Source organism: Heloderma suspectum, chromosome 5, assembly GCF_057233095.1.
Source record: "Heloderma suspectum isolate Gila_16-S chromosome 5, 16-S_ref, whole genome shotgun sequence".
In the NCBI taxonomy this organism is placed as follows: Eukaryota; Metazoa; Chordata; class Lepidosauria; order Squamata; family Helodermatidae; genus Heloderma; species Heloderma suspectum.
In genome coordinates, this window is record NC_139462.1 from 112,729,194 (window position 1) to 112,801,282 (window position 72,089).

At 43.2% G+C, this 72,089-nt stretch overlaps 1 protein-coding gene across 2 annotated transcripts; it reads right to left on the reverse strand.

Moving 5' to 3' along the window:
- Positions 1 to 12,436: 12,436 nt before the first annotated feature.
- LOC146344273 (uncharacterized) lies at positions 12,437 to 43,079 on the reverse strand. Of its 2 annotated transcripts, XM_084860343.1 has the most exons (8): positions 43,053 to 43,079; positions 42,697 to 42,871; positions 41,063 to 41,190; positions 40,299 to 40,367; positions 39,366 to 39,424; positions 36,702 to 36,817; positions 16,424 to 16,497; positions 12,437 to 12,808 (listed from the first exon to the last, which is right to left on the reverse strand). In XM_084860343.1, the coding sequence occupies exons 3-7, from the start codon at positions 41,083 to 41,085 to the stop codon at positions 16,459 to 16,461; spliced, it is 306 nt and encodes a 101-aa protein (XP_084716469.1). In that variant the 5' UTR covers positions 41,086 to 41,190; positions 42,697 to 42,871; positions 43,053 to 43,079; the 3' UTR covers positions 12,437 to 12,808; positions 16,424 to 16,458. The 2 variants fall into 2 exon arrangements, with proteins under 2 accessions (XP_084716469.1, XP_084716468.1); XM_084860342.1 differs by lacking the exons at positions 12,437 to 12,808; positions 16,424 to 16,497; positions 43,053 to 43,079 and having other exon boundaries at positions 36,508 to 36,817; positions 42,697 to 42,957.
- Positions 43,080 to 72,089: the final 29,010 nt, after the last annotated feature.

Here is a 72,089-nt window from a genome sequence, read left to right on the forward strand (position 1 = left end):
ACGAGAAAAGGAGTCCAAGATGGGTGGGAGCTTTTAAAAAAGGAAATTTTCAAGGCACAATCACAAACGATTCCAACAAGAAGAAAAGGTGGCAGACAACAGAAGACGCCAGTGTGGCTTCACAAAAAGCTTAGAGATGACCTGAAAACAAAAAAGGACACATATAGGAAGTGGAAAGAAGGCCAAGTAACAAAGGAAGAGTACAGGCAGGGAGCACAGAATTGCAGGGATGGCATCAGGAAGGCTAAAGCTGAGAACGAGCTGAGGTTAGCGAGGGATGCTAAAAACAACAAAAAGGCTTTCTTCAGCTACGTGCGTAGTAAAAGGCAGAGGAAAGAAATGGTGGTTCGGCTATTAAATAAGGATGGCAAAATATAATAGATGACAAAGAAAAGGCAGAGGTGCTCAATTCCTATTTTGGCTCAGTCTTCTCCCAAAAGAGGGTCTATGACCCCCCTGGCAAAGGCAAAGTACAGGCTGAAGGGGCAGGATTGCAGCTTGAGATCGATAGGCATATGGTCAAGAAACACCTAAATACTTTGAATGAGTTCAAATCTCCAGGGCCAGATGAATTGCATCCTAGAGTAATAAAGGAACTGGCAGAAGAACTCTCAGAACCGCTGTCTATTCTCTTTGAGAAATCGTGGAGGACGGGGGAAGTGCCAGATGACTGGAGGAGGGCTAATGTTGTCATTATCTTCAAAAAGGGTAAAAAGGAGGAACCTGGGAACTACAGACCAGTCAGTCTGACATCAATCCCTGGGAAAATTCTGGAGCAGTTCATAAAGCAGTCCATCTGGAAGCACCTTGGAAACAATGCCAGGATTACTCCAAGCCAACATGGATTTGTCAAAAACAAGTCCTGCCATATAAATCTGATCTCATTTTTTGATCAAGTAACCTCCCTTGTAGACCGTGGGAATGCTGTAGACATCATATACCTTGACTCCAGCAAAGCTTTCGACAAAGTGCCCCATGATATCCTGATGAGCAAACCAGCTCAAAGTGGGCTAGATGAAACAACGATCCAGTGGATCCACAGTTGGCTACAGAATCGGACTCAAAGAGTGCTTATCAATGGGACCTTCTCAAATGAGTGGGGTACCGCAGGGCTCAGTCTTGGGCCCAGTGCTCTTCAACATTTGTATTAATGACTTGGAGGAGGAGGTGCAGGGAATGCTGATCAAATTTGCAGATGACACAAAATTGGGCGGGATAGCTAATACTTTGGAAGACAGAAACAAAATTCAAAGTGATCTGGATAGACTGGAGCGCTGGGCTCCAACAGAATGACATTTAATAGGGATAAATGCCAAGTTCTGCAGCTAGGAAAAAGAAACCAAAGGCACAGTTACAAGATGCGGGATGCGTGGCTCAACAACACTACAAGCGAGAAAGGTCTTGGAATTGTTGTCGATCACAAGCTGAGTATGAGCCAACAATGGGATGTGGCTGCAAAAAAGGCAAATGCTATTTTGGGCTGCATTAATAGAAGCATAGCTTCCAAATCCCGGGAAGTACTAGTTCCCCTCTACTCAGCACTGGTTAGGCCTCATCTGGAGTACTGTGTCCAGTTCTGGGCACCACACTTTAAGAAGGATGCAGACAAGCTGGAGAGGGTTCAGAGGAGGGCAACAAAGATGATCAGGGGACTGGAAACAAAGCCCTATGAAGAGAGACTGAAAAAACTGGGCATGTTTAGCCTTGAGAAGAGAAGACTGAGGGGAGAGATGATAGTGCTTTTCAAGTACTTGAAAGGTTGTCACAGAGAGGAAGGCCAGGATCTCTTCTTGATCATCCCAGAGTGCAGGACACGGAATAATGGGCTCAAGTTACAGGAAGCCAGATTCCGGCTGAACATCAGGAAAAACGTCCTGACTGTTAGAGCAATACGACAATGGAACCAATTACCTGGGGAGGTGGTGGGCTCTCCCACACTGGAGGCGTTCAAGATGAGGCTGGACAGCCATCTGCCAGGGATGCTCTGACTTGGATTCCTGCATTGAGCAGGGGGTTGGACTCGATGGGCTTGTAGGCCCCTTCCAACCCTACTATTCTATGATTCCATGAGGATTATGGCTCATCCGGTTCTGTGTGTGTGTGCGCGCGTGTGCCTGCCTGTGCCTCCTCCCTGCAGACTTCTATGCTTATAAGCCTTGAGAATTAAACTGGAATAAAACTGATACAACCTTGTAGGGTGGCTCTGTCTTGACTCTTTTGTACTTTAGGGCTTAATTTGAATGGTATTTGGATCAGATGTTATCCATGTCAAGAGATGGCAAGAAATGTAATTGTTCTTTGAGTGGAAGTACATATTCCATAATTCCTTTCCTTGAGGACAAGGAAAGGATGAGGACATCCTTTTAGTAGGTAAAAATGGTGGTGTCGTATCAAGTGGAGGAAGAGTGGTGGGGGGAGAAAGAGGAACTGCTTAGCTCTCTTCTTCTCAGGCATTTGTTCACTCATAATTCCCACCCCACCCCACCTCCCAGCTGCTTTCCTTCTGGAGAGATAAATGGTGCATTTATCTCTCAGGGAGAAGGAGTTGGGGAAGGCCAAATTTGAGCAGACCAATGTCTGCTCAAAGTAAAACAGCCCCATCCTGAAGTTCTCCATTCTATCTGATCCACCTACAGCTGCTTTACCTGATAAGAAAGTGCAGCATTCCTCAAAGTGGTCACCTTCCAAATGTGTTAGACTACAACTCCCGTCATCCCCAGCCACATTGGATTTGTAGTCCCATACATCTGGAGGACACCAAGTTGGGGGAGGCTACCTTAAGGGAAAGAATTAGGCAACTACACATAACCTGTACTTTTGCCTGTTGTCTTGCAGTATAGTAGACATGCAATATTTTGTCTTCTGCTCTGTTCTGTTCTCCCTAACTCCTTTTCTGGTTCAAGAAAGAAAATGAGTTAGGTTAGGTAGTGTGTGATGGAGACCTGTTTTCTGCTGTCACACACCTTTGTTGCTCCAATTCAGTTGCTTCCTGAACCCATGTTCCCAGAATGTAGCTGAACACTGAGAAATTTACATTGGTACCCAATTAGGGATGCTTGAGGAATTAATTTGGTCTTGTTGAATTTGGACGAACGTTAGGATTTGAATATAGTTATCCACTGGATGTCACACTTCTTGAATGTTCTGATACAGTTCTTGGCTCAAAAACATATGAAAATACATTTTAAAATGTGCTTATTGAGAGAAAATATGGTTCAAATACATATTTTTGTGTGGATCAAAAAAAAAAAAAAGCCCAAAGGTTAATGCAGAAATGGGATGGAACAGACTTATGGGGGAGCATATGCAAAAGTGGCACTGACTAGAAATAGACTGATTTGTCCATTCTTATGGCTGTGCAAATGGACGCTGGAGAAGATGAAGCAAAAGGTCAATCTGGAGACTTCCACAGACCTGGCATTTCATCATCCTCTCCAGCCTCCAACTTTGCACGTATTGAGAATCAGTATCGGGGATGCGATGGGTAAGTTCCCTCGTTAAGAGGTTTGGCTCACTGCAAACATATATTGTGTCAGTTGCAGTCTAGATCAACTTTCCCCAACCCAGCCCCCCCAGATGTGTTGGGCTACAATCCCAACCATCCATTTGTAGTCTACACATCTGGATGGCACTATGATGGGGAAGGCTGCTCTAGAATGGACAAATCATAGAGATCGAAAGGTCCTTTGAAGTATCTAGTCCAACCCCAGGCTCAATGTGGCATCTATAGTGCAGGATGCAACTGCAGCATCCGTGACGGATGGCTGTCCAGCCTCTGCTCTATAATGGGAGAAAGGACCAGAGCAGTCAGATGGCTGGAATCTCCAATTCCACATTACATTATGGCAGCCCTACCCTGCACCTGTTTTATTTGTTGCTTGTTGCAAATGCCTCTTTCCAGCATAGAAGGTTTGGGACGTTTTCTGAGAATCACAAGAGAAGAACGCACATGGAATCGCGGCAGAATAATTTACCAGGCCAACCTGTGTTCCATTCCTTTCTCTCCAAGCTTCTGTGTCTTGTGGAGTTTAAAGTACAAGAACTAGGTTTATATGGATAGGGAGATAAAAGTCTCTATTTTTGGACTATCACTACAATGTTTCAGTTGTTGGGGTACAGAGCCATTGTTGCTCTGACACCCTTTTCCGGCATCATTCTGATTACCATTTTCCAGCATGGAAGATATTTCCTCTGATTTTGCCAGCGGAGAGAATTGTCGACCGTGTGCCCTGCAGATGAAGAAAGAGCTGCCTTCATTTTGCCTGTGAGGCAGCTCACAGATGGTGTCCTGACCTCGCCGTCTCCTTAGGATAATCCTCTGCATCTGGTGATTTGGACGCCTCTGTGCCAACATGACTTTTCTCTTTCTGTGGCACAAGTTTGGGAAATGAGGCCACCTGCACCTGGGTGTAGACGTCCCATTTTGTTTGCTTAGTGGCTGCTTTCCCACATAGGTCTTTTAGAACAGCTCTTAGAATATTAAAAAATGGCATTCATGAAGCATGTACCTTCTCGGTCCTTTTCTGTACTACCTTCTATGGTTCTATGCACTGGTATCATAACTGAACCGAAAGATATAAAACTGTATGTAGACCCCCACCTCAACTCGTGCCACTTCATACTCCATGTAATACCCCATAATAAAAGGCTTAATTCTTCCATGGCCTCTCTCTCATGCACGCACTCACAGTGCATTGAGGCAGCTAGGGCTGGACTATGGGGCCAAAGTCCAGGGCTCTGCAGCCCGGGGGTGCCCAGATGATCCCCCAAAGACTGGCAGGGGATGATGGCAAAAGAAGCAAACTTGCTGCAGTCATGATGGCACTATGGTTTAAATGAGTTTATAATACAAAACTGCACAAGCTCAGAGTTGTTGTTTTTTTAAAGCAGGGTTGGCAAACAATTTTGTTGTTGTTCTAATGTATCAGGATTGTAGAAACAGTTGTAAGTCTAGGAGAGGCAGCGGAGGGGTGGGGAGGAGAGAAACATTGTGTGCTTCACAGCTGAAGTCATACACAAGACCATCTAAAGGAGTGGGTGGGGGCATTAGATCATTAAGTCCAGGTATAACATTACCTAGCTGCATCACTGTTGCAATACACACACTGTATTTGTTTGATTTCTAAAAAAAGGTTTATGGTACAATCCTATGCATGTCTAGATAGAAAACATGACTGGGGCATGCTGGGAGTTGTAGCACTTTTTTCAGTCTAAACATGCATAGGATTGCACCCTTAGGGTTTCTTTAAACAGGCATTAAGGGGCCAGACCCTGTTAAAGTTAATGGTGGAGGGGGAGGGAATGAAGTGCCATCCATTAAAAATATCAGGCATCTAAATGACTCCAGCATGGTGAAACCTCTCACTCAACAGCGTGTTTTTATGTTGATAGTTATCATGAGAACGGTGCTAATCAGTATTTTAAAATATACCTCCAAGAGGTTTTGAGTTGAAGGAAAAGTACCTGAGTAAATGTATGCCCCAGCCATGGGCTGCTAAGGTTTGGAGGTGCCGAGATAGTGATAAGCCAGATCCAGGTTTGCTGACAATAAGCCTTTGTTGAGTACTTACAGCACACAGGCGTACTCAATGGTTGGATCAGACAGCTTCTCTGAACCCAGAGCCAAGGCGTACAATGGGTTTTATACCATACATGTTAGCAGTGAGGCAGCATGACAGCAGCAAGCGTTAATTAGCATTCATTTGCAACTTTCCTAGCATAGGCTAATAGTGCTTGTTCAGAAGGAAAACAAACAGAACTTTCCCAGCACAGACACCTGTAAACAGATCCTCACTTCTCAGGTGCAATCTAGGCCCAATAAGATTCAGAGCTCATTAGCATGGAATGTGCTGAGGCAGCGATATCGACCTTTGACTCATCTTACCAGCCAAGAGGCCCACTAGCAAGGGAATTGCACCAAAGCAGAAAGCATTATGGATTTCTAGGCCCCTCTAAAACTACAGGTGACTTGGTTACAGGCCTGGGACCATTACAATAAAGTATCAAGTGAGATAAAGACCCAGTAAGAATAACGTTGGGATCTTTACAGACCCCCTAGATGCTGTCTCTGTATAGTTACCCCCTTATATTATGTAAAATAATCCTTAGTACAGTGTTATATTTTACATTGAATTAGTTTAACTGATAAATCATTCTTCAAAAAACAACCTATTACTTAATTGGGGTTTATTTGGCTGCAGTATGAGAATACCGAAGTGCTTTTCTCAAGAGGAAGAGGGCTGAGATGCGTGACTTTAGGTCACACTTGCAGGAGTCAACTCTTCCTTCTTTGTGGACTCTGCTGCCACTAACAAATCGTGGCAGAAACAGCATTAGATAAATGAGAGCTGGTGTCTTCAAACACAGTGGAAGTATTTAAAACAACAGTTTTGGTTCTTCAAGTGCACTTTAAAGAAGATAAGATGTACTTAAACCTGACTGAAAACTAATGAGATATAAGTCCTCAGTTAAGCACCTAAGGCTGCAATCTTGTGTACACCTATTTCGGAACGAGTCCCATTGAAATCAGTGGGTCTTACATCTGAGTAAACATGCTTATGATCAGTCTGTAAGTTTCATTGGTTTCTCTGGGACTTAAGCATGTCTTGCTTTCTCTGTATTGCATGTTTAAGGAGCTAACTATGGGGATCTCTACACCTCAAGTTTATCATGCATTCCTGGTTGCACACTCACTGAATGGTGTGGGTCCATTACATGACATTGTCATCATCTAGTCATTATTCCACTGTTTCCTCCCAACTATCCCATGTTTTCCTCAAACGGAAAAAATGGGTATTTTTCCAAATATGCACAAATGGAGCGCCATGTCCTCCTCGTGTATTTCTCCCCTAGTGTGAATGAAGTGCTGAGTGTGGATGTTGGGGGCATAGTCATGATGTCAACGGTGGCAACAAAGGTCTTATGGGAATTCAGCCTTCCCGCTCCTGCGCCATTTTGGCTTCTCGCCATTTTCAGCCTGCCTGTTCAAAACAGAGTGGCAGAGCGGCAGCAAGAGGGGGTGGCAGAGCGGAGCAGCAGCAGAGCGGCAGGGACTGGCCAAAAGCATGGAAGAGGGAGGCAGAGCCCCAGGGAGATCGGTGGGGGGGATGTCCACGTGTCAGTCCCCATCCACCAGTAATGTGCAAGGGGAGGGAAAGGGGCAGGAACCCAGGAGCGAGCAAGTATTTCTGAACCTGGAGTGTGTGTAATGCCTCTTCAGGGAAACATAAGGCTATGGGAATAGCCATCTACAGAGAAGGAAGCGCGTGTAAAGGGAATCAGTTGTGATCCTGCCTTTAAAATGGAAGCGGAAAGCCCCATTTTAAATGCAGGATTTTAGGCTGGTGTAGAAATCCCCAAATATTAGAACACAAACACATGGAACTGATATCCAGTTCTGTTTTTTAAATAAAAAAGTAGCTTTGGGAGAGGGGAATTTAGGGCTCCTTCACACCCATCTTTTATCCTGCAATTGAAATTACTCTTTCACGGAAGTTTGCAGGCTCTTTACATGACACCATGACCCTGCCGTGACCCTCCTGCACTAAGTGCCCTTTGTTCCATTTTCAAATATATCACAGATGAGCTATCAAATTACCCCGCTGTGTTCCGCTTCAGTTTCCTCCCTGAAAAGACTTAATGCAGCAAGAAGAGGAGTGAGTTCAGTGAAAGATAATGGAGGACTCAGATACAGGGAGAAGGGGGGGGGAAGGGGGAAGGGAAAAAGGAAGCACATGTAAAGGGAGTCAATTGTGATCCCGCATTTAAAATGGAAGCAGAAAGCCCCGTTTTAAATGCAGGATTTTAGGCTGGTACAGAAATGCCCTTAGAGTGGAGAAGAGTTCTGAAGCCTCTCTGGTGGTTCTCTAAATTGCCCTTCCAGGTAGCATTTTCCTTCGTAAGTTTCCAAAAGAATATTTAGAACTTCTTCATCTTCTTTTCCCAGAATTACATTATAAATATCCCAATTTCAGCACTCAAGGCTATTTCAACCAGAATTGTTTCCTCAAAAAAAAATTTCCCATTTCCACACATCAAATTAAACTTCCAAATGCTTACATGATGAATCAGGTCTCATTGCTGTTGCCCTTGTGAATTTACTCTTGTCAGGGATGGAGGAAGGGATCACTTGTACTGGTGATGTACTGGGAATGAGGCTACAAGTATTGTCCTTATTTACAGCCATAGATAATATTTCTTCACCTACCTTTGTCAGGAATGGCACTACAAAAATTCTGATAAATCTTTTGCATTTTAGCATTGTATTAAAATGTGTTTTCTGCTTTGAGAAACATTATGGAAATCCCAAGTTGGAGACCCACAGGGAGCTGTATTTCGGGGTTTTAAAAAAAGTTTATTATTGTATGTCTGCAACAACTTCTCGTGTCACTACCATTTCTGTCTCCGAGCACTCAGAAAGGCCAGCATTGTAATATAAATCAGAAGTGTCCATGAAATGTGTAGTACTTCTCAGCAGGAGTGTAGTGTTTAAGAGACATTGGCTGTGTTCTCAGTGCTATGAAACAGCAAATAGATGGTATTATTTATATTTCTTGAAAGCAGATGGCAATTTCTTATGGTTAACACAGTATTGTGGTAATTACTGCAGGAACACAATCTAACCTAATGTGTATTAGTTTTGCTTTCTATAATCTAATATGCATTAATACTGCAGCGGGCTGTGCTTACTAATGACTGCATTAATACATACCATGCGCATATTATAGCACATTGTTTTATTTATATTGCATAATTTTCTGCAATGTGTACAGTGCTGACAATTGAAACCCATAGTAAATTACAAAACAAACTGGACTGGTGTCATACATTGTATTTGGAGCACATGGCATATTTTCATGGCTCGCCATAAATGAAGCAAAGGTTGCTGGATGAAGTTATTTGTGGAGCTTAATATCATCAACATACATTTTATGAACAATAAAAATTAATGCTTATGTTTCAAGTATAAAGTAATTAAAAGGGTACTATCACAGCTGTGTTGGACTTATGCTCCTTATTTGTTAGCAGTCCTCTTCTAAAGTGGACACTGGTCAATTAGATGAAGAAAAAACAAACATAGTACCCACCATAAATTACATAGTGCATGATGGTTGATAACAGAACTGTAATCACATTTCCCCTCTAAAGTGATATTAGAGATGACTCTGTAGGTACTTTCTGGGGCAAAGTATCTATGGAATGTTGAAGGAAGCTGAATTAATTTAAATAAAGTTAGTGGAATTCTCAGGGAACTTTTACACATCCCTAGTTAAAGGGCAGACATGTTGATGGTATGATGCAGTTGCCATCAGCTGGAACAAAACATTATCTGAAATATGTTCAGTTGCCACTGAAAACCGCTGCTGCGAGTTCCACCCTCCTCCTGTCTTACAGCTTACTTCATGCATTGGCTGTGTTTCCCTGAGCCTGCTCCACACCATATGGGGCAGTGAACTGCATAACATTGTCATATCACTACATGAGATGAGTTATACAAGACATTACAGAGAGGAGAGGGGAGAATGAGACACATGGCTGCTGTTTTTGTCAACAGTCACATGCCATTGTTTTAGGTATCATGTATTTCTGGCAATAGCACCTGTGGTTACTCCATACCATTGGTCATCTGTCCTTTATACAATTGCAAGGAAAAGGAAAAGGCATCCAGTGTGAGAGGCGGTGAAATTTGAACGCACATTCTGCCAGTACGCAGGGAAATGTCATACTCTTTTAAAAGCAATCCTACCAAGAGACATTTGTGCAAACAAACATTTAAGCTCTAAAATCCTGTGCAATTGCAGATGAAAGGATTTCTGAGATATAAATGTCCATAATGGAAAAGTTCCAACCAATGGGAGATGCTCACTGGCATTTGCTAACATCTTATTGCAGATATTGAGATGCCAGGAAAACCTGAACTTCTGGGGCTCAGATATGACTTTCAAGAGTTCTTACCATTTGCCTCAAAGAAGAGGTTAGCAAGGAACTTTGAATTCATCTCTTGCTCAGAATAAAACCCAAGCCAGAGAAGAATTCCCATCCAAACCCCCTCCCTTCCCCTCTTCAGTTCCTTCTGCACTGTATTGCAGTGTGCCAGAAAGCAAGGTCACAAGGTCACAGCACCATATTTCCCTTGTAATCACTGTTCCACATGGGGGGGAAGGGGCAATGGGATATTTAGGCCAGACTCAATCATGTTGAATTAACATTGAAAAGATAGTTATAGGTCTAGCTGGAAGGAAGTGGGATGGTATCCCCCAACCCTACCCAACTTTGAGCACTGCTTGTAAGGCAAATACAGGAACTGAGGTAATTTTCAGGGAATATCAGCAGATAGAAGGGGAGTGGTTAACCCTTCCCATAGTGAACTGCAAATGCAAATGCTTTTCTGGCCATTTTTATTCCCCACCCCGCTATCCAGTCTCCAAAACAAGGACATAAGAAGACCCATGCTGGATCAGACAGTGTTCACACAGTGGCCAAGTAGTGTCAGGAGCGCCCTTGCTGCCTCTTACAGTCTACTCCAATAGCCAACTCAAGACACAGACAAAAGGATTCTTTTCAAGGCTTTAATCCTTTTACAACCTAATGACTCTTTCAGATGCTAATCACCAGCGACTAAGCCAGGAACAGCACTGGGGAAAGATAGCAGAGTAGCCTATGCTCCAGGTTAGGCAGTTGGACCCCGTCTGAAGGAGAATCACGGGAAGACCTTGAACTTATGGGCTAGGGAGAGATCCTCCCTCTTTTCCTTGGGTCCTTGGGACGCGACCGTTGCTTGCGCGCCAAATGAGTGCTACGCCTCCTTTCCGCGCCCTCCATCTGTCATCGCTCCCTGCATCTGCGCCGAGCGTCCAGCAAGCCCCCCTCCAGTGCTCTCTCACTGCCAGGGTCACTATCTATCCCAGGAATGCTGGCAGGAGGAATCTCTGTCAGCTGCTGTGCTTGTGAGAGATGAGCGCGCTCCTCTCCCACGGATTGCTGTTCCTCCTCAGAATCAGAACTGCTCTGGGGTTCTATCGGCTCAGTTTCCACCCTGACAACTAGATACCGATGGGAAACCCACAAGCAGGGCTTATGTTCCCCAGCAACTGGTATTGGAAGGCATACTGCCATTGCTACTGGGGATAATATGTAGCCATGATAACTAGTAATAATTAAGATCTTTATCCGCTATGGAGATGAGACTACCTGAGGGACTAGGAAAGAATTCCAGAGGGGTGGGGGATCAGAGAGACACCTTCCCTTCCCACCAATTCCCCCCTACAAATACCCTTCACATACCTTGGCATATCTGGCTTTGAGAACCTATAATTGCTTAGGCAACACATAGTTCCACCCTATAGTTTTGTTTTTGTTTTACTTCAGAACTGGTGTTTCCTGGTGCAATCAGTTGTCCACAATTGTTTAGGAGTAGGCAACATGCATGTGAATTCGTTTGCTAATTAACAGCTTGTGTGGTGTAGTGGACAGATTTCAAGACATAAACTATGGAGTCCTCTCAGCCTAACCTACCCTATTTCACACAGCTGATCTGAGAATAAGATGAGAAGAATTCAGTATGATGCCCCAAGAGCTTTAGAGGAAAGGTGGGATATAAATGAATAAAATAAACGAGTCAGCATATTCTTCTTCTTTCACAACCTTAAAATCATGCTTAATTAAAATAACCATGATATATCTTTGTCCAGTATCATTTACACATTATTGTAGAATAAATAAATAGATGATACTAAAGCTACCAAAAGCCAAGTAGTGTTGATTGAAGAAAGCTCTTTTTTTTGCAGGAAGAACATAGAAGTGTTTGAAAGCAATATTTTATTTCAAGCTCTTGCTGGTTGCAGCCATTTTTGACACAGTGGGCCTGCCCTATTAAAAAACCCTTCATCATGCTTGTTCGCGATTTAGCAGTCATAAAAAGCAGCACATCAGGAGGAAACACATCCATCCATTATCGTTATTGCACTTTCCTGATCTCTCATTTTATTCCCCCCCCCCTCTCTTATCTGGTACTATATTGCTTAGTTTAAGCCATAAGACTGATGAGATCAGCTTAAAAACAATTAAAATGCAAAATTTAAGGTTCCAAAAGAACATAATTTTACATGATTTACTGTCTGGCTTTCTCCTAAGCACTCCACAATACCCAACATAACATTTGGTAAATAACTGAATTGAAGGGTTTCGTTCTTTTTATGCAATCCAAAATAACTACTGTTCCCAGCCCCTGCCCTCCATTCCTTTGCTTGTGCAAACTGTTCTAAATGTTGGATGGGAAATTCTTACCAAACAGAATGGTACCAACAGCTTTTACTGTTTAAAAATTAAATGTTTTGTTTAAATATTAAACATTTTAAAGTTTTCTTCTAATTGCTAAATCTGTTTAAATGAGATTTGAAACTGTTAAAACATACACTCGAAAGAAACAGGAGATTTAAACGGAATTTGAGAAAGCATTTAATGGTTTCACCCAAGGCAGCCATTTAGCACCCAGCATAGAAAAGACATGCTATGTACATGTCAACGTTGTCACTTCTCGCTGTATTTTTAGAGGCATTTCTGAGGAATTGCAGCCCAGCCGACGTAAGAACAGAGGTGCCTTTTATCAGCTTAGACTGACTGGCCACCTGCATCCCTATCTACAAAAAGTAGACCTTGCTACAGTAATTCATGCCCTGGTTACATCCAGACTAGACTACTGTAATGCGCTCCATGTGGGAGGTTGCCTTTAAAGATGGTTCAGAAGCTTCAGCTGGTGGAGAATAACACTGATGATGGTGATGGTGATGGTGATGATGATACTGCATTTCTGTAAAAACCACCAAGGCGGTGTACAGTGGTGAAAAGAAACAACAAAAAAGCAAACTTCCTTTAATGATTGCAACTTTAAAGGAGCAAGACTGAGAGGCAAAATCTAGTACACAGAAGAATCAACACATTCAGTGAAAAGAAAGTTCGAAAGAAAATGTCCAGCAACATAAAAAAAGACCATAGCCCAACTCATGGCAGAAAATAGAGAGCAATAAGGAGATGATATATAATAAAAGAAGCTGCAATAGTTGGACAGTGTATTAAGAAGAAATACTGTTAAGTTGAGGAGTGTTCTAGAAAGAAGTGAAGACAATCAATTAATAGCTTTTGTTGAACAAGTACTTGGAAACATATTGACAGTTAGAGAAAGTGTGTGCAGTAAGCATTGAGAGAGTCTTTGGAATTAACTTAACCTTTTCCCCAATGGCAGAAAAACCAAGACAAATAGTTGTTAAATTAATGAGCACTAGAATTAGAGATGCAATAATTCAGCATGTCTGGACTGGTATCAAACTTTATATTGTTTGGCAAGAAATCCAAATTATGGCTGATGTTAATTGAGAAGTACTTACACAGAGGGGAGAATTCAGGGTTCGGATTGACAAGGCTGCAATCATATACTCACTTACCTGGGAGATGCCCCATTGAACTCAGTAGGGCTTAATTCTGAGGAGACATGTATAGGATTGAACTGATAGGGAACTAAACATTGTAGCAGAAAGGGCTAACTTTCTGTCTAGCTGGATGATGTAATTAGGAAGGGACAGCTTTGTCTGTGAGTTGACTGTAATTAAGCACTTGGAAAAATCAGCTCTGTCTCAGCTCTGTTAGTACAGATATTATATACATGGAATGTTCATTTTAAGGCTGAATGTTTTTGTTAAGAACTTAGGGTTCTTGTTGACATGGTTGATGAAGTTCAACAATTAATGGATGTCTTAATAGAATCTATGCCAATTAGGGTGGAGAAACTTCAAAACGTTTCTGGATTAGTATAAATTCTTATTATTATAGTGGATACAAACAGCCTAGTTAAAATTAAGAGGGTTGGATCCAAACTTAGTCATACTTAGAGTAAACCCATTAAAATGGTTTAGGGGTATCTTTTTATATGATAAGCAGTATATACATTGATTAAATAAATAATAAAATCAATGGGACTTAAGTAAGTCATGCCTAACTTTTCATTGATTTCAGTGGGTCTACTCTAAGGATGTCTAAATCTGGATCTAACCCAGAGAGTTTACTGTGATTTAAAGCTGTTGCATATAGATACTTAGATGCTTCAAGAACTCACATTAGTAAAAAACATGACCATCTTTTAAAGCCACTTAGGGAGCAATCCTATGGCCACTAGACAGCGGCTAGACGGCCATAGGATATCTGGTTTTCCGGGAACTGACCTCAGAGCCTGCACTCCGAGGCTGGTTCCCAGAGAACTGACCTCCCGCCACTTCTGCACTGCCACGGAGGTAGCGCAGAACAGCCCTGCCCTCCATGCTCACAAGAGGAGCGCAGTGGCCAAAAAGGGGCATTCCGGGGAGGGGGGTTATCCGGGGTGGTGAGGGCAGAAATGCCTGTACAACTCATCCTATGTGTTGTACAGCAGCCTCTTCCCGCGCTCTGCCCTCTCGCAGCTAGACAGCCGTAATCGGCTGTCTAGCCGAAAATGCAGGGCAGGAAGAGTGCCGAGGGAACGATCCCCTCCGTGCTTCTCCTGCCTTGCATTGGAGAGGCGGTCACCTCCGAGTTTGGATGCAGCCGCCTATCTGAATAGGATTGCACCCTTACAGTCATTTTAGGGATGCTCTGAGTCATGCTCAGTTTCCTAAGATGAGACTAAGATTTACCATATCATAATATGTTAAGAAAGTGAGCATTCTGGACAGTCTGGATTTTGTTCTATAGAGTCCAGTGTTTGGGGGCTTGTTCTGGTTAGATGTTGTAGCAGTCAATAAAACCCACATGTAAGAGAAACACCATACATTATCCTGCCACTGCCACCACATGCAATGGAATGACGTTTGGGTTCATAGAATCATAGAATAGTAGGGTTGAAAGGGGCCTACAAGGCCATTGAGTCCAACCACCTGCTTAATGTAGGAATCTAAGTCAGAGCATCCCTGACAGATGGCTGTCCAGCTTCACCTTGAATGCCTCCAGTGTGGGAGATCCCACTACCTCCCTAGGGAATTGGTTCCATTGTTGTATTGCTCTAACAGCCAGGAAGTTTTTCCTGATGTTCAGCCAGAATCTGGCTCCTGTAACTTGAACCTATTATTCCGTGCCCTGCACTCTGGGATGATGGAGAAGAGATCCTGGCCTTCCTCTCTGTGACAACCTTTCAAGTACTTGAAGAGTGCTATCATATCTCCCCTCAGTCTTCTCTTCTCAAGGCTAAACAAGCCCAGTTCTTACAGTCTCTCTTCATAGGGCTTTGTTTCCAGTTCACTGATCATCTTTGTTGCCCTTCTCTGAACCCTCTCCAGCTTGTCTGCATCCTTCTTAAAGTGTGGTGCCCAGAACTGGACACAGTACTCCAGATGAGGCCTAACCAGTGCTGAGTAGAGGGGAACTAGTACTTCCCGGGATTTGGAAGTTATGCTTCTATTAATGCTATCCAAAATATAATTTGCCTTTTTTGCAGCCGCATCACATCGTTGGCTCATATTCAGCTTGTGATCTACACAAATTCCAAGATCCTTCTTGCTTGTAGTGTTGCTGAGCCACGTATCCCCCATCTTGTAACTGTGCATTTGGTTTCTTTTTCCTAGGTGCAGAACTTGGCATTTATCCCTATTAAATGTCATTCTGTTGTTTTCTGCCCAGCGCTCCAGTCTATCAAGATCCCTTTGAATTTTGTTTCTGTCTTCCAAGGTATTTTACCTATCCCGCCCAATTTTGTGTCATCTGCAAATTTGATCAGCATTCCCTGCACCTCCTCCTCCAAGTCATTAATAAAAATGTTGAAGAGCACTGGGCCCAGGACTGAGCCCTGTGGTACCCCGCTCCTTACCTCTCCCCAGTTTGAGAAGATCCCATTGATAAGCAGTCCAATTCTATCCCACCTGTTTTTGTTGTTGTTTAAATAACCTTTTTGGCTTGGGTCTATGGAACTCACTGCCACAGTTTTAAATTCCCAGTTAGACCAGTAAGGAATTCTGCCTCAGTTATAGAATCTTTAACTGCTGCTACAAATAGAAACCCTGTATAACTAAAAGAAACACAGTTGTCTGGTTCTTATGGTGTAGGCATGGGATTGACGCCACCTCTAGTAACAGTCTTTCAAAATAAATAAAAATTAAGATGTTTATTAAGGGGAATGTTTCACAAAAGAGAATAAAATGTCACTCTTCACATAATAGTTTGAGACTCCATAACAGTACTTAATTAAGGATGCAATCCTATACAATTTCCAGTAGTTGTAGGACTTTTTTCTGTCTAAACATGCATAGGATTGCACCCTAAATATGTTAAATATTCCTAGTAGGTAAGACTAGAGAGTCTTCCCCATCGAAATAAGCTCTCAGTAGCTCTTTCCTTTAGACCAGATTTCCCTAAATTTCATACCAACCTATCCCTCAGAAGCAGAAATAGATGCTATATACCTTACCCTCTGGCTCTTCCTGCTTCTTTTGGCTTCTAGAATTATTCAGACGTCTCAGGGATGACTGGCTGAAGTTTCCTCTAGTCAGTTATACAATAGGAACATAATTGTATTATATATAAGTCAGTTTGCTACTAAAATTATTGTGTCTGACATATTAAATTTTAAAATATTAGTTATTCCAACAATAATTACAATTTATAGAGTTTAGTTTTAAATGTTTTTAATTTTAATAAAAACATTACCAACAAACCAAGTTATACACAATAGCTTTTAAGTTCCCAAAGTTACAGAGTGACTTTAGATTTGTAAACAACACTATACAATAAGTATTGCATATTTTTCCATTTCCCCCAACATTTCCATTTTCCATTGAGCCCTCTGGGGGGAAAAGAAAAAAAGCTTCCCCCCCACCCCATGGCTTCAAAATTTCTGGAAATTTTACATCTCTGCTTACAGCACAATCCCATACATGTCCACTCAGAAGTAAGACCCATTGAGTTCAATGGCAGTTATTCCCAGAAAATTGGGTATAGGATGGCAGAAAATTGGGTATAGGATGAAGTACTATATATTTTGCACAATAGTCCTTGAAAGCTTTAGGATTCGCTATCTATTTGATGAGATCAGGGTGGAGACAGCAGGCGTGATCCCAATATCCCCCCATACACTCATCTATAGACAGGTTAAAGCAAGGGCTTTAGATCATTTTAACTTAGTAGATAACTGTCATTTCTGTAATCCAGAGGAGAAAGGCTTTATTTTTAGTAACACCCTCATAATACGTTTCCCGGATTGACATGTTTTTCTGTTCACCATCTTCTTAAGATGATTTAAAAAGTAATGAAAGAATTAGAAATCTTTCAAACCATGCAAAGCTATTTTGTGATGTCCCTTTGAATGAATCCAAATCAAAATGTAAGCCTTGAAGATGGAATATCTTGTTGTTGCTGCAAGTTAAAGATGTGGTGCAGAGAATTTTTAGGGAACTGCAACTATATTTTGATGAAAATAATATGGGAGATTCAAGATTAGATTCAATCTGGGTGGAAGGAAATGGCAGTGATGAGGGACCACTTCCTTGATGTAACATCACACAGAAATAAACAAAGACAAGATCAGAGTGCTTTAAAATTATACGATCTGGAAAGGGAGCATAAAAACCTTAAAGTGAGAGGATCTTTTGATAGATTGGAAGTAGCTAAGAGGAAGTTAGAATTGATGGAAGCGTATAAAACTGAACAACCATTATGGTTTTTAAATTTTGAGAAAGGGGACCAACCAAACAGGTTGCTGGTCTCAGAGGGGGCTCATCAGAAAGAAGACAGTTCTACGACCTGGAAAAATTCACATGGTGATTCAAAGAGAACTTGTTTCTTAGATTAAAAGGTTATACACATCAGAGAATTCTGATTAGAGGAAGATCAATATTGTCTAACAGGGCAATCCTATGCATGTCTATTCAGAAGCAAGTTCTATTGATTTCAGTGGGACTTAGAGCCTTCCTACATGAGGCATTTATTGTGCACTCGGGATTCCTCACTCACGGTAGTTTGTGGGTGCTTTACACGACATCCTCCTCCTCCAGGGGCATTATAGCGTGGGAGGGGGGTCTAAGGAGGAATGTCTGGTATATGTGCCAGTGGTAGCATGTAACTGTAGCATATTGGTGCAATTCTGCTGTACACAGTGCCACCTAGTGGTTGTATAATGGAACATATAGAAAGGCAGAGAAAGAAAACCCTTGGGGGGGGGGAACACGTGTAAAGGAGATTCCACCTTAATTCCACAAAGAACCTGGAAGTGGAGCCTTCCAAAATGTGCTGCTGATGAGGAAACAACTTTTGGGCTGCTGCAAAATTATGACTTTATACATTCCTTCTGTCTGCAATATTTATTTGTAACATCATTTGGTTCACGTTTGTTTACTTATATTTATGCACCTGTAATATTATTGATTATAAAAAACACACACAAATAGTGTAACCAAATTGCAAAAGCATCTTCTGTCCCTTAGTTTTTGCAATAAAATCTTTGGATTCAAGCCATTACTAGGATGTATTGTTTTCAGTCATGCTTTAGTCCTATTGAAATCAATGGGACAAGTTCATCATGGCAAACTAATCTGGATCCAACCAGTATATTTTAGCTGAATGTTCTATCCATTGTAAGACCTTTTTCTAAAAGCCTTTTAATTTTGAGACTGAGTCAAAGAATCATTGCCTAGTCGTTTTGGATAGAAGCCCCCTTTCCTTCTCTTTATCTACATTCTATTTATCCCACGTAAATGTTTCAAAGGTATTTGGACTCTGCCTTAGGCTTTTCAATTAATGCTCAGATCCTTGCCAGTAAATGGTTAGCTTCTGGTTGTTTACTTGGAATTCTCCAGTCCTCGGTGATTTGGTGAAGAGGATATCAATCAGTAGCAAAAGACTAATGTGAAAAAGTGAGCAAAAATCTTTTATTCTCTCCTGAGAGATTTCCCATTTCACACTTTATTTTAAGATGGCTGTGCTTCTTCCAGGAAATGTATTGCTACTAACCGAGAGAAGTCTCTCTTGCTGGTGCTTAACAGGTTTTACCACAAGAGTATTACCCTGTCTGTATTTTGCTTGTGGTTATTCCGAGACTGAAATCTATATTTTAATGACATTATGGCTCTCAGCAGCAAACTAAGGACAAAAATATTCTTCACTTGCTGTGCTTTTCCAAGATGGTACAGGTCTGAAATATTCATGAATATGCATTGAACATTTAAAAGTAGAAGAGCCAGTATGGGTCAGGTCATACCTATAAATCTTCATCTATGGTTGTTTTTCCAACTGTTCCAAGCTTTTATGTTTTACCTAAGGGTACTTTCTCAGGAGCACTCTCTTTCCCACCCCTAATTATTTACTTGAGAATAAACAGCAGCCTATGATTCTGTTCTGTAATCACTAATGGAGATTACAGATTTGCTGTTGTTGGGTAAAGGGAGTCTTGGTCCAGCTGGGGAGAACAATTTTTTGCCTTGTCCTTCACCATTCTCTGGGTATTTATCAAGCCTTGAGGCTTGCCAGAGGCTGAGAGAGAGCCTTGATTCAGCTGGTGAATCCCCTCTCTCTTTTCTGGATAGTTATCAAGCCTTGAGGTTTGCTGGAGCAATGAGCCAAGGGGAAAGAGTCAAGGGGTTCTTGGCCTTTAGAAAGTAGCTTGTGGCATTGGTTGGAACTAGGAATTGCTGTGAGCATCTCATGATGCTGTCAGAAGACTGGGCATCCTAATTCTTGGTGGGATCACACATATACATGATCTTGGTGTGAAAACCTTATATGTGAAAACCTGGGGACACCCTAGGAACCCTGGGTATCCTCAGTGAGTAGATCAGTAGTAGTGGACTTAAAAGATAGTTTGCCTACCACTTCTGGCCTTATTGTGCCCTGTAATTGTGTAGCCTCAAGGGAATGTTAAGCACATTCTAGGGTGCATTCTCAGCTCATGGGAACAACAGCAAGGCCAGCTAGCGTATTGTATTGGGCACCTGTCAAGATAAAGGGGAACTTGCGCAAATGTCCCAGATTGCTACCCATAATGTTTCAGTAGAAGACGTTCAGGGATCCTTTGGCTGATAAATGTTGTGAATTGTCATGTTTACTACATGTAATTCTTCAGGGATTGTGCACGCACCTGTCACGGAAATATAGCACCAGAAGAGAGTCTCAGTCCCAATTATCTTTTCTGTGGGATAGTTCCCATGTTATGTACTCAGACACTATAAACATAGAATTATCATTATCAAGCCTGCTGACTGGGGCTGGTTACAGGGAGCATACAACTCTCCTGTTAAAACAGCTTCACTGGCTCCTAGTCTGTTTCCGGGCACAATTCAAAGTGCTGGTCATGTCCTATAAAGCTCTATACGGCTCGGGTCCAGGTTATCTGAAAGACCATATTCTCCCCTATGAGCCTACTCGTGCCCTGAGATCTTCAGGGGAAGCCCTTCTTGCTGTCCCACCACCATCACAGGCACGCCTGGTGGGAACGCGGGAAAGGGCCTTCTCGGTGGCTGCCCCAAGGCTCTGGAACTCCCTTCCCAGGGAGGCGAGAGTGGCACCCCCCTTGATATGCTTTCGTAGGCATATAAAAACTTTTTTGTTCCAGCAGGCCTTTGGGGATAACTAGTCTGGACCTGTGAAAATATGACGGATGGATACTATTTTTCTTGTTGTCTTTTAATGTTTTGATATTTTCACAATTTTAATATTGATTATTTAATTATATTTTTAACTTTTGTACACTTGTATTTATATTTCTATTTATAGGTTTTGATTGTATAAGTTTTAATGTTGTAAAGCCGCCTTGAGTCCCAGTATTGGGGAAAAGGTGGGATATAAATAAATATAATAATAATAATAACAACAACAACCCTTAAACGCCCTTTAAAAGAACTACAGCTGCAATGTTCCTAAAGACATCTTTTGGATTTCTGCTTGTTTTTCAAAAATAGCAAGTTGCTGCCTTGTTCCTTCCTTCTTCAAGCCACAAGCAGATGGATGAAAAGCATTTTGGTTGGTGCGAAGCTAATCAAGGAGGCACTTCAGCGGCAGGCAAATTTAATGTTAAGTAGGGCTGTACACCGCTTCAGTTCTGGATCCGAATTCTGAACAGAAGCAGGGTGATTCAGACCGAATCGGAAGTGGATCCGGATCAGTCCACAGTGGGTCGGACCACTCTGAATTGCTTTGGACCGATCTGGACAATTCTGAAGCCCAGACAGCATGTCTGGGAAATGTAACAATTTGCTGAAGATTAAGGGAGAGGGGAGAGGAGGACCTGGGAGGGGGAAACTGAGCCTTGGCAAATGACATCTCTATGGGGCTGAACTGTTAGCCCTGCAGTTGGCAATCACATATAACAAGAGAATCTGCTTTCATTCCCAGTATGAGAGAGAGTTGGTAGAAGGAGGAGAGAGTTCTATATTACTGGATTGTGCTAGTGCAGCTTCTTCCCAGTACCTACACATACATTCTCAATCCCATTTCTTAGTCTTCCCTTTCCCTTAAATCCTTCTTCTAGATTCTTTAAAAAATAATAATTTAAAAACCTTTCTCTTCTAGTTGTTAAGCTCCTTGCTTTTCTGCTTGTTCTTTGGCACACATCCCTGCCCCCCGCCCCCCCCTGCTGCTCAATTACTATTCCCCCTTCCCATTTTTCAACTCTTCATCTATGTTCTTCTTATAGAAAACAAGAAATCCAATTTTTCTTCTGTTAGGCTTTAGATAGATAGATAGATAGATAGATAGATAGTTAGTGTTAGTGTTATTGTTTTGCCCCCACCCCTTAGCTTGTGTAGGTAATTTTTTCTTTCCGTATCTGCTTTTCTTTTGGTCTCGTGCGTGTGTGCTCTGTGAATGCAGCATACACGTTATTGTGCATAAGCAAACAGTGTGTGGCCAAAGCAGTACATACACAGTACAACATATACTGCGGGGCAAAAGACTACACATAATGTACATATGAAACATCTTATTTACTCCCAGGTAATGTGTATTGCAGCCAAAGAGAGGTTTGGGGGTGAAATCCTATTGGGATAGTCGATCAACCCCAAACTCGGAGGCAGCCAACTATCCGATGCAAGGTGGGCAGAGCACGGAGGGGATCCTCCCCTCCACACTCCGATCACCACGCATTTGCAGCTAGACAGCTGATTTGTCTGTCTAGTTGGGGGCTTGGAAGTGTGTGGGGGGGCTGGACGATGCATAGGAAAAGGTGCGATGACACTTCCACAGTCTCTTCCCCTCCTCACCCCCGGGAACGTCCCCTTTTCGCCTGCTCCACATTGCAGTTACAAGTGTGGAGACAGGGAAGAACCATGCCGCCTACGAGGCAGCAGGGGAGGGTGCAGGGAGCACAGTTTCTGGGATCCAAACTCAGAGCCCTGGCTCTGAACTCGGTTCTCAGAAACCGAGAAATTCTATGACCATCTAGACACTGCCTAGCAGCCATAGCAATGCTCTCCCCACTTTTTTCTTCCCGTAATGAGAAGCCTCAGGTCATCCAGTGAACCTGAATAGTGGCAGATTCAGGACAGACAAAACGAAAGTACTAGGGGAGAGGGGTTATTTTGCACTTCAAAAAAACCTACACCAGAGATCATGGATAGTAACCTCCTAATTGTCACCTTAAAGACCTTATGATTAGGATCTCTAATCCCCTGTGTGGAGCTTGACAGGTTTTTTTTTTTTTTTTTTAACTTTTTAGATTTTGAGAAAAGGAAACTTTATGCATGGCTAGCACAAAAACCACTGGACCTAATTCTCTGAAATTTGGCACGTTCAGTCACCTCCATAGGGGCTGCCAGGTCCCCAAATTCCATGCACTTATGTGGAAGCATAGAAAAAATTATAGCTCTTTGCTTTGACAAATTTTCTTGAAAAAAGCAAATTTTACTTGTGGCTAGCACAAAAGCCACTGGACTTAACGAAATGTGGTAGTTTCAATCACCTCCATAGGGCTAGGTCCCTACATTTCATGATTTAAACATAAAAACTAAAGAACTTATGGTCATTTCTGTTTTCCAGTGCAAGTCAATGAGAAAATGTAAAATCCAAATGATTTGGATTTCCAAATCTTGCTTCGGATCCAGAGTCCAAAGCGGGTAAGATCAAGTCCGAATTGGTCCGAAGTGGGTTGGGGCAAAACCTGAAGTTCTGAATTGGCGTCTGAAGCTGGTTGGGGGGGGGGTGCATCTGTGCACAGCCCTAGAGTAACATTCTAATTCTAGTTAGAAGAGAATAATGTACTAGTGAAATATTTTCCAGAACTCTGGAGTAGTGTTGTGTGTTTTTTTAAATTATAGCTGGAGTTTTTTTAACTGATGCTGTTATTATGTCTTTGATATACATGACATATTACAGTCTAATCAAGACCGGATCCTGCCCAAAGAAGCTTACAATCTAATCTTTGACAATGGAGAGTAAGGAGATGGGAGAAGCAAAGGTAACATATATAGATCTTCAGAGGATTGGTCACCATGGAATATTCAATGAAGGACTCAATTCAATGTAGTAAAAAAAAAAAAGAGTGTTAGGTTGCATAATAAATGAAAAGAAAATAACACTGAATTTGGATAATACTGTTATATAAACCTCACAGTTCAAAGTATAATTTAACCCTTGGGTGTTTTAATTGTCTAAAGAAATTGCCAAATGCTCTTTAATTGATTTTCTGGGTTGCCCATCATACCTTGCCCGCATGTACAAGGTAATTTTTTGATATCACAATGTATAAGAGGACTTCTAAGCAGTGCTTCTATTGCTTCTCAGATGTTGGCTGTATGGCAAGGCTATGTTGTATTTTGCCAAAATGGAAGTACATTGCTGTTAGTAGTAAGATTACAGCACTCTCCCCATTAGAAGATGACTGAAAATATTAGTGGTATTTGCTCTGCAAATACTGTATTTATTTTTTTTAAAAATAAAGACTCATTCAGAAGGCAGAAACAGTGTTATGCTTCCGCATGTTTCGTAATACAAGAACAAGGAGACATTCAGCAAATTGAAAAGTGTCCAGTTAGACCTGATTGTTGAAAGGAAATAACATTTTAACACAGTGGATTGTCACACAAACTGGCAGTGGAAGTCATTGCCACAGAATATGCCTGAGGCGATATGTCTGGCAACATTCAAGGGGAGAATGGAAAATCTTTTTGGATGGGGCCATTATTAAGAAATGCAATAGTAAATGAGAGAAAATGTTTCCACTACTGAGCCAAAGCGAATCTGCAATTATATGGTTTTAGAATGAAATCTTCCATAGAACAAGTATTTCCACATTTGCACTGTCTCGTTCCACTCTGGGTGGTGCCCTCTGCCATTGACAGGATGCTAGGTTAGGTGGGCTAGTAACCTGGCTCCTGTTTTCAAGGAAACCTATAGCATGGTCAAGAGAACTGAAGAAGGAGGAAATCTGGGAGAGGCTCAGCTTCAACATCTGGAATAGCTTGGGAAACAATTCCCAGTTCCTCAGGTCTCACTCAGAATATGGTGCTTTTGCCACTCTCCTCTGTATTGCTTGGGCTTGCAAAGCACAAACAGGTGGGTGATTAAGGCCCCATTCACAAAAGCCAACCAAGTTGTTTGGGCTAATGGCCTAAGCGTGCTACCTGGGACTGTGTGCTTTGCTGAGGCCTCAGCTACAGAAACAAATATTGGTGTACGAGTATGGTGCCTATGACTGGCAGGTAGCATGAAGCCCCTGGATTGACCAAGCCTAGTGTAAATAGTAGAAACTGGAACATCTGCTCTGCCTGGTCACCTAAGCAGTACCCCCCCCCCGTTGCACTTCAGCCCCCTCCAGCAATAGTTCAAGCCCACAGTTCCAAATCCAGCAAATGACTGCAGGGACTCTGGGTTGGACAATACACAATTCAGGTCTGGAATGGGCAGGGTGTTTGTGGCTGCCCATGGACCAGGCCTGGACCTGACACAAAGACTGGCATGATGGCAGCTTAGGCGCGGGGCGCAAAACTCATCAGCCCTATCCTGGCTGTTCAGAACTTCAGACAGCAGCTGCCACAAAGGCACTATGTGGTGAAGTGGTGGCTTTCTGAGTGGCATTCTGGAGGGGAGGTGGTTCTTCCCACTGGCAGCCCCCCCCCCCAGGAATACTGCTTGGAACAATGCTATGTCACATCTGGGGGATTACCAAAAAATAAAAATGGCAGCCACTATCCCAAGGGAAACTGCAGTCGTGCTGCCAAGTGTTGCCCCATCTCCAAAATATGCACCCAAAATCCAAAGAGGGAAGGCAATTTCACCCCACCCCCTCAGTTTGCCAGCACGCGCTTTCATGCACTTTCTTTTCAATCAGTGTGTGTGCATGTGCACGCACCATAATTAGGCTTTAATTGCCCGTGTTTACCAGGCAAGTGGCTGTGGGGTATTATAATGTACCATTTCAATATGTGATTTCAAATAATCTCAAGGAATCTTCATGTCCCCATAATGAAAGTGGATAACTTTATCTACTTTTGAAAAAGCTCAGAGAATCTTCAAAGTCAAGTAACGTAGTCACATATGTTTGAAGCTAGGCAAGTTTGGGCCTAGTCCATATTTGGATGGCTGACCTCCTCTCAGAGACATACAGGTGTCACCCTTGTTTTGAGTAAGGACAGGATGCAAATGTAACAAATCTAAGCATATATAACCCAAAGAATTAGAGATCCCTTCACTCTTTCCTCCTGCCTCCATTTCCCTCCTGTTCCTCTGTTGTTTCTCCCATACCAAATTTTAGACTGTAAGTTCCTTGGGATCTGTCTTCTTGAGGTCTATAAAGCTAGATATATAACAACAACAACAACAACAACGGCTGGGTTCAGACAACACAATAACCCACTATAATGGCCCCAGGCCTGTAACAAAGTCACCTGTAACAAACCCATACTCAACGCTTGTGTGCTGGTTATCATCTTGTCTGAGCCCAGACAATATGTAATTATAAGAAATAAAAATGATATGCTTCTTCATCCCAATATACAATGTAACCAGCCTATGAAGTGCCTCACACCATTAATACAAGTCACATGAAACCAATATTCAAAATACTTTCTTTGGATGAAATGCATTATACGTGGGGCTGCCTTTGAAAATTGTCTGGAAACTTCAGCTAGTCCAAAATAAGGCAGCAAGATTGTTAACAGGGACTGGCCAACAAGATCACATTACGCCAGTACTTTTCCAGCTGCGCTGGCCTCCAGTCCATTTCTGGGCCCGATTCAAATTGCTGATATTAACATTCACAGCCCTTAACAGCTTGGGGCCAGGTTATCTGAAGGATTGCCTCCTCCCATATGTGCCTGCCTGGACCCTAAGATCATCCTCAGGGGTCCTTCTCCATCCTTCACTTGGCACCTATGTTGTATTCCTTCTGGCGCCAGGTGAAGACCTTTTTATTCTCCCAGGCATTTTAGCTTCCTAGTCTTTTAGCTTTGGTATTTTAAATCTGTATTTTAAATCTCTGCATTGCTGCCAGGTTATTCTTGTTGTATTGTTATATTGTGGTTTTAATGCTTTTATATTTGATATTGTTTTATCCTATGCTTTTTGGTTTTAATTTTTCTGAACCGCCCAGAGAGCTTTGGCTATTGGGCAGTATAGAAATGAAAATAAATAGTGGTTAGAAAAATAAGAGGAGCTTCAAAAGGTTATTTCATTTCTCCTTCTGTCTTAAACTCTGGCCTTAGCAGAATCCTAACAGACTTCTAGGGATAAACAACAGAGAGTAGCCATCACCTTAATATCCTGCTTGTAGCTAGCCCAGAGGCTTCTGGCTGTCCACTGCTGGAACAGGATGCTGAACTAGACAGAACCTTGGCCTGATCAGCAAGGTGATTTTTTTGTTCTTGAAGAAGACACCTAACAGTTTGGGATGTGCAGCTGTTTGCAAATAAGTAGTTAGATGATTACATAAAAGTTATGATAAATGGAGAATAATGAAACAGTTGCTTGTATTGTGTCACACGCACTTGAGGCACATTTGAAAGTGCTTAATGTGTATAACTTTGCTTTAATCCCTCCCCCTCCTCCCCATCTTTTAAGGCACATTTTGGAAGAGCAAAATGGCATTATGTAGATGCAGAAACCATTAAGGTTTCTGGTGCCCTGTGGTAGGAAGAAATATATTAAAAATTGATTTTTGGGTTTGCCTTTGTCTTGGTAACATTTATAATAAGGAACACAGTGGAAAGTATCATTTGAAACTGACATTCAGGGCTTTTTAGTGTGAAAATATGCTACACTAAAATGTTTAGATAGCTAAGTAAAATGGTCAGGATCTGAGTAAGATGTTTTAAATGGTCCATTAAAAAATGACATTAGCATACTTGAATTATTTAAATAAGAACCAAGATATTTGCCACTTATATCAGGCATGGTAAGCATTACCACTGAACCAAGTTTAGAAAATGCAGCCCTATATGAATATAACATGGAAACAATGACAGGAAATTGGTAGCATTAATTCTCACTTGTATTCCAGTTGTGTTATTGTTGGCTGCTGCAATATAAGTGTACCTTGCATGATGTCAGCGATGAGATCTAATGATACATGTTGTTTTGTTGCTGGGACTCAGTCTTTTACCACTTCTGTAATTGAAGGAGCCACTGTGCATGCTTGAAAAGTGTACTGTGAGGCATTCCATAGCTGCTGTTGATTTCATAGTTGCAGTATATCAAGCAAAGCCCTATTGAAACTGATGTTCTTCATAAACTCCTTAGGCCTAGCTCTCAGTAAGGTGCAGATTGAAGGTGAACCTTGCATAATGGAATGCCTTCATTCATATACCCCCCTACCCCGTACATGGAATTCCTTCTTTCATATTCCTCCCCACCCCCCCCCCCCCGGTACATTGAACATTGGCAAGTCAGGGGGAAGGGTAAAGCCTAGTCTGACCCCTGAGAGGCTGGTTTGATGTGCATAGGGATTTAAAAAAAAAAAAACTGTTTAGAGGTACATCCAGCCATTTGAGTCTTTCCCTGCAGTCTGAAGTGGTGCAGCTCTCACGTATGAGTCTAAACCCTTCAGTGAGAACTAGACACTGTTCATGAGCCCACGCACTTAAGAGTCAATCCCTGCTAATTTCAGTATGGGAACTGGTTCTATGTCTCATCAATTACAGTGAAATTTATTGCCAGATCATGGCCTGATCCTAAATACACTTACCCCAATCCTCTTGCGTTCAGTAAGTACAAGTAGCTTGGGCTTTGAACGGGTAGCCTCAGTCAGATCATCATAGATACAGCCGACCATCTCTTTAGGGGGAATGGCTGCAGCAGGGGAAGGGAGATGAATCCAGCCCTATTCTCCTGCCTCCTAAAGAGATGGTCAGCACTATCACCAGTGACTTAATTGGAGCTACACGTGTCCAATGCCGGCTGTTGGACAGGGCAAAATACTGCGTACCACATCCATATATGAACCTCCATGTTCAGAGGCAACGTACCTCTAAATAACAGTTGCTGGGGGGACAAACTGCAGGAGAAGGACATTGCCTTCGAGCTGTGCTTGTGGCCTTCCTGTAAGCATGTGGCTGGCCACTGTTAGGAGCAGGATGCTGGACTAGAGGGACTCTTGATCTGATCCAACAGGGCTCTTCTGATGTTCCAGTGCAGGCTCCTTTTTTCTATAGCATGCATAAGAACACACAGAAGCCCCAAGCTGAAGGGAAATAAGGCCCATTGGAATAACTGGGGAAATGATGTAATGGTAAATTTTGAAGTGCAGGTGCTCATCCTGAGAGTCCCCACAGCCTCACCCGCAAGGAGAGGCAAAAATGCAAACAGCTGTGTTGAACTATAACTAGATGTGCATGTGTGCATGCACGCGCGTGCATACACACACACATATACCCCAAAGAGCAGCAGTACACAGCATAATACCTGTCATGCTCCAACTGGAGGAGTCTTCCTCAGAGGAGGATCTAGAAGCTACAGAAGCCCAGGACACCCCAGATCAGGGGCTGCCACCAGACCCACAGGAGCCTGAACCCTTAGGGGAGGTGGTTGCAGGGCCATCCCTGTCAGGAGAAAGCGACCCTGCCCTTGAGGCAGAAGCTGAGCAACCCCCTGACCCCCTGGAGCTTCGTTGCCTCAAGCAACAGGCTAGTAGGGCTCCTGTGGGAAGGAGTGGTCACCTCCAGAAAAGGTCTCCTCAGGAGAAGGGGACTCCTCAGGAGTAGGGCTCTGGAAGGGAGCTCTGAATCTGATTACTGCAGCTGAGCTCTGTGTGTGGCGCAGCTGGCATTGGGCTTAAAAGTCTTCACTAGAAACCCAGCCAGAGTTGGAACAACTTGGTACATCCAGCCTCTGCCATGTACCTTGTCTAGGGATAGTGCAGATGCACAACTGGGTCTGGGAGTCCATCAGGGTCCCCCCCCACCTGAACCCCCTGACTGTGCCTGCTGAGCCCCTGGCCTCACTGAGCCCCGCTCACGCCCTCCCAGATGCTCCCCACACTCACCCAGGCCCGCCTGCGAGTGCCTGCCATTTTGCCGAGTTTGTTTTGTGTGTGTGTGTGTGTTTTTACAAAAAAGGAGCTAATTCAAACTGCACATATTTAAGTATGCTAACATCCGGGCTGGGAAAGCTTGATCTACGCAGTATTAGAGGCATTGCCTCTAATATTGCAACGCCTCTAATACTGTGTAGATCAAGCTTTCCCAGCCCGGATGTGTGCATACTTAAATATGTGCAGTTTTAATTAGCTCCTTTTTTGTAAAAAAAAAAACCCCAACCCTCAGCAAAATGGTGAGCGCTTTCAGATGGGACCCAGGGTGAGTGTGGGTGGCTTGCTGAGCTCATGGGGACTCAAGTGCAGGTCTAGGGGAGCTCAAGTGGGGGCGGTGCTTCAGCAGGCACCCCCTGATACTGGGCGGGGGTGGGTTTGCACATCCCTAACCTTGTCTCGGGAATCATGCCCTCTGATTGATGCTCTGTTTACGGACCATCCAGACTGCCTAACGACCCCGCTTCTGGACTGCCTAACATACCTGACTGTGTGACCGCTTGCTTGTTACCTTGGCTACTCCTGCTGCTGCCTCATCCTAATTGCCTGCCCGAGTGACTGTGCTCTGACCTCTGCCTGGATTTTGACCACTCCTGTCTTAGCCTAAACCTCCTTGGACTGAACCTGTGTGCTTGACCATTTGCTTGCCAACTTGAATATTCTATTGCATTGCTCCCTGTATTTGCTTGAAAACAGCCAAGACCGAGTCTAGAGCAGGCAGCTGACAGTCATAGAATAGTATGATGGCAAAGGTCAGCGTAGTGTTTAGTATGTTGGATTTCATTTCATTTATTATATTTCTATACCGCCCCATATCAGAAGCTCTTATGAGCTGTTCACAAGACTTAAAAATCATTATAGAAAATACATTATAGAAAGTATAAAAACCATTCACATAAGGAAATAAAACAGATAGCATATACAAGAACAACAACATATATCTAAAACAATTGAAAATAATCAGCCAGAGACAATGCAGGACCTGATCAAAAAGAGTCATTATATGCTGCCAAATGCCTGAGAGAAGAGGGCAGTTTTAACCCGGTGCTGAAGAAAATGACTTCGAGTGGAGAGACCTGAGTTTGCATGAAAAGGGAAAGAGAGAGACACAACATGTCCGTAAAGAGCATTAGGCCACCAGCTCAAGGTTTTCCCACTTTGCCGGGAGTTTCAACACGCTACTTCTAGCAGTTTTTATCTCCATCAGGAGCAGGTCTTTTGTAAAGCTAATGGGGCTTAGTTGGGCATTCAAGTCCAAGCCACCCCAAAATACCCTACATTATAACATAGATAACTCACAACACCATATTGTTGCAGGGAAAACTACTGTGGGCATTGCAGCTAATCCCAGAGGGAACACAGACGTCTGAAGGGGTGGCAGAGGATGTAATCATCCCTGCTAGCCAAAATGTCCCAGTGTGTCGACCCTGCAAGCCCTGAGTCCACTACACCACCAAACTTGGATTTGCATACTATTCAGCAGCAGTATGGTGTAGTTGGACCTTTACGTACCCAGGCACTTCATTTCTATGAGCAACAGAAAAGCATGCTCTTGTGTGCATGAGGGAATCTGTGTGTGCACCGAAAATCTTATCTGTAGCAGACTGAGATGTTGCACACTTGGCTTTGAATCATATCAATAGGTCTAGCAAGTTCATAAGATTACAGTTACATGTGACCTTGGGACTTCCAGTGAATGTATTCAGGAATACAATGTGGTTTGCAGGAACAAAATGGCATGCTCCAGCTTCTACTATTTCGTTAATCAGATATTTTGTTTTCTTTGTTTTCTTGTTTTGTAACTTTGCAAATAAAGGACTTTTGAAACAGCTTGATAGAATAATGCTGTCTACATGTTTAGATTTATCATGCATTTTAATATTCAATAGAAGTCTTCAGGGACCTGGACCAGTACTTAAAAAAATATATAGCAAAAAAGGAAAGAAAAACCATTTGATTCAATATAGCAGTGATGGTTTGAAGTGTTAATTGCCAAACCACCTAAAGTGTATAAAGGATGTCATTTTATGCAGCATAATCCATCATATTTTAGAGAGTTGGGTGATAGATTAATAAACACTGTAAATCTTACATGCAAACAAAATATTTATAATAAATGGACTGCAAACTAAACAGCCCTTCAGTTAAATTAATATAAGTAGTAGCCAGGATGGGGAGAGAGAATGACTACAGAATCATGATGGTACGGATCTAAAGCCCAGGAAGTTGCAATGCTGTTGTGTGCTTTCTTTGAAAATGCCTAAACTATATAATGGAATCCCCTTCATGGATCACTGCCTTGTTGTGGCGAAGGGGCTTGCGTAACTCAGTGAAGCCATAAGCTATGTCGTGCAGGGCCACCCAAGACGGACAGGTCATGGCAGAGAGTTCTGACTAAATGTGGTCCACCGGAGAAGGAAATGGCAACCCACTCCAGTATTCTTGCCAAGAAATCTCCATGGAACGTATCACAACGATGAGCCCCTCAGGTCTATATAAGGTGTCCAATATACTACTGGGGAGGAGCAGAGGGTATTTCCAAGTAGCGCCAGAAAGAGTGAAGCGGCTGGGCCAAAGCCAAAAGGATACTCAGCTGTGGATATGTCTGGTGGTGAAAAGAAAATCCGATGCTGTAAAGAACAATATTGGTTAGAAACCTGGAATGTAAGGTCAATGAATCAAGGTAAGCTGGAGGTGGTCAAACATGAGATGGCAAGATTGAACATCGACATCTTGGGAATCAGCGAACTAAAATGGACAAGCATGGGTGAATTTAATTCAGGTGACCATTATATCTACTACTGTGGGCAAGAATCCCTTAGAAGAAATGGAGTAGCACTCATAGTCAATAAAAGGGTGGGAAAAGCAGTACTGGGGTACAATCTTAAAAACGATAGAATGATCTCAGTACGAATCCAAGGCAAACCATTCAACATCACAGTAATTCAAGTCTATGCCCCAACCACTGAGGCCGAAGAAGCTGAGGTTGATCGGTTCTATGAAGACCTACAACACCTTCTAGAACTAACACCCAAAAAACATGTCCATTTCATCATAAGGGATTGGACTTAGGGATGGGGGAGAATTTCTCCCCGAAACTTCGGGGGGCCGAGCGCCAACGCATTCGGTCCTCCGAAGGTTGTTCGGGGAGAAATTCTCCGCCCCCCCCGGGATGGGACTTACCTTTCATGAATGTCCCTCCCGGCGGCGGGTCCCGGCGGCGGTTTGGCAGGCCTTCATCAGGGGCGGGGGCGGCAGCCGGTCTTTCGACCGGCTGCCGCCGCCGCCATTACAAGCAAAGTAAAAAAAAAAAAAAAACGCCCCTGTGATAGGCTACGTAACGATTAACGTAGCCTATCACGGCTAGATTTGCAAAGTCAGCCGTGATAGGCTACGTGACGATTAACGTAGCCTATCACGGCTGACTTTGCAGATCTAGCCATGATAGGCTATGTTAATCGTTACGTAGCCTATCACAGGGGCGTTTTTTTTTGTTTTACTTTTCTTTTGAAGTTCGCGGCCGGGGAGACAGGGCGCTTCTCCCCAGCCTGAATTTCGGCCGGGCGAGGCGGGAAGCCTCCCCCCCGGCCTGAATTTCAGCCGGGCGAGGAGGGAAGCCTCCCCCCCCGGCCTGAACTTTGGGGGGAGCAGCGAAGCACCTCCCCCCCACCGCGAAGCAAGCTGCGAGACCAGGTAAGTAACTTTCGTGCACCTCAAATTGGAATGCCAAAGAAGGAAGTCAAGAAATAACCGGGATAACAGGCAAGCATGGCCTTGGTGTACAAAATGAAGCAGGACAAAGGCTAATAGAGTTTTGCCAAGAGAACACACTGATCATAGCAAACACGCTTTTCCAACAGCACAAGAGACAACTCTACACATGGACATCACCAGATGGTCAATATCGAAATCAGATTGATTATGTACCTTGCAGCCAAAGATGGAGAAGCTCCATACAGTCAGTAAAAACAAGACCTGGAGCTGACTGTGGCTCAGATCATGAGCTGCTTCTTGCAAAATTTCGGCTTAAATTGAAGAACGTAGGGAAAACCACTAAACCATTCAGGTATGACCTAAATCATATCCGAATATACAGTGGAGGTGAGGAATAGATTTCAGGGATTAGACCTGATAGACAGAGTGCCTGAGGAACTATGGATGGAGGTCCGTCACATTGTTCAGGAGGCAGCAACTCAATCCATCCCAAAGAAAAAGAAATGCAAGAAAGCCAAGTGGCTGTCTGATGAGGCTTTACAAGTAGCTGAGGAAAGAAGGGAAGCGAAAAGCAAGGGAGAAAGGGGAGGATATATCCAACTGAATGCAGAGTTCCAGAGAATAGCAAGGAGAGACAAGAAGGCCTTCTTAAATGAACAATGCAAAGAAACCGAGGAAAACAATAGAATGGGAAAGACAAGAGATCTTTTCAAGAAAATCAGAGATCTCAAGGGAAGGTTTTGTGCAAAGACGGGCATGATAAAGGACAAAGAAGGCAGGACCCTAACAGAAGCACGTGAGATTAAGAAGAGGTGGCAAGAATACACAGAAGAACTCTACAGGAAAGATCTGAATGTCCCTGATAGCCATGATAGTGCGGTCACTGAACTTGAGCCAGATATCCTTGAGAGTGAAGTCAAGTGGGCCTTAGGAAGCATTACTAACAACAAAGCTAGCGGAGATGACTGTATTCCAGCTGAGCTATTTAAGATCCTAAAAGTTGATGCTGTTAAAGTGCTGCACTCAATATGCCAACAAATTTGGAACACTCAACAGTGGCCACAAAACTGGAAAAGGTCAGTTTACATTCCAATTCCAAAGAAGGGCAACGCCAAAGAGTGTTCAAACTACCGTACAATTGCACTCATTTCACATGCCAGCAAGGTGATGCTCAAAATCCTACAAGCTAGGCTTCAGCAGTATGTGTGAACCGAGAACTACCGGAAGTGCAAGCTGGGTTTCGTTTCAAAGAGGCAAAGGAACTAGAGATCAAATCGCCAACATTTGCTGGATCATGGAGAAAGCAAGAAAATTCCAGAAAAAGTCTATTTCTGCTTCATTGACTACGCTAAAGTCTTTGATTGTGTGGATCACAACAAACTCTGTAGGGATGGACGAAAGCCCCTTACCTGATCCCGACGCTTGCTTCACGGTGGGGGGGAGGCACTCTGTCCCTCCCTCCGAAATTCTGGCTGGTGGGGAGGCGCCCCGTCCCTCCCCGCCGAAATTCTGGCCGGGGGGGAGGTGCCCTGTCCCTCCCCGCCGAAATTCTGGCCGGGGGGGAGGTGCCCTGTCCCTCCCCGCCAAAATTCTGGCCGGGGGGGAGGCGCCCCATCCCTCTGGCCGTGAAACTTTGTCTCCTGCCGGGACGCAAATGGCCGCGGCCGTAGCCGCCGCCTTTGCATTCCTGCAGTCAGCCGTGATAGGCTACGTAAATGTTTACATAGTCTATCACGGCTGACTCTGAAAAAAAAAAAAAGGTGTACGCAAATGGCGGCGCCCATGGGCGCTGCCATTTGTGTTCCTTATTTTGGCACGTGTAGTCTACATAAACATTTACGTAGACTATGGCGAAAATAAGGGCAACGCTATTTGCGTACGCCTTTTTTTTTTTTCAAAGTCAGCCGTGATAGGCTACATAAACATTTACGTAGCCTATCACGGTGTTTTTTTAAAATCTAGCCATGATAGGCTACGTAAATCTTTACGTAGCCTATCACTTTTTTTGTTTTTGTTTTTTTTTTACTTGGAAATGGTGGTGGCGGCAGCCAGTTGGAAGACCGGCTGCCGCCGCCAAACCGCCACCAGAGCCGCCACTGCCAGGGACAATCGAGCAAGGTAAGTCCCATCCGGGGGGGGCGGGGGGGCAGACCGTTTCTCCACCAATTTCGGGGGGCTGAATGCGCTGGCATTCGGCCTCCCCAAGATTCGTGGAGAAATTCTCTGACATCCCTAAAACTCTGGCAAATTCTTAAAGAGATGACGATACCATCCTAATGGCAGAAAGTGAAGAGGATCTAAAGAGCCTCTTTTCTAAAGGAAATCAACCTTGACTGCTCATTGGAAGGACAGATACTGAAGCTGAAGCTCAAATATTTTGGCCACCTAATGCGAAGAGAAAAGTCACTGGAAAAGACCCTGATGCTGGGAAAGATTGGAGGCAAAAGGAGAAGGGGACAGCAGAGGATGAGATGGCTTGATAGCATCACCGATGCAATGAATATGAACTTGAGCACACTCCGGGAGAGAGCGGAGGACAGGAAGGCCTGGTGTGCGATGGTCCATGGGGTCACGAAGAGTTGGACATGACTGAACAACTGAACAACATATAATGGAATATTCTCCTTAGAAGAGAATGTGTGTGGCAGAAAGAATGTGTGTGCACTTCAAGATCCCCGAACGTGTGGGGATAACATAGAAGCCTGTTGAAGGATAGGCAGAAAAGCATAGGGAGACAATGGGCAGAATCCAATACTGCCCATCCACTAGTGGAGCTGGCCGCCAGTTGTGGTCTGCATGCAGCCAGCCCCACCACTTCCTGTCCGCAAGCAGCCCCTACTGCTTGTGGAATGACAATGTAGTGCTTCCGGAGGTGAGCCCCCAAACGAGCAGAAACGCTCGTATCTAGAATGGGGCAGGTCGGCGGAGCTCCCTTATGTGAGCTCCGCCAACCTGTCCCCTCCCAGAAACAACTGTTTCTGCTTGCTTCAGCTTGCCTCTGGAAGCACCAGGTCTCTGTTGTGCAAGCAGCAGGAGCCACTTGCGGACTGGAATTGGTGGGGCCAGCCACGTGCACAAGGGCAGCATTGGATTCTGCCCAAGGGCTGCAGGGAGTATGTGGGCTTTTCTACACAAGGCAATTATCACATCTTCATCATTCCCTGCTCATGGTTGTATACAGGCACTTTAAGTGATATCGTGATCCTCCAGTTTCACTTCTGTGTCTAACCAGCACTTTTGGCGAGCTTTTTTAGAGCAGGAAAAATACAGCATTTAATAGTGAAAGTGAAAGATAGTGCAATTTCCTCTTGTGCATTTGTGCTATTCTGCTATACTACAGTGCCACCTAGAGGTTATGCAGCAGGAAAGGCTCCTTGTGTAGTGCTTGGATTTCAATTCTGCAATGAAACTGAAAGTAGATGCAGCTGATTAACAGCCTCATGTAAAAAGGTTCTGTGTTTAAAGTGCTGGCCTCTCCATCTTGTCCTGGAGGACATTCTTCTAGGAGCAGTCTTAGTAGCGCAGTTACCCTGAAACTTGTGAAGCCTTGCCCTCTGCTGTGGAAGCCCACTGCCCTTGCCCCTGATGGGGTTAGTGGCCAAGACACTCTGCACGTGGTCGGAAACAGCTTCACATGGTCATTGTCTGGTGGCACAGAAACAAACAAAAGCTCTAGGTTAAGGCTTGATGAGCTTGTCACAAATTCAGCCTTAAGCTCAAGTGTCCTTCCCCACAGAAACCTCCATCCCTACCCCTTGCTATGTGAGCAGTCATTAATGAAGAAAAATGCACTTTGCAGATACTCAAAGGCACTGTCCCTGTTATTTCACTAACTCTACTGTTGAACTTCAACATTAAACAGGTTCTGGGCTGCAATCTGGCACAAATAAAATCCTGGTCTGTTTATCTATGTTCCCTCTTCCTGCATGCCACCCTTTCCCTTCCATGCACTTTCCTCCATGCCCAAGTAGGTGGAACTCAAGCCTGCTTGGAAGTCAGGTCCTGTGGTCAATGCCACTGGTGAGTGGATGCCTCTCACCTAACCCTGTGCCTGTGTGGGAACACAGACTTGTTTACTCATCGGTGAGATAAATCCCATCTGCACATGTTCACAAACAATGTTTCACATGAGCTGAGATGGACCATAGCTCAGATTAGGTGCTGGATGGCTCTCTGATTCTTCGTCTTTAAACTCATTGAAGAAAAGAGCTGTATGTCAAGTGGCCTGCCCTCTGCCCCCTGCTGCTTTCCATAGGGTGGTGGATGCTGTCACATCACCAGCATTGAAGAAATATGCAACTGCTTGTCCAGTCAGCTTTTGGATATGGAATGGGAGGGATTCCACTATGTAGGAATGAAAACTACATAGTGAGAATTCCCTTGTGCTAAACACAGAAAGAGATGCATGACATTCTAGTGTAGCAAGTTTGCTCTATCTTTAAGGAACATTAACATTGGACATAAAATAATAATATAATATAATGGGGTTTTGTTTTTTTTAATTTAACAAGATGTAAGCAAATTTGTGTGACAACCAATTTCATAGCACAAACTTTGCAAGAAAAAAAAGATGTATGTCCAGTACTGATAAGACACGGTGTTTGAAAGTTTGGAGGCATCTTTCTATTATTGTTACCCTGCATGTAGCACAGTACACTTTCTACAGCAACTGCAAAGACAACACTTGCATACTCCATACGTATAACTGCCTTGTTATCAGAGCTGGACCATGGAGAGAATGGTCTGGAGAGACGTTAGGAACTGGGAGCAATCTGCATTGGAGGGAAAACCAGGTAGACCTCATTGCTCAAGCAAGGTTCATCTGCCACAGGAAGAGCTTTATACTCCTTCCTGCCCAGAAGGATCCAATAGCCATCCTGGGTGGGCAGAGTCAGTCCAGGTTGGGAAGATTCTTTGCTGGCAAGCTGCCACCTGCAGTTTAGTGATGCACAACATGGGGCAGTTGCATGCAGTTCTGGACACCTCCGGAGATATGGACTTAGGTGTCACCAATATGCGGATGACTCCCAGCTCTGTTTCTCCTTTTCATCAAATCCAGGTGATGCAGTGGGTGTTCTGAACCAGAGCCTGGCTGCAGTAATGGACTGAACGAGGGCCAATAAACTGATACCCAATCCAGACAAGACAGAGTTAGTGGGTGGTTTGTCTGCCCAGCTCAGTGATGTTCAACCTGTTCCAGAGGGGGCAGCACTTCCCCTAAAGAATTAAGATCGTCTTCTTGGATCCAGCATTCTCACTAGAGGCACAGGTGAACTTGGTGGCATGGAGCATAGGCTGATATACCAGCTATGTCCCATGGACAGAGATAACCTAGCTACAGTTATCCATGCTCTGGTAACCTCTCTTCTGGATTATTGCAATGCATTATAGTGGGGCTGCCTTTGAAAACGGTCTGGAAACTTCAGCTGGTCCAAAATAGGGCACTGAGATTCTTAACAAGGACTGGCCAACATGATCATGTTATGCCAGTACTTTTCCATCTGCACTGACTGCCTGTCCATGTCCAGGCCCGATTCAAAGTGCTGGTATTAACATTCAAAGCCCTAAATGCCTTGGGGCCAGGTTACCTGAAGCATCATCCCCTCTCATATATACCTGCCAGACCCTAAGATCATCTCCAGCGGTCCTTCTCTAGGAGCCCCTAGCAAAGGAAGTGAGGTGGGTGGCTACTAAGAAGAGGGCCTTTTCTGTTGTGGCATCCCGTTGTGTGTGTGGCGTCTTTCCATGGTCCAGCTCCGATTTATAACTAGGCAGTTATAGGTATGGAGTATGCAACTGTTGTCTTTGCAGTTGCTGTAGAAATGAGCTTCCTAGAGAGGCTCGCCTGGTGCCTATGTTGTGCTCTTTTTGGTGCCAGGTGAAGAGTCCCTTATTTTCCCAGGTGTTTTGGTCTTTCAGTTTCTGTTGTTTTAAATCTGTTACCGTATTTTAAATCTTTGCAGTGCTCCTAGGTTTTATTTGATTATTATACATTTTATTGTGTTGTATTTTATGGTTTAGGCTGTACATGGCCTAGTTCTCTACTCACGTGGAGGCTCACATGATGGAATGCTCCTCTAAACAAACAACAAATTCCCTGCACTTAGAAAATTAGCATGTCTGGCAGAAGGATAGGATAGACCCCTTCATCCTGATATATGGAGAGAAAAATTGGAATAGAAAAGAACCCCACCTGTAATCTGAGGGGGTACAGCCCTCCCTTGGTTTACTACCTTTGTCAGAATGAGACCTCTGAAAAAAGGAAAAAAGACTGTAAGTTACATATAACTCAGAAATTCAAAGCAAAACATTTCAGAACTATATATTCGAGCAAGAATGTGCAAAGGCTGCCGATCCTTTTTTGCAGATTTGCAAAAACTGTCAAGCTATTTGCTTGCTGAAATTTCAACCTTCTAATATGCTGGAATGGTATGTTTGAGACATTTATCCATAAGAATAGATATGTGACTTTTGTAAAGTGGCTGTAGAACACTGTTGTGCACGCATGTGTTTAATATCTGCTATAGTCTTAATTCTGCATCAGTTGTTCCCCATTCAAAGACATAGGTATGATACAGATCTCAATTCTTGTTGGGGATCCTACTGGATCAGTTGCCACTGCCTTTCTGGTGGATCCAACGAAAATTTGTAAACCTGCTCCCTGTTCAGGACACTTATCTGCAACACTGAATATAAGCTTTTCTACATGAAGCATTTGTTGGGCGCTTGTCATTCCCTACTCATGTTGTTTATCAGTTCTTTAGATGATGTCATGACCCTCCACTTTCGCTTCTGTTTGTAAATAGCACTTTCCCTGAGTTTTTTTTTAGAACAGGGGAAATGGAATATTATTTCTAAAGGCAAAAGAAAGTGTGATTTCCTCTTGTGTATTTGTGGTATTCTGCTATACCACAATGCCACCTAGAGGTTATGTAGTGGAAAAGCAGGAAACACTTCTTGTGTAGTGCTCCGATCTCAATTCTGCGATGAAACTGAAAGTAGATTAACATTAAGCCTCGTGTAGAAAAACCCTATTTGTTTCAGGAGTGGAAAATCACAGATATTCATGGCAACTCTCTATTTGAGGGGAAGCCCCAGCGGTTCTTTGTTGTTGTTGTTTATTTACCTGCACATACTGTCAGCATGGCTCAGGTTGGACTGAAATGCTGGTTGAAGTTTCAGCAACAGAATGGGCCTGTTTGGGAAACATTTCCAACAGGTGTTCAATGTGTGGCATGGGAGGAAAATCCTATAATAAATTAATAGATCCACATTGATAGCAGAGCATACCCCCCAAGGAGGGAGCGTTGAGTTTAATTGCTTTTTCTGGAAAGACTACCTCGACAATGTAGCTGTTGCCAAATCCCACTGCCAAAGATGTGACTGGCAGCATTAGGCAGATGAGGGCAGCAGCTATACAGGCATGTCTGTGGAAAACACTTACGGTCATGTTCAGTCGCTTTCTGATGATGGGACATTCTAAGTATCAGTAAATCCAGGGGGTCCGATGGCTTCTTGCACTGAAGAAAACTAAAGCTGCGGTGCCAATCCCAAATGCTCAACCTTCACCAGTCCCACCTCACTTTCCTTCAAGTAGCACAATATTGCCATGAAAATGGATGCAATTTGCAATGAACACATACTGATTTCTGAATTATTAGTCTGGCACCATAGCTACATTTTCAAGCTGTCCTGCACAAAGATGTCACCTGGAATTCTGCAGGCATGTTTTAAATGTGTCTTGAAAACACCTATATTTTACAGCAGACCAAACCTTTCTCTTTATACTGTTTTAATAACTGTGCAGGCAACTCATTCTTTTTCCCTGTGTTGGTTACATGACTGGTATCCAGCCAGAGTTTTGCCATTATTTGCCACTAAATAATGTACCTGTGTGAAACAGCCACCATCATGTGGTACCAAGCGCCATAGCTTCTACAAAGGACCCCACTGCCACCACCACACTTTTGCAGAAGGCTAGATCGGTTTGTGTTTTTGCTTTGTTTTTCATTCACTCCCTAAAAAAATAAGTAAACAAACCAAGTCAAACACGAAGCTGACATTCATTGTACCAAGTTCCAGGCATTCCAGTAATCCTGTGGGCCTTAGCAAAACAAGGTGAAGACAACTATTGCCAGAGTGCAGATATAATATTTGCTGCTGAAAATGTTGTAAAATGATGCCACAGGAGACTGAAGTGTGGAACAAACTTTGCTTAACACTGTGCAACTATTACAGTAAAATAAAATACAAACCCTTCAGTTTAAGAGAGGAGTTCAGGCACTTGCAAATTCACTCATGCAGCAAAACATAGAAATGGCATGTTAAGATGCCCACTTAGGTTCTATGCAATGTAAGCAGTAGACACATTCTAGTCTCACAAGCTCGACTGTGCTTGTTTACAACTTAGCTTCCAAACACCCATGGTTTTCCCTGGTCTTTTCAGCCCCAATCCCATTTCATTGCTTTCAATGGAATGTAATCACAATGTTCTTTTACTGGATACCCTCTTTGGTATTTTAATACAAAGCCAAGCATTGTAAGGGTTTTGAAGGGCCCAGTGAACAGTCTGGAAACAGCAGGTGAATATTCTGAGAAACACAAGTGGTGTACTTTTATTGAAGCTAAGCAAGTGTAGACCCGATCAGCAATCTGGACTGGAGCCCCCATGGAGCACTACGTAAAAGGTGGATATGCATATAAAAACAATTAAACATGTTTTGGAAATCTTAAATGCTGAAAATGTTGTACTACAGAAAATTATAGCTAGCTAAACTTTAAAAAATATTACAATAGTAATCAAGATATCATTAAAAGATATCCCTTATCTCAATATATTGGACATAAACACTGCTGCTCTGCAGCTCTCCTTTGTGAAATGTTGATCTTATGGCCTTTGGCCACAAGGCACATATAAGCAGTCCCACACTATTCTTCACGAAATCAAGGGAGGTGTCATTACTGTTACTTTCAGTAGGCCCAGAGTCACGCCTAAAGAAGGAGATGGGCTTCTGCAGGACGTGAGGGCTTTCATGAAAGCAGGTGCTGTAAAATATACATCCCTCTTAAAAAAAAAAAAAGGGCAGGAGGCAAAGGTGGCATTTGTTTCCTGAACAGCCTACTGCTAAAAAAGGTTAAAATCCCATTGACTGAAAAGCTGACGGCTCTAGCACTCACTCCATGTGTTCACAGCACCACTTAGAGTTTTAATTTCTTTTCCACCACAGAATTAGCTGTGGTATTTTGTTTTATGAGAACGTAGCCAGCGCTGAATGGGCATGAAGTAGCCCTACATTGCTTGCCCTTTCTATAATAATAGCAGTGTAATTAAGAGACCTAGCCGTCCATCATTTCTGTGTGTGTGTTTTAACGTGGAATTATTTCAGATGCCTGGCATACGCACCCTTATCTGCTTGTCCAAAACCCTTACATACGATACAGTCAATAATCTGCAAATTAAAAGTATAATAAGCAGTTGCATTAAAACACACACCAAACCTATCATACACTTCCATGTCACTCACCACATTCAATTCAGGTACCAACTTCCAATTCCTTCTGTTTTGTGCTGGGAAAGAGGCTCTGAGATGTTCTGGTCCTCCCCTCCAGGGAATTGTGACACATTTTCATATGCTTCAAACCATTCTCAGAAGCTTGCCTCGTAAGTTTACATTTGCAGGGCTAGATCTCGTAGGCAGCCTAGATTTAAGATTGAGAGGCAAGAAAGAAAACTCCATGGAGGATTTAAATCCTAACACTGAGCAGCCACAGTTCAATCTGATTACAGACTGCCCTTCCAACCCCCACCCCCAAATGCACCAAAGCTCTTCATATAAAGAGGTTTAAGCCTCCAAACACGAGCTCCACATAACAGGCACACCATTTTAATTTCAGTGGCAACCTTTTCAGCAAGGCCTAAAGGGCTGCTCATTGCTATGGAGCTTCGGCTATTGGCTGGTATAGAAATGAAATGAAATGAATAAATATTGCTATATTCATGATTAAAGTGAAGGAACACATCCGCTGTGGCTACTTTTTATCCACCAAAGTAGCTATATCAGTGTAATCCGTACAGGTGGGTCATACTTTTTTTTTTTTTTAAGGAAAGGGATTTGTGTACAAGATCTGCAAATGCATATGACATTCACTGCATATGACAAGATTTTCTCCATCTTTTAAAGCCTTGACTCCATGTATTACCTGATCCTTCAGCTGCTACACTTTATCTCTCTCCTGCACTCCATTACCGTTCCCCTTTAGGGCACAATCCTATACACATTTAGACAGAAAAAAAAGTGGGCTGGGGAATGCTAGCTGGGGAATGCTGGAATTGTCGGACTTTTTTTCTGTATAAGCGTGCATAGGATTGCACCCTTAATTCTTCCTCTGTATGCAGCCTTTCTTCTTTTTCGTATCTTATATCTGGATTTTTGTTTGGGGAAGCTTATTGTGACATATAGTCCACCACCACCACCATCATCATAAATATCAAATGGATTTGTACCTTTGGCATACATATTTAATACACACGAGCCCATTTTTTGGTTTATAGTAATGGTCACCCATTGTGTAGAACAACTGAGTTGGGCAAAAAAATAGCCTTTTCTAAAGAATAATCACATGTCTGAACCACAGGAGGGGAACCCCCATTCAAAATAATTTCCCTGCTTCATAGTATATATTTTCCACTGTGAGGCAGAGCAGTACTTCCAGAAAGAATAACAGAACTTCAGCATCTTTTTCTGCACCATTCTTTAAATCAGTATTCCCCAAATTTCTGACCCCAAGGCACAAGAGTGGTTTTTTTTTTCTGAATTACAGTTGTAGGCATGCTTAAAAAACATTTACCTTTTAAGATGTGCAAGCGTGTGGGTTACCCAATCACTGTGGAGCCCATTTCCTGTTTCTGTGAGAGTCACTCTTCTGGGTGTGCATTCTAATTGGCAGATAATGATCCATGCAGAGCTGCAACAGGCAGCCTCCTTTGAGGGTGGGTAATGCTTTGCGCCTCTACAATGGGAGTGGGAGATGTGGTGGAATTACTTGGACACAGCAGAGGCCTGAAAGGTGAATCATAAGACACGGTGGGCAGCTTTCCCTTTGGGCAGCTGACCAGAACCTTGAATTGTTTAACATATTTAGTTCTGCCATTACTCTGGTTAGGAAATAACATTGGGGGATTCAGATGACAACCCCATATATTTAAGGAATGCATAAGGGGGCCTAGGGACTGGCCAGGAACCTTCCCCCTCTATCACTGCAAGAAGGGTGTCTGTTTGAACACCCCTATTACCTACCAACTATGAGAGTTACTGGGTGGGATGGTGTGGGATACCTCCCCTTCAGTCAGGCACAATGGTGCTTGAACACATTTTCCAATCAGGCAATGAGGAAAGAATTATTCATATTGTAAAGAATCTGGTCTTCCCTCTAGTACGTCTGTGAACAGACACTGCCAATATTTGAGCCATGTGGACATTTTGTGTGTTGGACAGTATCGCTTCTACAGATGTGCTTAAAAGTATTTTCATCTCAGTTTACATGTGACTTTCTGAATTAGCACTAGGTTTGCATTTCTTAAGTAATGTTGGCTCCCTCCTAAAACATATTTGAAGTAGTTCAACATGAGTTAATGTTTTGCACATAAATACTTGTATATCAAGCGGGAAAACATAAATTTATCTCTTTTTTATTTTTAAAGCAAGTATAAATGTATTGCTTCGACTTCAAAGGGGAAAACCCAGCATGATGGACTACCTATTAATTATGAGGATTATGTTTAGACTGCAGCTTTTGGGATTTATCTTTGAACTAGAAATATATGTCTATTTTCTCTGATTTTTCAAAAATGAACTACTAATCTTTGAAAAAGTATGATGGGCTTCATCCATAATCACCTTGATATTTTTTTTTAAATGGTCCCACTGATACATTTTTAAAATAGTGTGATTTGAATGGCCGTGAATTGCACCCACTGTGTAAAGGCCAGGTAGAGCCAGAAACCTGTTTAAATTAATGGAACAGTTTCCACTAACTTCCAAGTGCTTTAAAGCAAGCCTAATGAATGAAAACGTGAGCAGTTTTTATTTTTCCGTACAGCGCTACTATTTATGTAGTAATAATAATAATGACTATTAACCTACATTATTTTTTCGATAGCTCCGTGAGCTTTAATAAAATACTGGGTGTAATTTGGTTTGATATTTTTATGCCGCCATAATGAATTTGTTTGTTATTCATTGTAGCACCACTCTCTGCACATAAATCAATTTTGCTTAGTATTCAGCTCAGATAATGCACATGTATTTCTAGAGGTTTTCTGGGGGGGGGGGGAAGAACGGCATATTAATAGTACATAAATAAACTCTAGTGTTTTAGGTGCAATTAGAAAATACCGTAAAATCTTTGTCTAGAATTGGTTTTGGATGGCATGTGTAGAAAATAAACACCGCTCTGTTGAATACTTAGAAGAATCTGACTTCTACTGAACTTTTATGATAGTAATACTATGAAAATTACTGTCATTATGACAGGGTGAGTTGTGTGCAAAGGCAGGACCAACTTTACACAAAGGGGCACACTGCACACCCTTGGGGCCCCTGCCAGTGGAGGCCAAACACTGTCAGGGACTGTAGGCAGGTTTTGTCAACACTACAATATTTTTCCCCAAGTTCAGTGCTTTATTTTTCTCCTAAGTATGAACAGAAGTCATTCACTTATACCAGGGATGGGGAACCTCTTCCAGCCCAAGGGCTGAATTCAGTATTGGAGAAGCTCTCAGGGGCCGTATTCCAATGATGGGTAGGACTAAAGGCAATGGGGGGCAGGCTGAAAGCAAAAGGGATAGGCCCAAAATACAAAAAATACCAGCATATTGTAGCTTGCAGCTCTTAATTCTGGTAACTCAGCCTCAGGAGAGGCATTTCAGCCTTTTAGAATGGGGCCAGGGCAAGGGGGAAGGCCATCTACGGATTTGACTGTCTGGCCTGAGGTTTCCCAGCCTGACTTGCATGGCTGAAACAATATTAGTCCACAGGGGATACCACTTGGGTGTTGCAAGTTTCAGTGGTGCAGTTAGGTAATTTTAGTTTCTGGCATTAATAGCGCTTAAAACAAAAACCTTACAGGGCCCCCCTCTTTAAATGGCAATGTGTACTACTTCACTTGTGTCAACATGTGGTAAGCCAGCTCTGCCTATTTGCCTCCTGCTCATTCTGCTGAGTGGGGTCCTGGACCTCTGCCCCAAATTCCTGCTCTGATGGCACCACTGGCATGTTTACCCCCTTCGACTGAGTCGTAGGTTGTACCTTGTTTACACAGACAGACACACAGACAGACAATGAGAGAGAGATTTCTATCTATCTACCTATCTAAAATTATTTCTAGGCCACTTTTAAGGGAGGGACATTCTCAGGGTGGTGTAGAATGTAAAAACCACAGAACATGGATACAATTAAAAAAAATCCATGAAAGCATGCGTCAATAAAATCTATAAAAATAGATTGCCAATTAAAACAATTAAAAACAAAACTTATCAATAAAAACCAACCACCCATACTTCAGGGAAGGCCAGGGAAAACAGGCTGGTTTTCACAGCTTTCCTGAAGACCTGCAAAGAAGCAGCCTGATGGAACTGGGTTCCAGAGATTTGCCTTATGGTTACAAGTTGTAATAAACTAACTTTTTCTTTGAACATGGGCAGAAGAGATCTGATGCATTTGAGAGCATATGCCACCATTTCCTCCTTGTTAGCAGTATTCTTATTTCCACTTGTAGCTAACATTTATCTACAGTGACATTTAGTGAAAACAGCAAGACTGCATCAAAACTGTAATCTTCTCTGATGCTGATGCCTCTTTGTTGGGAATACAAATCATGGCCTTCTTGGCACGTTAGCCTATATACTGAAGTGATTTTAAGAATCCCTCATACTGCTGGGATGGATGGATGGGTATGTGCGTGCGTGTATGTGTGTGTGTCTGTCTGTAAGTAATTAGCTCAGTGTTCAAACATTAGCACTGGCAAGCACAGCCTGATCTTGATATCTTGTTACTTGTGTGAGTAAGCCCATAGACCTTTACCATCTTCATGGGCAAATTTCTAACATTCATAATGAAAGCGGAGCAAAACTCAGCTTTTCTGGAAGGCCTTACTAATTAAATGGCGACATTACGTTGTGTTGCAATATAATTCTTCTCCTTAATAAGCATAGAATGTTCCCTCCTTGACTCTCTAGGCTCTGTCTCTCTCTTTGGATAGGTTCGCTCGTAAGTACGTCCATGTGTTCTGACATACTCAATGGGGGTCAATGTGTAATTAGGGTTGCATGTGTTTAATGCAAAGGAACAAACAAAACCCTATGTAAGGCAGTCCAAATTCTGCACCAAAAAAAGGATGAATTCTGCTGTTTGTATGAACTATGGAAATTAATTAGCTTTGCCTAATTTCACCTGTCGTTATTATTTCCTTTGCAAAGTTTATTATTAGAATGATTTATTTTGGCCCTGCCAGTTTTGGAGAGGGAGCATGCAGTTAAACAGCCCCTCCCCCACCCCCATTAATTAAGGCCACAATACCCTGCTCACTTTTGTGAGACCAGTGAAGGGGTGTGTGTGTGTGTGTGTGGGGGGGTGATCTGGAGCTGGAGTTGGGGGTAGGCTGTGTTTGAGAAGCTTGTTTACTGTAGCTTCTGCCAATCAATCTAAAATCTACCTCTCCTGCTTACTTTATAAAAGGGCAGGGCTACCAGGAATATTGGGCAGGAGTTTGGAGCAGGTGGTATGTGAAATCTCAGGACTTTCAAGTGGAGGTACTGTGGGCTTACCTTTAAAAATAAGGCGGCTGAGCTCCTCCCACCCCTCGATTTTCTTTAACAGGAAATAAAGCTTTGTCAGTGCCTCAAGTGGTAGCTAGGCTGCCACCAGCCATATACTTCCTTATTTATTCTCCTTTTTACTTATTCCCATGCAAGATATCTAGCGATTTTGGTAAAACCCCAGTCCTAAGCATTTCACTGGTGTAGTGCACTGCAGTTTACCAAGCTCTGCTGCAGTGTGATTTCCAGTGGGGATTGTATAGGGTCCCCATTCTAAACTTTATTGAAACTAAAGGGTGCTATGTAACAGCTGTGCTTAATCGGTTATTTTGTCTATCTGTAACTCAAGCATGATACCATGGCCTTTGTTAGGCTGTATAGTTGACATGCCTCATCCTAAACCTTTGAGGCCCACCAAGTGCCTTCTCTCTTATGTTTTCACTTATAGGTGGCAAATTTTGCTTTCTCTAAGAATTAATTTAATTTGCTAGTTAGGCATGTTTTTCATTGCCTACTACATTTGAATGTCTTTATTGTTGATGTGTTTATATCGTATTCTGTTGTTCTTTAGTATAGAGTGTTGCTCTGAGTGCTTTTTGTGGGAGGTGCAAAGGCCGTTAATTTTTAAACAAACAAGTGTGGTGCAGCAAATCTCATGATGCTAGAACTATAAAGATAAATATGTTGAGACTACTTTGCCAAACTGAGTCTGGACTGTTTATGCCCAAAATGGCCTTTTCTCTCTCTATATCTTTCTGTCTCTCTCTCATGGAAGAACTGCACCAGTGATATGGACAGACCACCCCACAGATGGCTGTCTTAGACCCATAGACCAGCTTGACTAACAGACTTGTTTGCTCAGTGTAGTTCTTCATTGTTGCTATTGGCATCTTTCCCTGCCACACTAAATGCCGTAAATAATGTACCAGCATAAAAAGAAAAACCTCAAGAGTTTTAAAACTGTAAAATATGGGAGATCTATTAAGTGAAAATTGCAAATGTGACACAATTACTAAAAAAAAGTCATTAAAGAAATTACTAATGCTAAAAACAAATATGCATTGTGCTATACTAGCATATGCTTGGGACCAGGCTATTAACAGAAGTGCAATACATGGAAACGGTAAAAAAAATCCCCATACATTACTAAACTGCTAGAGTGGAAAAACTAAACCTTCTTCTTCCCCTGACCATAAACAGTCAGTTGACTTTCCTCCTTTGCTCCCTTTCTCCTGTCTAGTTCTAATGGCTTGTAGAAAGCATTCTAAGAAAACTGCAGTGTCTCTGATAGTCCAGTTGTAAGGAAAGTATTGCTGTGGGGACCTATTAAGAACCCATTGTGTTCTTATTACCTTATTAGTAATAAGGTATTTATTTCTGTTGCTCTGATACAATGTTCCTTAAACTATCAGGAATTTCCATCATTTAATATTTTTAATGCATATTTTCAGTTGAGTTTAATACTGGGTCCTAAAGCAGTGCTGGCCCAAGACATTTTCCCACCTGAAGCGGAGCTCAAAAGGCACTCCCACCCTGCTAGACACAAAACTTTAACATGCCTTGCTACACCATTCAGACACCAATGCCGCTCTTCCCTGCCTTCTCACATGGGGCAGGCTGCTTCACTGGCCCTGGTGTGGCTTCAGCCTGTGCACCCCTACTGAACTTTGGCCAAAGGAAGGAACTACAGGGAAGCCCGACACCAGACCACCTTTTAACAAGTCATGTGGTACTTGCTGACCCCATAAAAGTTTCTGGGTCAGACTTGGTCATTAGCCAGAGCAGGAAGTGGACTCTATAGCTGTGTTACGATATACTGCCTCCCCTGCCCTTGACAGGAACTGAGTCTGACACCAGAGTAAACACAGAAATGAATCTGCAGCTATGACAATTGGGTCTTATAGTGCACTTCTGTTACACCTAAGACCTATCGGAGGAAATGAATATCTATTACTGCAGTATAAAGTGTGCATGCACCAGAGGATGTAGACTATAAATCCCCCCCCCCCCCTGCCACGCCGTTGTGGTCTGATGAAGTCAATCCTAGCTCTCTTCTTTGGGTATAGTTTGTAACAGAGTTCTGAAAGCCTGTTTACTGGTTCCTGTGTTGGGTGGCCATTGTGGTCTTCATGGATGGTATATTTATGGTTTTCAGAGTGCTGATTCAGCAAACCTGCTGCATAATGATCCTCATTTCATTGTTATACTGTAAGTGGTTAAAGCCCAAGTATACATGAATATGTAATGTGCTCCTCCAGTTTCATAGCCTTGTAATACATTATACTGGTGAGCTATGGAGACATTTATTCCAAAGCAAATGCAGGGAGTGATTTAGAAATGCCAATAACAATAATGCAATTACAGTTGCAAAACATCTCAGTTGACCAAACCATCTTTTCTAAAATGCACCTGCAATATTTCTTTAGCACATTTTAATTAAGTATATATTCAGCATATTTAGTTTGAGACTCAATTAAGGACCAAGAGCATCAAGGAATGAAATACAGCAATTGCTACTTGGTATTCTTATTTAAATTTAGCAGTGATTTTGTTCAGAGGTGGTTTTTGCTCAGAAGACTGGGGCCAAATTGGTAAATGCCATTGTTAGCTTCAATAACAATTATGATCCTTCAGGTTGCAGTTACTAGAGAACAGATTTTAATAAATGTTAGATGTGTATAGCTTTTCAAGATGCTTTCAAGCACATTATTATAGTTTTCTTTATTGATGTTTAAATTGTCTCATTTTCCTTTGTTTCTCTTGTACAGGTACACACACATTAGTAACCATCTTAGATTCTTTTGATCTATGTAGAAACAGATCTCTGTGCAGTATTTACAGCTCTACTTTAGTTTCTAGTTTATATATCAAGGTGTCAATGTATCTCCCAGCCAAGCAGCAGAACACATAGAGTGAAAGTGACAGTGAGATGAGGTTACAACGTTCCAGCCAGTAAATCAAGATGCTGCAGTGGAGCCATAAGACATTGACAGTGAGGGGCAGACACAAGACCATTTTAACTTTCAGCATAATGCTAGATTAATGACTGGGATAATGGTTTCAGTTCTCAATAGTTAAAAGAACTCTCTGGCTGATAATTGTCCAAGTAATTACAAGACACAGGAATACATTCTGCCGCAGGCATGCCAGAGGGGTAAAACATGAGGAAGAACAGAGAAAACTGGCTCAGGATGTAACATGGAAACCAGGCCATGTTGTGGACTTGAACTTGTCCCATCTTTTGCTATAGGGCTATTTTGTGGTCTCAGGCAAGTCAGAATCTCTTGCTCCGTTTTCTTGTGTTAAAATTACCTATACTTACGAAGGTATAGGTAATTTTAACATAAGATTCTGTGTCAGGGCCTTGCAGGGTCAGGCCTGGAAGTGCTCTACTGGAAGGGCCAGAGGCAAGTACGTAGTCCACATCAAGCCAAACAAAGGATGCAGAGCAACAAACTAAGACCTGAAGGGCCAGAAACGGGTAGGTAGCCCAGCTCAAGTGGAAGTCAAGGTCCAGAGTAGCCAACAGTGGTCAGAGAGGCCAAAGGCGGGCATGTACATAGTTAAGGTCAGGCAGATATTCTAGTGCCAAAATGTGGGAAAGGGAGGCAAGAGAAAATGGAGGGATCTGTATTAGTGGTGGGCTGATGTTTTTGGCTAAGCTGTATTTGGCAATTGTGTGTGGGGGACACATCCACAAAGACTGGGCGTGGGTGAGTTTTCCTGCCATCTTTTGTGGAAGGGTTGATTACCTGGTTTAGAAGATGAGATGGCTGAGGTGGTTTTGTCCCCCTGTTTTTCTTCACTTAAAAAAAAAAAAGCCCCATCATTGTTGTCCACGCAGTGACCACAACGAGGCTTTCTGCATCTTGTGTTCATCTCCAGAGCACTCTGTTCCAGGAAGCATGGGTGGAGGCTGCAGAGTGGAGAGCCTAGGCACTGGTTGTCGTATGATTAGTTGCAATGGGGCTTTTTGTATCTGTATGTATGAAAAAAAGAAGCCACCCATTTGGCTGCTTGGTCTTCGAAGTCAAGTAATCAACTCCTTCTGAATACTTCAGGGAAATCCCCTCCCTCCAAGAACACCCCCCTCATTTTCATGAGAAGGGGCTGAGGAATACTCCTGCAAAAATGGGGATGGAATTTCGGCACTCACCTTTAGCCTGTATGGCTACCCTTTGACAAGTTTCTTAGACTGAGGAAGCCAGCCTGGATAATACAGCCTGAGGAAGCCAGTTTCTATAACGCCAGTCAGGCCCATATTGGCTTCCCTGATCACCTGGACAGTCGAGCTGGGCTGATGAGTTGCGGTACCACCGTACCCCTCTCTGACCATTATTTGGATGGCACCACCACACAGGTCAACAGCTCCCTTTGCCTGAGTGCTACCCCAGTGGTGCAAGGACTAAGGCACCACTAGGGCACCTGGGCCCTGCTGCTAGAGATTCCCTGCTTCAAATCCCCTGGTGTCTTACACCCTGCTGGATCAGAGCATGGCCAGCACCCTGTTTTTGACACTGGCTGCCAGGCTTCTTCCAAGCAGTGCAAAAGATACAAATAATGTAATGTTTCAGTGTAAATACACAAAGCCCCATCACTGCAGGCCTTTAAGCAGGCCCTAAAGACCCTTTTGTTTAGAATTGCTTCTCTTAAATAAGGATTTTATTGGGTTGCTGTATTTATGGTGCTGCTGTAATTTTAATTATTTATCTGATTTTATTGTTTTTTTACCAGCTTGAATGTCATTTGTTAGTCTTATTGCTGGTTCTTTTAAAAAAAAATTATTGTGACAGTGTTTTATGGTTTTAAAGTTGGTTTTGATTATATATTGTGAATTTATATGCTGGAAGCCAGTTTGGGAATGGTTAGACCCTAAAAGGTGGCCTACAAATATTTTAAATAAATAAATGGTGAGTTAACGAGCTGCTGACAATAAAGATGTATTGCACAGTCCAGCTAAAAGGTGTAACTATGTGTAATTATGTAAAATGTGTAACTATGCCACATTAATTAGAAGCTTTCTCTTCCCATCTAGCCAATGAATGGATCATCTCCCCACGTGTCCTGGAATGTTTATAAATATTCCAACTGCTCAGACATATATACAAAAATGTCAATACACTAGGCTTAGGAACAGAATGGGGCTGTTGGTGGAAAGGGGTGCAGAGAAGGCAGGAGGATCACTATTAGTCAGTGTTTAGGCTGTATCTGTGAATAGCATGGTGTAGTACGCAAATATGAATAGAAGTGTGCATAGTATATGTGCTCTGTGTGAACGGTATGAATTGGAGTGGAATACATAAAAGATATTACAAATAGAAAACATCACCTGTGAATGTGCATGTATCTGTCTTGTGCCCACTAAAATGCACGACACCTGATTCACACAACACAACAGCCCACGGTGGATTAATTTACCTGCAGGGGCTGTTGTGTTGTGCTGGGAAACCATGGGCCCCATTTTTGCATGGTGCCCAGGGGTGCCCAGCTTGCCATTGGTTGTTGTGTCTGTTAACATTGTTGCTGGTTTTATTGTTGGCTTTTATTGTTTTTATGTTTTTATCACTTTTCATATTTTAACTGTTAACCCTCAAATAAACCTAAATAACCCTCAAATAAACCTAAAACAAGCCATGAGTTATTTGAGAGTTGTCTAACCCTCAAACAACCCCTACTGCCTGGGTTCGCATGACATGGCAAGCCTGGCCCCCGGCACAATGCAACAGCCCCCATGGGTAAATTAACCTATGGTAGGTGGTCATCTCGTGTTAATGATATTGTACCATAAACTCAACCCCATTCTGACTTAACCCCAGTCCCTAAAAGCCAGCCTGAATGAGGAAAGGCTTCCACTGCTTCCCAATAATGTTCAGCTTCAGACTTTAAAAGTTCAGTAGTATTGGGGCAGCCACTGGGAACACATCTATACTCTTGTCATGTAAATGCGCTGATAGTGTAATTAGGAGAGTACTTTAGAAAACACAGTGGGATGGGCAACGTTTAAAGTAAGTGTGCCCCAATCATTTTGTGATTTATATGCCAAAACCAAAGCTTTGGATTGCGCTCGGAAACTATGGCGAGAGATTCAGGTTCTGGCATTGTGGACTCCCGCAAAGCTTGCTCAGAATATTCTCCCATTTTGGCATTCAGACCAAACATGTTTGGCAAAAAAGCCCATCTATCTATCTATCTATCTATCTATCTATCTTTATTTTATTAATCGCCCATCTGGCTGGTCACCCAGCCACTCTGGGCAATGTACAACAATAAAAAGTTCAAAACAATAAAATTCTACATTAAAAACATCATATTTCTAAAATTACCCTAACCCACCCCAAATGCCTGCCTGAACAACCTCATTTTTAATGTGTGGCGGAAGCTCATTAAAGAGGGGGCATGGCGGAGTTCCCTAGGGAGGGAGTTCCAGAGAATGGGGGCCACCACAGAGAAGGCCCTCTCCCTTGTCCTCACCAGCCTAACTGTCCTGGCTGATGGGACAGAGAGAAGGCCATCCGAGGCTGATCTTCTGAGAATATGCTCTCATTTTTAAACATTTGCCACCATTCCTCCTCACCCTCCACCAATGTTTCACTTTGTTAAAGCTTCTTTTTTTGTAGTGCTGTTTTATACTGCGCCTATAACTTCCTTCACTGTCCACCTAGAACTAATCTTGTAGCTTCCTACTGAAGACATGAATAGCGAGCGTCAAACTTTACTCTGAAGATGTAGTTAGCAGCTACGTCTTTTTTCTTTCTTTCTTTTTTACTCAAAAGTAAGGGCAGGGCACTCATTCCAGCTCAGGGCCCTAGTGTCGAGATAGGAAAGCTTTAACCCTTTGCGCCCTGCTGTGGGTCTCATCCAGATTGGACTCACAGTGGGGAGCAAAGGGTTAAAGACTCCTATCCTCCACACTAGAGTCTCAGTCTGGATTAGGTCCCCTGCTATTACATTTGAGTAAAAAAGCAAAACAACAATATAGTTGCTAGCTACGTCATCAAAGTAACTTGTAATTTGAGCCCTAATGCTTGCAGATTGGGGGTGGCAAGCTCTGTGTATGCTTTATGTACATTCGTTCAAACATATGTACAGGGTCCAACAATGGTTTAATTGTTGGCTTTAATTGTTGTTTTTATTGATTTTTATGTTTTTATCACTTTTACTATTTTAACTGTTTTTATGTATTTTATGTGTGAGCCATCTTTGGAGAGCTTCTGCCTTGAAAGGTGGCCAAGAAATATTTTAAATAAATAAATATTGTAAATAAGTAAATAAATGTGTGTGTGTGTGTGTGTGCACGCATGCATACACCTGAGTGCTCCATTCAGGCAGAGTCTGCTGCCCTTGAGGTACACATGCTTGATTCTTATTCTTCCTCAAGCCCAGGAGCTTCATATCGATAACTTCTTGAGATAGCTAACAATGGGTCCATTTTGCTTGCACCCTTTTAGAAGTCTCAAGAACTGTTATGAAAGGGTCCATGTGACAGGCAAAGCATGAAAATCCACCCACAGATAATACTTCTTGAATGCCAGTGTCTGGTAGCTTGTCATGAAGGCATTCTGAGGGCCCTTTTCTTTGTGTTTTGGATTTGGAATAATTCAACATCTGTGCCACAAGGGAGAGTGCCTGTGGTTCTTGGGAGTCCTCATAAGGAAGTATTTTCATTACTGAGTCCTAGCAGAGTGAGTCTTGTGGTTGTGAAAAGCATTTCCCTCGGAAAGGCATGTCTTGAGGAAATAGCATATGTATTGTGATTGGAAATGCACATGAGGGGAAACAATGGATCCAGGCCAAAGGAGGAGAGGGAATCCTTCTGCTGTAGGTCTAATACAGGTTTTCTTGCCCTTGAAACAGTGCTAGGCTGTCATCTTGCATTTTGTGGCACTACATCAGGGTACAGACTGAACATCTGAGACCTGTGAGTGATGAAATGGAGTTGCAGAATTGGTATGTGCTTCCACAACATGGCAGCTTGTAAATTTACAGGATTGACCTTGGAATATTTTGATAACAGATGGAATAAAAGATCACATGGCACCATTTAAACAGTCAAAGCCTGACCCCAATGTCCTGGTCAGTGTGCCTTCTCCTATTTAATGATATTGCTAATTAATTGGCACAAGTGTTCCTAGCTAGCTTTATGTGGGATGCTGTTGGAAGCTGGCTGGCAGTGCTGGGAAATGGCATTCAGATATGCTGCAATCCCTAGTTGGCCAGAAAATCAGGGTTTGGTGTGTGTGTGTGTGTTTTAACAGTAGCAACAAGAGAGATGAATGCAAACTCTGGAAAGCTGCTGTAGTACTTTACCTATTTTCTATATTTTACATTGCTTTCTCAGAAGCTGGTCAGATTGTGGGTTTGTCAGGCACCAATTTGGAGCAGAGCTAACATTTGAATATTTTTTAAAAATATTATTTCTTTTTGTCACTCACCTAGAAAATGAAGGCCACTTGGTAGAATTTTCCCTGAATATTCTCCACCATTTCGTAGTGATGCTGCTGGTGGGAACTGCCATTTCCTCCTATTTTTGCCATGTCGAGGGCATTGTGGAGATTGCAAAATGATGGCCTGGCTGCTGACACTTTTGCCACTTGCAGCAGCAGTAGTAAAAAAAAGAAGAGAGAAATTAAAAGCTTAGGGGGGGAAGGAAGAAGCCGTGCTACTGAGACCGCTAATAGTGAGCCCCCAGTTGAGAAACTGTTGGATAATTTCTCCAACCTCAGGAGAAATGTAGTGAAATGGTCCCCAAAGTTCTGTGCCAACAAATAGGGTGCAGAATTTCAAGAGGCTTTCAAATCGTTCTCTAGGTGGAATTTATCTGAGCCATCTGACAGTGATACTGTAATACAGCCTTTCCCAAGATGTTTGGGATGTCAGCTCCCACCAGCCCAAGCCAGTATGGCTAATGATCAGAAATGCTGTAACCCAAAACACCTAGAGAGCACCAGCTTGGAGAAGGCTTCCATAATAGGTAATAATGGCAACTATCATGGAACACTTCTTTTTTGTTTGCCAAGTACGCAGATTTACAGGCTGCTTCAGAAATGTGCCTCTTCCTCTCCATACAATTAGCACAATTAGCCCCAGTGAGTCATTTAAACATCCAAATTATTTTAAAAGCTGCAAATAAAAATTAATTTGTCAAATGTTTATTCCATCTTCCACTCACAAAATTTGTCTTAGAAATGTGGGTTTTTAATCACAGAATTCTAGGTGATTGTCATAAAAGCATTATTTATGGTGGAACTACTTGTTAAGGAAACACAAGACTATTGCCAGAACTACCAGCCCTGCATCTCCTGTTCTGTCTTGTCTGACAATATCTAGTATGCCAGAACTAGACATGTCACCATGGCTGAATCTACACACAGGAGTTTTACCGTTATCATACTGCAGTGATAACTGTTGGTGCATAGTCAGAAGGCACATGAGGCAGCCACCTTGCTGAAGCCGAGCAGGTCTGGGTCTGGTCAGTACTTGGAGGGCAGACCACCTGGGAACCACATGTAGCCTCCTTGAGTTCCACAATGGAAGAAAGGTGGGATAGAAGTGTAATAAAAAAATAAAAAGTAGTTATCACCGCAGTATGATAACAGTAAAACTGCTATGTGTAGATTCAGCTCACACTGTGACTAGTCTTCCTACTGTATTCTCAGCAGCCAATGAAGCGGAGCATGGGCGGGAAAACGAAGAATGTGGTGACATCAGATCACATGTTTTAGATTCCTAGGCATTACTGGGAGCGGGAAGGGGGGGAGCTCCTCTTTGTCATGACAGACTTGCATCTCCCATATTCTGGCTTTACCGGCCTTATCTGAAGAAAGGTGAACAGTGTGAAGGTATCCACTGTGTGTTGTTTTTATCAAGGATGTTCTCCACAGTGGTTTGGAAAGATACTTGCGCAATGAACTCCCGTGCATGAGTCCCACTCTGTTTAATGGGGCTTACTAACAAGTAACTCTCTTTCCAGGGAGTAAGCCCCTCTGAACACAGCGGGATGCACATCTGAGTAAACGTTGCACAGCACGTTTGTTTTGTGACTCTTATTCTGCTACTTTTTCTAGTAAGATTCATTTACTAGTAATATGTTTGCATGTTTGTGCTCGTTCATTCTTCACACCTGAGTGCATTGATGGGACCCATCTTCCCCAACCTGGTGCCCTCCAGATGTGTTGACTTCCCAGAATCTTTGAGCCAGGTTGAGGAAGACTGATGCAGACCATCTCCACAGAAAAAAGGGTTGTCATAGTTTTGGAAACTGAGCCCTTCTTCTCTCTCCCTCTCTCCCTCCCTCTCTCCCTCCCTCTCTCCCTGTCTTTGCTCATCCTCCCCCAGCTTGATTAACCCAAATTAAATTTCCCGCAGTCATGCCAGAGGCAGTTAACAAGTCATTTACTTGTAAGGGATTTGGGCTGATTGTAGGGGGAAATATGATTGCCTTCATTGCAAAATGTGTAAAATATAGAGAATAATTGTGGAGCAAAAATACCAACATTTATTGCATAATTAAACCTGTACAAAATAATAACCAACAGAATTACTGAGATTGCAGGGTAAAAGTAATCATGAATGAAAGGGAAATGAAATTGTGCCAGAAAATTGAGTACACCCTTCATTCATTCATTCTTCAGTACTGCCTAATTCCATGGTTACTATATAGCAGAGAGAGAGAACAATAATTTAGACAGATAGTGATTGAATAAGGTAAGATTACAAAACAAACAGAATCTAAGTACTAGAACTGAACTTGCTAGTAGCTTTACTGAACTTGATAGAAACATGCACTGATTATAAGGTTGTGCAGTTCTCTGAACAAATTAACATGTAAAGCTATCTTCTACCAAGTCTGACCATAGGCCCGTCTTCCTCTATAATTATTAGAATGTTTAATGGACACACAGTACATCTCACCATAGTGTGGAAGACTGTGACCGGGTGACCTGTGTGCCTGCTCAGTCTGCTGCCCAGGTGCTCTTGATGGGCAACTCCAAGGCCCAGCTCTTCCTCCTCCTGATGGGTCTTTACCTTTGGATGGACAGCCCTTCAGACAGAGAATGCCTTCAAAATAGAGGACAGTCTTCTGGTAAACCTTCAAGTTGTGGACTGGCCTCTGTAAAAGAGGACACATGGCCACCCTAAGAGCCTACACACATGCAAAAGGCTCCCCATTTCAGACGTTAGCCCACAACGTGGAGAGGATGACCGGAACAGGGATGGTGGGGGCATGCAGAGCTAGTGTGCTCAGCCACACTCTCCTCCCCTTGCCTCACATGTTCTTTCTACCCTGAAGCAAGCACCTGCTCTGTGCTATATTTAATATATAATTTCTGGTTTATCTTAAAGGTCGTGGTGACATATAGAAGTAGAGATGGTCTCTGAGCGGAGGCCTTTTAGGGCATTACTGGTCCTAAACCTAGAGCACTGGTGAAATGTACTCTCAGTGACTCACATGCTGATGAAGATGAGCCACTATGTTTTCCACAAGGTGAAGTAATGTTTACTATAGATAATGAGGAAGAGTTAAATTCCCCCTGGTGGTGGTGGTTGTTATTCCAGCTATCTCAGCACACACAGTGTACGTACAAGTTACCTGCCCCAAATACAACTTTTCAAAGATAGCCTTTGGCTTTCATGTAAAGTGTTCTGTTATTTTTCTCTTTATTTTAAATCACTTCTAAGTGGTTTTCAGGCTGACCTGCTGGGCTCGTGCAGAAAATTGTACAGATTACCTGAAGTGAAACTGTAACACACAAATGTATTCGACTTTATAGCCTGTGACTTAAAAAGACTTCATCTGTTGAAAGGGTTATATGAGCTTGAATGGACTTGCACTCTAGACATAAATTGTTTATGTAAATACTCGATTCTCACAGTAGATCGTCACTAAGAAATGCTCCTCGTTTGGAGTTCAAAAAACAAAATAAGAGGTGATTATGACAGAATTGTGGTTTTCAACTTGTACTGTTAATATATGCTTAAGTCTAGGATTCCCAAAGGGACCAATTTGCAAACACTAAACATGCTCATTTCAAATAGGGAGCAATGAATCCAGAGATGTGTGGGTTTTTTTTAAGTTTACAGCCTGATTTCTACCCTCTCTTAGTAGCCCTGGAGTTCCAAATTAGTAGAACTTTCCCCTCATCCTCGTATTAATTAGGAATTATCAGAAGGTGAAATATTGACATTGGCTTGCCAGAGGCAAAATAAAGATTGATCTGTTGTGGTACCCCAAAAGCTCATGATAGCGATGATGCAGTGCACAAAACTTCTAATAAACTGGAAATGACTTTGATTAACTTGACAACAGGTAATTAATATAAATCCGCCCTCTCAGGAGATGCATTATATTGGTGATTCTGTTAGTACCACTGCTAGGGATTCTCCTTTACTTTTTGGTTATACTGCATTTGTCTGTACTATAGTACATATGGCACTAATTGGAAAGTAGCCTGGATTACAAAAATACTGTCCCCTTGGGACAGGTGAAAGAATGACAGAATTAAAATTAATCAGAGGGAGAAATAGAAAGTTGTGAGTGGGCTGTAGATGAAGCATCCTTGGGGACTGGTGGAATCTGATGCAGGACTGGTAGATTTGCTGGCATTCTGAGTGAGTCTCTACTTGTTTCCAATGTGCTCTGCTTGTAATTTTTATTTTATTTTATTACAAAAACAGCATAAATCTCCCAAACTCTCTCATCCAATTTTATTGCTGCTCCCTGGAACATCTCACTGCTCAGAGAAATTGAGAGTACATAGCAATATAGTGGCAGATGTATATGGTTCCTTAGGGAGCACATATATTCCACCCCATTATTTAAGATCAGATGGCAAAGTCCTGCTCCTAGTTCCATCTGTGAAGTAAAATGTATATGTGCTCAGGGCAGGGCCCCACAGTGGTGGCACAATTGTAGAATAAGCTCCCCAGAAAGGCCTGCCAGACAATGCTCCGCAGAAAGGCCTGCCAGACTCAACTACATTAAGACCTTTGTTGGAGGGAGCAATCCTATGGCTGCTAGACAGTGGCTAGATGGCCATAGAATATGCCGTTTTCCAGGAACTGACCTCGGAGCCAGCACTCCAAGGTTGGTTCCCAGAAGACCTGGAGGTTCCCTGGAGGCAGCACAGAATGCTCACAAAAGGAGTTAGGAGGGGCCGAAAAGGGGCGTGGCTGGTGGTGTCCCGGGGTGGGGAGAGTGTAGCTGCGTGTACGACACATCCAATGTGTCCTACAGCAGCCTCCTTCCCCGCTCCATGCTTCTGTGGCTAGACAGCCGCAATCAGCTGTCCAGCCAAAAAAGCAGGGCAAGGGAAGCACGGAGGGCACGATCTCCTCCATGCTTCTCCTGCCCTGCTTAGGATAGGCGGTTGCCTCTGAGTTCGGAGGCAGCCACCTATCTCAATAGGAGTGCGCCCTTAAAGTCTTGACTTGCTGCATTTGTGACTTTACACATGCCATTAAAAAATGGTAGTTGCAGCAGTCAGTTGTTTGGTAGGGAAAGGGGGCTGTGGGACTAAATCCAGCTTCCCATCCTGAGTAGCTGAGCAGCACCACTGTGAATTTTCTTGCAGGCCTGCACATCTGTACAGACCCAACAAATGCATTGGGGGAAGGAGCCACTTCCACAGCACCTGCTTGCGCATCTTTTCAGTTTCTCATCCAGCTGAGGAGAAGCTTGTGGAAACTCATTGGATCAGAATATTTACATTCCTACAAAGGAGTTTTGCTCCTTTGAATCCCAAGCAGGTTTTTTTTTCATTTTGTTTTGTTAAAGAAATATTAAAATGCAATATGTATTTTGTTGTGTTTACTCATTTTGTATTTATTTTTCTTATTTCAGTAAACAGGACGTTAGCATGAGAGCGCTGAGTATGTGCAAATCAGGATTAATTTCCTCTAATTATAATTGTTCCATAGTGCTTTAAAAAGTAAGTTTTGCTGGAGGTGAGGAGGAGACTTTTAAAAATTCAACTTGTATGTATATCCAGTGCCCTATCATACCAATAATAACTCATATACACCTAGTGCTGATTGAAAATGCTTCCGAAATTTGCTGCCCCATTAGCAGGTGGTGAATTTAGGGCAGGGGCAATTTTGGTAATTTTTCTTTATAAACCTCAAGGGGCTTACTATTTGTGGGGGCAGCAGTATGTTATGTCAGTCCTTTCTTGTCTCTTTTTTAACCATTTTAGTTTGAACCACTGGCTGTAGCAGCATCAACATCAGCAGAGCTCTTCTCATTGATCACCAGCTGGTGCCACTATTTGTTTCCTTAGAATGCTCCGGAAAGATGGAAAGATGTTACATCCAGGCATTCTATGGTGGGAGAGGGGGAGAGAATGGTGGTCATTGGCTACTAAGAATAGCTTTGGCAGCCTAGGCAGTGGTGCCAACATAGTTTTGTTTTTTTTAAAAAAAGGACCACCACGTCACTCCGCTTGGAAATGGTAAGCCTTCTGATTTTTTTAAAGGAATGGTTGCCCTCCTCAAGTCATTCCCATTTTGTAGGGCCCAAAGGTTTGTTCCCCTCAAATTCAAGCCAAAAGTGTTCATTTGACAACATATAGATCAGGATTCCAGACAAACCTTCCACCACACAGCCACATCTGAGGTGTGTTAATGTTTTCCTTACCTCTTGACAAGGTAGTTTGACCATCTGTATGGGCTTGCAGTTTCTCCTTACTGCAGACGAAGATGTTTTAGATTTAATATACTTCTGTGAAAACAAAATCTCTCACTCTCTTTCCCCTCTTAATTTTCCTCTTCTGTCCAGCCTTATTCCTTGCGTTTCCTCTTTTCACACCCACCCACCTATATGACTGTAGGGTTTTCCTCTGTGTTTGAATTGACTGCCTTTTATTTGGGAAATGCAAGTTCTATTAAAATTCATGGGATTGCTGTCACCATTGATTTTAGTAGTAAAAATAATGGACAGTCATATTTTGTTTTATTATATGATATAACATTACATGCGAACATAAAGCAGTCACTTGCCCGGACTTGTATGTGATATGTGGATGTGATAAAATCATTGCTATGCCTCTACAGGAATCTGACACGCTGCACTTCAACCTTATTCCTAACATCTTTGGGGTGTGGACAATAGGGATGATGGAGAATTTTGCCACGGATCTCAGTGAGGCCGAATGCCAGTGCATTTGGCCCCCCGAAATCCGTGGCGGAACGAAGGGCCCCCTGCCCCACCACCCGCTTTGCGAATAGCGGCCGCGTCTGTGGCCACCATTTGCTTCACGATTTTTTCCGTGATAGGCTACGTAAATACTTACGTAGCTTATCACGGCTAATGCAGGGACACCATTTGCGTCCCTGTGGAGGCCGTGATAGGCTACATAAATATTTACGTAGCCTATCACGGCAAAAAAGGGAACACAAATGGCGGCCACCGTAGCCGCCACCATTTGCGTTCCTTTTTTTTCGCAGTGATAAGCAACGTAAATATTTACGTAGCCTATCACAGCAAAAAAGGGAATGCAATTGGTAGCCACTGCCATTTGCGTTCCCTTTTTTTCACAGTGATAGGCTACGTAAATATTTCACCTATCACGGCGAAAAAAAGGGACGCAAATGGCAGCCGCCATTTGCATCCCTGTGCAGCCCAGCAGCGGCTGGATGTCGCTGCGGGCGGCCCTGGCCGGCGGCTCTGCGGAGTTGCCGTGGAGCGGAGCCGGAGCCGGCGAGGATTTTGGGGGGAGGGACGGAGCGCCTCCCCCCCACCGTGGATGTCACGAAACGAAACAGGTAAGTCGTTTTGTACATCCCTCGTGGACAAAGTGGGCCGGGGCACAGTTGGACACAAAATGTGTCGTTGGGAGAAAAAAGTGCAGTTGGAAAACTAATAGATATGCAGTAGGAAAAACGGGGAAAATTAGACTTATGTTAAGCATATGTGCTTATTAAGAACTTAAACAACAGACAATTTCAGGGATGGCATGTAACACAAATGATATAAGGCTAGAATGTGTCCATACTTACAGTAAATTGCCCAAACCATATTTAAACAAGTTCTTCTTTTTGGCTGGATCTCCTCCTCGTCACCTTCATCTTCAGGCATCCTTGCTGATACCTTAAAGTACCCTGTTCTTGTGCCTTAGGCCTGACTTGCACCCTACATTCCTTCTTCTGCAACCAATTCAAACAAGCTGGTCTTGGGTCCCCGTCAGCCAATGGTGGAATATTATAATGGATGTACAGATATAAGTTTTCTGTTTCTACAGAGAATCAGGCCCTGCTTTTACTTCTGAGTGCAACACTTGCACTTACGAGCCTCTCAGTGTGGTGCTGTAGGGTTTGGCGGTGAGTATGCAAGTGAAGATAGTAGCAGTGCTCTTGTAATTTGGCAACCCTGCAAAGAATATGACTTTGACCCTCGAAGCCATGGTGCATATACTCTAGATACACCCTTCCCTAAGCTATACCTGTCCCTGCACAAAAAGCATAACAGATGGGCTGACAAACCCCATTATAATTGTGGTGACTAGGATTTGCTCTCTGTAATAAAATGGTTATTGTCCCTGTAAAATGTGTTGAAGGTTCTGTTTCTATTTACTCCTTTGGTATACTAGGGGTTAAGGACAAGCACAAGTGAAGGCCTGCATCTGACTCTGTACAGGGATGCTTTTAGAAAGGGATGGGCGGGGGGGTAGTTATCCTGCTTCCTTTTAACCCATATGTATGCCTCTCACCGTTTAGCCCTCAAACACCCAAACAAGAATATCATATGGTGTCAGGAGTTATCATGTTTCCTCTGTGAGTTAACAGCAGCCAGTACTGAAAGTCTGCAAGCCCTGTTGATTGCAGTGCAAAATGGGCCAGTTTACGTCACCCAGTCAGTGCTGGCTTCACATTTTTGAGGGTCTTTGGGCAAGACACCCTCACTGGGGCCCCTTCCTCATTGAGTCTCCCTTCTCACTGCTGTTGTCACCAGCTGCTATTTCTCCTCATCTTTTTTCTCATCATTGCTACCACTTGCTTGCTTGACAGGCAGAGAGCCAGTGAGCAAGTAGGCGGTGGCATCTAATGTTCCTCCTTCTCACCACCACTGATGTCTGGGCCAGAGTGAGAGGCAGGTGAATGAGAAGGTTGCAGTGATGAAGAGGAGCAACCTGAGGGGGCTCTTGCTGGGGTGTTTGCCCTCAGCAGGTGCCCAACCATACCCACCCATGACATCAGCTCTGATGCCACTAGCTTAGTTGTGCTTAACAGGCACTCTTGATGAAAGCTGGAGAAGGTGGGAGCAGAAGGTTCAGCTGTACTTGACAGTCGCCCAAACAACCACTCGGCCTGAAGATTTTAAAATGGCCCTTATGCTTTCATTGCACTGGAACTGAAATGGATAACATAACGGCATGCAAAAACCCTGCAGAAGCTTAAAAGCATTCAACGATAGTGTGGCCACTTGCACATCATCACAAGAGAGAACATGCATCTCTAAAAAAGAGGACATAGATTTGCATAATACTTATATTTTCTAATTTGTTTGCATAGATGCACATCTTGACATAATTACTATAATTTAAATAGGAATACAGTCTGTTGTCCAGGTGCCAGTTGTTGATCGTGATCACCAGCACTCCTGCTTCACCCTTATATTTTTGTTTTTATTCAAACTGGATTTGGACTGGACAGGCCATCAACCTGAGAATGCCTTCAAATAGAGAACTGTCCTCTTTAAAGTAGGACACATGGCCACCCTAGAATTTTTGTGAACCTAGGGGGGAGAAAACAATGTTTGAGAGGTACTAATGTTGGCGGCACAACTTTGATGAGGCAGTAGGAATCGATAGATAACTTTGTTACGGAACAAAGGCAGATTCGTAAACGAATTGTCGCAATAGAGTAGATAAGAACTGCTGATTCCAATGGATACTGATGGTACTCCTATGGATACTCCTATGGATACTCCTTGCTTACGCTACTGATACAGGGTGTAAGCAGGGAGCAAAGCAAAGCACTCTCTGTTCATTTGGCCCTCTTTTCTGTTTTTTTTAGTGTGGGGTGCCTGATGGGGCATTTGTGCAGTTGGGAGATCTGCTTTAAAAAACCCCCCAGATTCTCCTTTCTCTAGATATAATGCTGTTGTCCTTTCAACTCTCACATCAGGCTGAGGACTAGGCCTCTGCCCACACTCTTGTCCCCTCACACAGATGTTCCTAAGTATAATAAACACAGACAGAGTCATTCAAAAGTGTAGTGAAAGTGGTTTGAACACACACTTGTCTCATTTTGAAGCATTTGTCATCAGGACAGAGTGTGTGTTCAAAGCAGTTCTTCCAACACACTGAACATGGGCTTTTCTTCCCCCTGAATCTGCCCTTCAGAGTTCATGCTGTTCAGACTCCTCGGGCCCCTATCATTGGCCAATTGAAGTGTTAGGTGTGGATTCCAATCCACGAGAGTAGGTTTGGTTGCAAGCTGAGCTCAGTCCTTACTGTGGAGACAAATTGCTTAGTCAAACAGCCTGGGCAGATTTTAAGGGCCTATAGAGCAAGGTAAAACACCATTTGGGACCACGTCACTGAACTCACTGGTGGGAAAGCAAGGCTCAGCCTGAACATTGGAGGCTGCACTGGAAGTACTCTAAGGTGGCAGCTGCATTGGAAGTGCGCATGGGATGGCAGTGAATAAAAGGTTTAAGATGCTAGTGGATCTCTCGTCTAAGCCTACTAGGTCTAGTTCTTACTGAGATGGTGAACCAGTGTCTGAGCTATGCTGCTTTTGACCACAGAGGAGGGCTCACGTGAGGACTGAATGCTTCTCCATACCAAAAAACAGACAGACAAACACAAAACCCCTTCCAGGATTTATAAAATTAGCATGTCTGGGAGAGAATTCAGCTAGAACCCTTCTCCCATCTGGAGGGACGTTTTGGTATGGAGGAGTATTCAGTCATGTGTCCCCACCACTGGCAGTCTGAAATGGTACAGCCCAGACACAGGTTTACCACGTCGGTGAAGAACTAAACCTTGCTTGCTGGATCAGACCAAGGGTCAGTCTATTCCCTTTATCCCTAGCCAGCTGCTTCAGAAGCAGACCCCTCCTGCTCTTTGACCTCAGCAGGTGTCCACAGAGTTTGGCTTAGTTGAATAGCCAGCTATTAGCCAACAATCCCTCTCCCCCTCCTAAGTTCTGCTCTCATTTCACAACGGGATCTGCAAAAGGCAGAAGCAAAGAGAGTCTTCTGCACAAGCCCTGTGCAAAGTGAAATCAACTCCTCCCTTCACCTGAGCCCTCTGGAAAGTGCAGGAGGTTCACGAAAGGACTGGATCTTTTTTTTCACTTTGCATGATGTCTGGTGCTTTCTCCACATGGAGCTTTTATCCTGCGATTGAGATTGCTTCTTCACGGAAGTTTGCGGGCTCTTAACATGACTCCATGACCCTGCCATGATTCTATGCACTAAATGCCCGTTGTTCCGTTTTTAAATAGATTGCAGATAATGAGCTGTCAAATTACCCCATTGTGTTCCGCTTGAGTTCCCTCCATGAAAAGAGGAAAAGTGGCAAGAAGAGGAGCGAGATCATTGAAAGATAATGGAAGACTCAGATACAGGGAGAAGGAAGGGGAAGGGGAAGGGGGAAAGGAAGCAGGTGAAAAAGGGAGTCATTGTGATCCTGCATTTAAAACAGAAGCAGAAAGCCCCATTTTAAATGCAAGATTTTAGGCTGGTGTAGAGATGCCCTCTGTGAAGGGTTTAAGCAGCAGAATTCTGCCTCATTGCTTCCCCCCTCCACAATGGCTGGTGTGAAGTGAAAAAGAATCACCGATTTCTTTAAACACATCCCAAAATGGAACAGGCAGTTTGAAATGAGCACAGTTAATGAAGCTGGGGCACAAGACCAAAACCTAACAGCTCCTGCAAGAGATTTTTTGCATCATCCACCACTGGTTGTGCAGTAAACTTGTCAACAGCTGCAGCGTGGTTAGTGGTCATCTAAATCCTCCCATTGTTGAGACAGATGCTATTTGAACTTACCCAACAAAATACCTTTGTGTCCTGTGCTGCAGCTGCCTCTTACTTCAGCCCACTGCCTTTGGGTATGAAATTGCAATTCATGGTATATCAGGTGTCAGTTTGCTGGTGCTGGCTATGACCACTAACCTCATCTGCGCCAAGGCTCCAAACAGTCAAAATCTGCATGCCAGCCTTCCAGTAATAAAAAAGTTAGATTACGAGCTGCTAATCTCGCCTACATACCAAAGTTCATAAAGCATGTAAGAATACCCACTGTTCCGAGGCCCTCTAATAGCCTGAGCCTTTAATGTTATTTTTACATCTTTTTCAATTTAATCTTGTGTGCTCTCGTTGAGCTACATGAGTGGATTAGTATACAGCATGATCTAAGGCAATTTCCCACACAATAGATAGAGGGGTTGGGGGGATGGACAGACGGATGCAAGTTTAAAGCGCGAGAGGATTTGCATATTTAGTTCTGCTTTACAGCCTGTTTTAGAAGAGTGGGATTAATGCTCTGCTAAATTATGAGAATCTTCTGCACAAGTATGAATTTCAACTCAGTTTCTTTCTGCAGGGGCAGTTGTGCAACTTCCTTTGAATGAAAGCAGAAACTGAACTCAGGAAAGATGTGTACTAGTACAGCAGGAATAGGGACTTGTCATTAGGAGTGACTGAATTCCGCCCTGCCTCTGATGACCAGTTGGCTAAGAGAGCTCCCAGGCCTGTCTTGACTAATGAGATTACTCTGAAGGTTAAAGAGACTTTGGGCAGCGCAAGCTTGGAAAACTCTTTGAGGCTGCTCGTAGCTCCCAGCCTCATGCTGCCTAATGAGGCTTCCCATAAAACAGCATTGCTGTGAATCAGTCCTTGGCACAGGTCTCGGCCTCTTCACTCGTATTGACATTTCTTGCTCCAAGAGAGGTTTGGGCATTCAGGTTTAGAAGGGGAGACAAGGCTGCTGAGAAGAGGGGATTACCCACACACCATTTTCCCAGCCTTTTCGATCACTCTATTTTGTGCTCACTGGACTACTTTTGATGTTATCCTGCAAGACTAGGAACAAGGAGACAATACTTCACAGTAAGCTATCCACATAAAGCCAGTCTTGTGTAGGGGATAGAGGGTTGTATTCAGTGGGGTCCTTCCACCACCTGAACAGACACTGCTGATGGATTGAATTCCCCCTCCCTTCTGCATTCCCCACCTGCCCCCCAAATCTTCTCCAGAGAGTTAGGCAATCCTGTAGAGCAGATTTGGGGGTGTGCAAGGGGAGAGGAGGCGAAGGGAAACATGTGTAATGTTGGATTTAGCCCAGAATGCTTGTCTTGGATTAGGGAGAACCTCTGCTCAGCCATGAAGCTCCCTGGATGAACTGATTGGTCTGGTCCCTGTCCCACAGCCTAAACTATCTCACAAGGTTGTTGTGGAGATAAAATGAGATAACCCCCAGGTGTGGTGCTCTGAACTCTTTGGACTAACAGTGGATACAAATTCAGTAAGTTTTTCAAGGATGGACCTGAAAGAAGTTCTTGAATGCCTGTTTAGTCCTGCTCACAAATGTGTCTCTTGAACAGTTACATAGCTAACATGATGATATTTCTTTTTAAAATGAGCCAAAAGCAGCAGATACTTTGACCCTCTTCTACTATACACACTTACCTTAGTTACAGCTTCATTTTATCTGTTTTACTTGGAAGTAAGTTCCATTATATTCACTGGGACTTACTCCAAGTTAGATGTGGATAGGATAGCCGCCTGTTCATGCACTCAGATGTCCCACTGGGTTCAGTAGGGTTTACTCCCAGGCTGGAATACTGTATCCACTTACCTTGCAGTAAACCCTATTGCACTCACTGGGACTTACTTCTGAGCAAAGCCTGTATAGGGTTGCACTGGTAAACACTCTAAAATTCCATTCACTTCAGTGGGAGGGATTTAAACCTATGGTTAACTCTTCCATTAAAGTCTGTCTAACTTTTAAGCTTATCTCTTAAGTTTAAGTTTGGCCATATTGTGTCAAGAGTGCTTAGAACTGGGCTGTAAGCACTCCATTCCTCAACTTGCCCCCCACCCTGAGGAATTCCATCAGTCATACTGCAATTTTTCTGATTTCCTTCTAACGTTTTTGCTAATGCCAGGACCTCCAAATTTGCCTTGAATTTTAACTTTAGATGAGATTTAGCGGCAGCACTAGATTTCAGATGCTGCTTGGTGCAAGGCCCTGCCACAGCATTTGTTTTCAGTGCTAAGAGTTAACCCTTGAGAAATATGAAATGAAAATGGGAGAAAGTGCCTCTCAGCTGGTACAGAGTGCCTTTCCCTCACCACCGAGTAAGTGCGGCGTGCATGCACACATCAGGGAATAGTGGGGAAAGCTTCCAGGACAGTGAGTGGTGTTTCCAGGCAGTTTTGAGACATTTCATTTTTGTAGGAATTAAGTAATGAGTTGGTTTGGGTAACTCTTTCATACACAGTACTAGTCTAGGTTGGAAGGCTATGAGATCCTTCTCTCCATCCACTTAAATACAGCCAGGAAATAACACTATACATCCTGAACCCCAGAAGAGAGGCACTAATCAGCAATGTACACCATACCAACTGACAGCCATTGTTATATACACACACACACTCCCCCCCCCCCAAGGAAGAAAAACACTAAAGACCATAGCTAATAATAATGTGACATGACTTGTACATACTGGAGATCCTGTTCCACAGAAACAGGCAGCTGTTCCAATTTAGCATAAATGCAGGCTGTCCATGGTGTCAAGAACTGCCTACATGGCAGGAAAGACGTGGCTCCTTGTGGCTTAAGATTTGCTGTCTGGGCAGCGTATACCTTGCTGAGTGATTGATGATGGTACATAGGGGGGAGGTGTTCAGCTCCACTTGACGTCAAATAGAACCTTTGCATTGACTTCCATCGAAGTTGGATTGGGCCCTGAAGGAGCCATCTGTCCACTTCTTTGCTGCTTTAAGGAAACCAAGGAACTGTGCTTTCCTGCTCATTTTCTTGCAGTCTTCCTTTGGAGCATAACGTTGCCCATGTGTTGGAGACCTAAATGGGTAGTCATGTTTCCCTTTCCACAGGGAACCCTGAGAATTGTAGTTGTGTGATGAGAGGGCTGGGCATCTCCATTAGAGATAGTCAACTACAATTCCCAGGATTCTTGGTAGGAGTCCATGTCAGTTAAAACTGGAATAAACCTATATGTTTTAGGTAGTGTAAAGTATAGCCCAGGTTGTTGATAGAAGAGTGTGCTGTGCCTTGCAGTTTAGTATATGTGAGTGCGTGTATGTCTGAGGCATTAGCAACATATCGCTGCCATGCCCTGCTCCAGGATAAGCTCCAGGTTGGCCACAGCCAGTACCAGGATGCTGCACTAGATGGACCTTTGGTCTGACCCAGCTGCGGTGCTCTTCTTACGTTCTTATATACTAAACAAGTCCTGAGGCCTTAATACAAAAGCACTGTCTTTGTATTGTGAGAGACTTCATAGTTTAGAGAACTGGCAGAATCATGCTACAAAACTCGAGGGCAGGAAACCAACAACGCACACCTTGGCTTCACTCCGGATACATGTACAAGCCAAGAGCAGTGGCAGGGAGCATTTCCACATGTGTTGCAATGCAGATGGGAATAGGATCACCAACTGACCTGGAATAAAAGGGGCTGGCCACTCTTTTGATCTCTGGGCTAGCTGCCAGAATATTTTGTATCAAAGCTGGAATTTTGGCATGGTTGCCAGATTTTTATTGTTGTAAAACTCACCAGCATAATTTCTATGAAGTGCATGTGCCTTAACTGTGTAGCTGATACACGTGCACCCAGGCGCCGCCACCAGATCCCTAACACGATACTCAGACTTGCTGCATGCCACACTTCAGTTGTGCATACCTACCCTCTACAGCAGGGCAAGGAAACCTGGTGCCCTCCAGATGTTTTGGACTCCCATAAACCCCAGGCAGCATAGCCAATAATCAGGGATTATGGGAGTGGTAGTCCAATCATCTGGAGGGCACCAGGTTGCCTACCTTGGGCTTTGAGCAGGGAGATGCTGAGTAGCTCAGGACCAGACAAAGAAGGAGGATGTGATGTCAGAACGAGGTGATGCAGCTGCAGCGTC

What these genes read in the sequence shown, in the direction of transcription:
- LOC146344273 (XM_084860342.1), bottom strand. Translation starts at nt 41,085, where the DNA reads ATGATGGTGGCTGTTTCACACAG. An exon ending in ATGGTGGCTGTTTCACACAG is followed by an intron (nt 40,368 to 41,062) that starts GTACATTATTTA and finishes TTTCCCAAACAG; the next exon opens with GCCCATTCTGTTGCTGAAAC. An exon ending in CATGCTGACAGTATGTGCAG is followed by an intron (nt 39,425 to 40,298) that starts GTAAATAAACAA and finishes TCCTTTTTTCAG; the next exon opens with AGGTCTCATTCTGACAAAGG.